Consider the following 69725-nt stretch of genomic DNA (forward strand, 5'->3'; position numbering starts at 1 on the left):
AAAAAGTTAATCTCTTCTCGAGTCTCGACATCGATTCAACCTACTCTTTCGGCTCAAACACGTTTTAGACAAATAAAAGTTAGGAAATCAATCACTCATTCTTTCCGTTTGTCTAATTTTATAATTGTCATAATCAGTAGGTTTACTTTTCATAATTCAATTAAACATAAATAAAATATCCACCGAATCGGTCTTCCAAATGACTATATACTATAGCAAGTCTTGACGTATATAACTAATAGTCCACGAATAAACAAAAAGTGGCCATGTGTATCTTACCAGTTGATCTAAATTGACCAATGTTAAAATAAAATAAAAAACATTAGATATTTTTAGTTAAGTGCAAAGAGCCAAATTCAAAAAAAAATATTTATATTTTGCTTGAGAGTTGAGACCACAAGTTGACGTAGAGATAGAAAGTGATTGGATCGTGTATGGGTAGGGTCAAATGATATACCCATACACCACCGAGAAACCCGTTTCTTCTTCTTTTCCTGACTCTACGTTTGGCGACTTATTAGCAGCCGTTCACATCACATTTGTTCCCATCTCACATTTGAAAAATGGGCGAAATGTCTTATATTGATATTAAAAAAAACCATCAAGTTTAGGGAGAATATAACTAAAAAAGGAGAGACAAAGACAAAAATGATTATGGGGGGCTTCCCTTTCATATCAAGTAACCAAATAATAACAACAACAAACCATTTTGGCCAAACTTAATCAAAGAAACAACAAATCCTTCCTTGCATTACACAAACTTCCCCATCTTCTTCTTTCCTTATTTCAATTTCCCCCTCCCCAACAAAAGATCTACATAAATTCATCTATATTTTTATACATTCTCACAATTTTACCTCATCATCATCTGTCACTTTCTTCCCTCAACAAGCCCCAAAATGTCGCGACCTGATTCGATCCTCACAATATTTGTTTGTCCATCAGCTCGTTGTCGGCTGCGATCCTTCCCGAGCCACGGCCGGTTATTCTTCCGAACGATCCAATGCTTGATAGTCCCATGAAACTGCTGCTTTCTTCCCCAAGGTTTATTGATCTTCTGTGCTTTCTGAATTTGGACGAGCTTACATCACCTGCCTCGAGTTCAACAACAACAACATCATCTAGGCTTTTGCTCTTTTCGTTGTTGTTGTTGTTCTGGGCGACGACTAACCGCGCGATGGTGCTTCTACAGAACGGGCAGACAGGTGGAGTCACGGTTGAGGTTGTTGGGTTTGGTTTGTTGTGACAGCACAGCGCAAGTGTGCATTGTGCACACATTTGGTGACCACAGTCTTTGACTTCAATCGTGCATACTTGCTCAAAGCAAATGCAGCACAGTTCCGTATCACTCACCTATAGACACGTTTCTATACCAAGTTAAAATGTGTTCTATAAACGCAAACAAACAAACAATTGAGCCACGGGTCATGTAAAAGGGTGTTATATTATTTTACCTCCGACATGTTATCATCTGAGGCAGTGTCGGAGAAAGAGGGTGATGGTAAGGAGTAAGCTGTTCCCTTGAGAATGGTTTTCTCTCTCTCCCTGTTAGCATCCATTAGAGCCTGCTCTAATAGAAGTTTCGCCTCGTCATCAAGCTCGCTGATGAACTTTAATGGTGATGGCCAAACGAGAGGCTCTGCAGAGGACGGGTTTAGCAATGCTCCACATGCTCCATGCTTATGCTTCATTGCAACCACATAGGGTATCCTCCTGAAAAAGAGATATCAAGATTCAAGTTAATTATGTTCTGAAACTAGAACAAGATCTTTCCACAAAGTTTAGGCAGCAGCTAGCAAAAGAGAATGTTTATAATATATACCCAGAAGCGTCTCTCTGAAGACGATCAGCACCCCAAGCAAGCAATTTTCTGACACAATCAATAGATCCACTTCTAGCTGCCAAATGGAGAGGTGTGCTCCCTGGAGAACTGTTTCAACAAAAAGTTTAAAGGATCAGTTCCAACTCCTAACAAATGTTGATTTCCAATGTAAAAGTTTGCAAGACGAGAGAAACCCTTACCCATATACACTAGTAGATGCACAAACAAGAGAACCACTGTCCAACAACACATTCACACATTCAGGCCGTCTCTGCCTAGAAGCTAGATGCAACGGAGTCGCTCCTTTATCATCTCTTATGTTCACAAATCTCGCATATCCCCTGCAATTGTAAACATTCTCATTCAAGAGTTTGATTGAAAAACTGATAAAGAATTCAAGATAAAGATCACAGACTCACCAATGAACAGCAACGGGACTTGATTGAGCAGCAGAGAGAATAGCTTGAACACAATTAGCATGTCCGTAATATGCAGCGTAATGCAAACATGTTCTTCGATTGACAGAATCAAACATCAATATCTACAGAGAGAGACACCACAAAATTCTCAAAATCCAAATCCTAATAGCTTAAAAAGGTAAAAGAAGAGCATTATAGAGAGAAAACGTACATTAGCTCCAACTTCAGTAAGCTTCTTCACACAAGAGATCCTCCCATACATCGCAGCCAACATTAACGGAGTCTACAAGAATCAAATCAAGAACAAACAAAAACAAAAAATCAGCACAAAAAAAAAAAAAAAAAAAAAAAAAATTCATAAAACTACAAACAACTAGATCAAATGCGAAATCAGAACCTGTTTGTGACGATTCAACAAATCTGGATTCGTAAATTGTTCCAAAAGCAAAGACAAAATCTGCATATCAGAGAAATGCAATCAGTAACAACATACGAATCTCCGGGGCTCCGGCGAATCTGAGACAAAAAAAAACCACCAGATTCCGGCGAGATCTCGTAAGAAACAACTAAAACTAACCTCGATCTGACCATTAGCAGCAGCGACATGAAGAACAGAGTGACGATCATAAGCAGTAGTCTGATTCAACAAACTAGGCTCCGCCGTCATCACACGACGAACAGTAACGATATCGCCGCACTGTACAGAGGCGAAAATCCCGTGCTCCGGTCTCGTTCCACAGCTCAAACTCTGCCCCATCTCTCGAAAGCTTTTTTTTCTAATAGAGATACGCACGAACGAAAACGCACCGTATTGAGTTGTGATGGGAGAGGTTTTGTTTTAGGAGAGGAGGAACAACGACACCGTCTGCCACCGGTGAGGCGCTCCGATGAGAGAAAAAAGCGCCACCGTGACGGAGAACGGTGGTTGTGGTGGTGGGAGGATTTAATAAGAATGGGAGAAGAAGGAAGAAGAGGGAAGTTTCACATTTATGTACACACACACATTGATAAGAGAAGATATTAATTTTAAATTGTTTTTTTTTTTTTGGTAAAGTGAAGTGTAAAAAAAAAAAGAGAGAGAGAGAGAGACGACGACGGGCAGTTTTATTTATTTTATTTGAAGTTGCCCGTGTCAGTTTTGTTTACAGTTACTTGTGATTTCGGGCAGCTTGTCAGATATTTTCTCTTTTTTTTTGCTTTTTTTTTGCTTTTTTGTATTAATCTAAATTACATGGATTAAGCTGAAATTTTTGTGGGATAATAAGGAAAAAAATTGTTAGATTTTTTTTTAATTAGTCCAAAATCGTTTTAAAGTTTATATCAAAAACTCAAACGTCAAACAGTCAAACAGTAATACAGTGACATTATTTATTGTATGCACTATCTTAGGCTGATGAGTCTAAATTTGAAAATATTTATTGATGTTTACATAAATTGTTACTGTAACAAATTAGCTCATGTTTGTATGTGTATAGTAACAAATACACTAAATTTAAAAATATTTGTTTATTTATATAAATTAGTGTAACAAAGTCAATATGGATGCATATAAGTATAACTGCCTCGTTATTATTCTGGTTGTTTTAGTCCCCCAATATTCAGTGTTCTAAAATGCGGTCTACGCGGGTGCCTAGGCGGCGGTTATACGCTATGCGGTGATCGAGCGTCTCGAATTTTAGCTATGCGGTAATTTATGCGGTTTTAAATAATTCGGACGCTTAATAGCATTTAGGCGGATATTATGCGGTCTATGCGGACGCCTGTACGGATTCTAGGCGGTATGTTGACTAAAATGATAAAAAGTACTGTAATTAAATATTTTTTAAAATATTGTTTTTATTTCAAATAAATATTATAATTAGCCTCTAAAGTCTAAACTTATGAAATTTAATTTGCTTCCAAAGTAATTATAAACTTACATTTTGTCAATTTTACAAATTTTTGAATGGATTATGTTTTTTTTTATTATTATAGATTCTAAACTATTTTGATAGATAAGAGTTTTGTTTTATGTTTTTCTGAAATTAAAGTGTATAAGTTTTCATCCTATATATATATGTAAATATTATTTTTATGTAAATATATATTTATATATCTAAAATATATAATCCGCCTAGATTCCGCTTAGGCACCCGTATATACGGTTAGGCGCTAGGCGTTTGTCCACCGCGTAGCAAGCGCATAGCGCGTTTTAGAACACTGCCCATATTGGATCAGAAACAATTTGTATAATGAATTTTCTAATTAATAAACTTTATTTAATTAGACATGAGCTAATTTTCCCTAATTCTTTTTTTGATGGCTAAAAAATAACGATCAGATGAGTTGTGCAATCATTTGAACTATCTCATTCTCACATATTGGTTTTTAGGAGCATTATACCCGTGTTGTGTGAGAGGAGAGTGAGGCCAATTGTAAAAGTGATACTTTGCTATTAATAGGATCATAACATGTGACTAAGATTCATAAATAATATACTAGAGATCAACAAACTACCTAACCATACCAAAAAAAAAAATGCATGGTGAGCATGTGTGGCTCAACCCATAAAATGGTACCTCGAGGAACCATGTCTCCGACCCAATTCTTAGACTTGTCGGCAATGGAACAACCAGCTGATAAAGCCTTAATATATACACATATACATGGTGCATCAACATCACAAACATCATGTAAAGCATGTTTTTCACCCATAAACATATTAATTAGTTTCCCTTCATTGAATCCGCTTTTCTAAGAGTTCCAATCCAATTCTAGAAGTTTGCCTCCTTAAATCCACAAATAATATATTGAACTTTGAATCTTTGTTGACCCGGTCCATAACTATACCACCATTCGTTATCTTGTAAAAGTTGGCTCCTGCATTAGTTTTGTTGTTCAATTATGACTTGAGTGTCAAACAGAATTTCCTACTTTCATCAAACAAATTTTTTTTTTAACATGGTTCGCTCTTTACAAATTGAATCGTCTATCCTATGTTCATCGAGAATATAGCATAGTGTTGCCCATAACCAACAAGTTCAATTATTGGTGGATTCCCAAAATTGGTCGTAAACAAGTATGTTTAATAAAATTTGTACCACAATATTATGTTTTTCTTATGCATAATGCATACTAATAAAAACTCGTCCTTCTATCAGACTAATGTTAACGCAATATGTACATTACCTCCCGCTGGGACCAACAATTGAACACCATTTTAAAATAAATTGTCACTCGTTCGAAGCAGTTTCGAACTCAAGGGGTATTTTATGTGCGCGAGATTATTGTCACTGATGCATTGGATTTTAAACTCTTAAAAAGTATTATTTTGAGTTTGGATAAATTTTTCTATATTTTTCTTTTAGTAATTTCCAATAATTTCTATTTTTCTTTCAATAGATGTTTTATTTTTATCTTTAAACAATCATGACGTCATAACAAAAAAAAATTATTGTGGAATTGGTCTTCTTTTTGTTCATGATTTATACAATTAGAGTTAGTATCATATTATGTTATTTGTTAAAAGTAAACCCAACCAAAACACCATGCTATTTTGACAATGAATGCATAATAAATAACCCAGCTTAATTACTATATCTTTCATCCATCTTTTTTTTTTACTAACATAAGGTTTATTTACTATATGGTATATTCTAAAGTTAATTTTAAAAAAATAAATGGTTCCAAAATGCTTAGGCACTCTTCCTTGGATATTTAACAAAAAGAAACACACTAATGTATACATATATTTAAATTATGGAATAATTTTATTCAGTATATATTTATATAGAAATATAGAACAAAAAGCATATAAATCTGTGGTCAATATTATACTAAAGCCAACAAGGCATCCCACTTGAATATTTCTCATCGGGGTCCAAGTGGCCATTTGATGACCTTCGCTTCCCTATGTTAGACTTCAACATGCTTGTTTAACTAAAATGTAATTAAATATTAAGATCGATTTTTAGATTCTGTATTTCAGAATAATGTACATATATATATATATATATATATGTTTTTACTGCAAATTTGGTAAGAAAATAAAAATAAAAATCATTGCAAATATCATACAAATCTGTCAGAAAATTTATGTACGTACGACTAAGATCTGTCATAAATCTCGTGATGATGGTGTTTCATATAATAATTTTCTTGTAGTGGATGTATCGTCCTCGTACATAGTTCACTTTAACTCTAGACTATTTAGGATCTTATTGTGTCCAACTTGTAAATTGGGTTAAAATCTTCCTTTTAAAGAAGAGCCTTAACTTACGACGGTGAAATCGGGATGCTGGATGATCTTAAACATAGAATTCAGAGATTGTAAAGCAAACTATATGGGTATATAAATAATACTATATTCTAAGATGGACGAATCACCAATCATTACTTGGCATAGAGTTACAAACACATGCATGATGCATCAAACAAACGGTACGTGTCTCTCTAATGTTCTACTTCTCTACACTCTATTAATGACAATACGACGTTTCAAAAAACAAAAAAAAAATAGATACAACTATTTGGAATACTGCCATATTGGCCCAAAATTTGTTGACCTTAGACTGGCTTTATAGTTAAATAAACATTATGATTTGATACAAAATTTGTAGACACAAACCTTTTTTGCGGCTAAAATTGTTTGCATCTTCGGACTTGGTACACCTAGATGTTCCATAATTTGTTTTTTATTTAACAACATATGTGCGATGAGTTTTTATTAATAAGATTGGTCGCCCCACTGAGTTAATTTTACTGCCGTATCAAATTATTCATCAAAAAGTATTCCAACAAAACAGTAAATTTGTTCACTAGGTACTTGTCCAGTACTACTCTCTCATTTATACTCGAGGAAAAGAAAAAGAGTTAGTATTACACTCCAATCTACCCATCCAAAAAGTATTTAATTTGCTATGAAATCTATTTACTAGTGATATTGAATATACATGATTTTTAGTATGTTTTTATAAGGCTTCTCATTGATGGTTTTTTTTTTTTTTTTTTTGTCTTTCCATTGATTGGTGCGTTCACTTTGACAAACCACCACGCATAATATCTACATATTCATACTATACTACTATTTTCATATCAAATGAAGGGAAATATTCTAATATAGTTGACCAAATAATTTAGTAATTGAATAGTCGTAGTAGCTTACTATGCATGACTCAATTATCATCAATCGAAGATGATTCAAAGCGTGTTGTTGGTATGGGTAGGGGGTCCTTAAGCATGACTCATTTTTGTATTCAACTAATCATCACGTTTTTACATTTTTATGAGACTCTAACAGAAAGCCTATAAATTAATTTTATACTAAATCATGAAATCTAAAGCAGGATTAGTTCTTAATCTGAAAAATATTTCTTAATCTAATGAAAACATTTTTTCTTAATTATCCTCTTTTCTTTTATTGTGTGTTTTACTTTTTGTCATGCATAGTAGTAACCTATACCTATGGCGACATAACTGTTTTATGTCAGATTGGCATTTGTCATGAGGATCTTATTTCGTTTTAGGGTCCACCAATTTTTTTTTTTTTTTTTTTTTTTTACGAATTACAAACGTAATTTAATTGAAAGTATGGGCAAGATAAAAAAATGAAAGATTCCATGTTAGGTACGTACAAAATCTTACCTTATGAAATAATATAAATAATCGAAAATTTCTAATTTCTGTAACTCAGTAGTATATCTTAAGAAATAAGACATTCATGTTTTCTACTTTCTTTTTTCCTTTAGATACACATAACAATTATTATCAACTACCATCAGATTTGTTGTCTAATGAAACTGTGGATTATTGGGTATTGACATTAAATTGTATTAATGAAGTGATTTGATAGTCATGGAACCCTTGTCTACTCTTCTGAGCATTACAACAAGCACATTATTATTTTGTCTTTTCGTTTTGGTATTTACCATTTGTTTTTTTTTGGTGATAATGCTTACATATTTTTGTAATCATTGTTAAATATGAATACGAGTGATCGAAGGTGAAAAAAGCTTTTTTTTCACAGTCGCTTGCCATTTGATATAACTTTTTAATAATAATTTTCTGAGCATCTATCACTCGCTCAGAAAATGCTTTTCATGATTTGATTTCACTATTCGTAAACATTTTTTCGACCAAAATAAATAAAAGATACCCACAGAAGAAACGTCATATCAATAGCTAAGTATCTCAAATTCTTGTTGAATCTAATGAAGAAGTGACTCGTATATCTCTCAATCTTTTGTATGATTTGATTATATTCTCAGCTGTTATTTATTAGGTAAACGAATAATCGTTATAAAGTTAATATAAAAAAGGAGATGTAGGGTTTGTAACAAACATTAAAATAACCCTGAATAAATATAATAAAAGCGTACGGTAGATGGCGTTTGTTGATAATATATCAAAGGTGGTAGTGCAGAAGTGATTTTTTTGGACTTTTACATTATGATATTGTAAAACGAGAGACAAACTCCTGAATATACTAAACTGAATAATTGATCGGCACGCGAGCTTTGTCAGACTCTCTCGACATTTTTCTCGTCTTTTTATTTTCACCGACATTTCTTACTTCCATGTCTCTCCATTTTTCTTTATAAAAAATTATCTTCGACTTGTCTTTTTTATTTTCACACTTTCATGATTTCAAGTTTCACCATTTTGCTACATATATGTATTCACATTTATATAGTTGCATCTGCTAAACAAGTGGAGTATATTAACTTTCTCTGCAGAAGTACCTAATTAAACAATCTCATGTTACCATTTACCAATACCAAGTATTTATGAACTAGTATGAACTCGAGAACGGATTCAAAAAGTCAACGAAGGAATCGTTCTTCTTAATAAAAAGCTTATATAAATGTTATATTCTGAAATTGGAGAAATCGACGTTTCTTGTTTTGTATTGATGTAGTAGTAAAATATTTTAGATAGACTTATTTTAACTATGGTTATTGTTATAATAAAGTTCTTATTTATTAAAGCGTAGAACCAAAAGTATGAAATTTAGGCAGGTGGATTCATAACGTCGGTGCAAAGTAATTAGTAACAAAGAGTACGTACTACTTTCTGGTGCTTCTAATAATTAAACTATTCCAAATTCTAATTCAGATACGTTCGATTTATTAGGCAATCAAGTTAATGATATTCGTTACATTAAATAAATAGTGAAGTTAAAATGTAAAACAGAAGTTAATATATTACATACGAATTTTACATATACTGGGATCTGAAGTTAAGTATCCCAAACTAAAAAAAAAAAGTTAAATATATAAATACAAACATGAAAAGAATCGCTTATATTATCTCATTGCATTATTGTTTTGTTTGGTGGATCGAAATGTCGAAGGTGGCAATTCCAATGTTAAAAAAATAACAAAAACAACAACTGGCATATAATAATTAATTTGTGTGTTTAGTCATTATACAAAAATTGCGGGCAAAAAAAAAGAGTCATTATACAAAAATTAGTAGAGACCATGGATGCAAATGGATGTCTAATACACTAATTTGCTGGTCAATATAAATGGCATCTACATTTCGATAACTGGTTTGACAGTGACGGAAACAAAAATACCAACTCATATTAATTTGATGACCTAAAACTTTTGACAAAAAGGCTAAATTTAAGGAAAATGATTTTCATATAATGATTTTGTTCTCTAGAGAACTATAAATTGGTTGAAGTTAACTATTTATACTGATAACAACGATTAACATACAACATATGTTGAATATGTTTATCGGTGGAAAAGTTCGAATGAAGAAAACAACTATAAAATTTTAGGATATGATCCATCTTGAAAGCGGTATCCAAACTTTTTTGCAACTGCAACAGTAATATAGTTAAAAAAAACTCGGAAAACCAAAATAGATGAGTGCGTCTTCAGGAAAAATTTCGATGTTCAAGTCAATAAGAAGTAAGAAGGGTCTATATGGCTAACTGGACATAGAACATGTTTCAAGAAACTAGTGATAGCTATAAAATGATTACTCAATCTCCTCTCTTTTGGTTATCTGAAGTCTGGTTTTTGATCAAGTCCTATGATTGCTCTATTTCCTCTCTTTTGGTGGAGATGATAATTTTATAGATTTTAATAGGCCACATTTGATAAATATTTTTGTAAATTGATTCAGTTAATTTTAATATTTAAGTGTTTTAAAGTAAAAATTTGATCTTTTATCATCATTATCATTTATCTTTTTTGTTATCATCTTTTATACTTTTTAATATTTGATTTACAAACTCTATTAAATTTTATTTTAACCCAAATTTTAGATAATATATTGTTAATTATTTTTTATAAATAATTTAAAATAGTTTAGCCCTAAGCCTCTAGAGTCGTTGGCACGGCACTGTACGTGTGTCAAGGAAAAGTGATATATTCTTTTGATATCGGTGGTTGATTGATATAATTATTTATGGGGTGTTGCAGCTAAGTTAAACACTTGCAATGTTTTCAGGTGAAAATCTTTCTCCGATAGTTGATATTATATAGTTATATAGTATATACTAAGAAAAATATCTTACTATGACGCTAAATAAAATACACTACAACGAAGACATATATCTTAATGATTTTGTCTAAATAATTAATACACATCACACCGTACAAAAAAACAATAACGTTGATAAGAACTGATAGTGTGTCTTTAGACACCGCATACATTTTTAAAACGTATATAGAACTCATCCAATCCGTTTAAGTAGCTGAAAAAGGTTTTATGTTTCTTGTAAAATACAAACAAGAAAGTATCAGAAAATTTGTTCAAAGAAAAAAAAAAGTATCAGAAAATCAAATAACTCAGATTCTATAACTTGCACGACTTAATTACATATGACATTTCCTAAGGAGGTTAAATCAAGTGAGTAAGTGACATAAGATTCCATAAGATTCTTCCACTTATCTTATACTAATATTTAAGAATCCACTTGAACCAAAATAAAAAAAGAAAAAAAAATCCACTTGATAAATTTAGTATGGATGAATGTTGTTGGCCAGGGATCTAAATGAAAAGAAATCAAAATTGGATTTGAATGATAGAGTTGAAATATCTGCCAGATATACCTTTTCAAACATTTAACATAATTTATACTATAACGAGAGATCCGAATTGAAGATGTATGATGGATTTTCAAATAAGACATCTCGAAAATGCTAATATAAAATACAAAATTAGTGTCCACCTAATATGAATGAATTGGTGGTCAGAAAGAAGTAAGAGCTATGTTTGTCCAATGGGAAGCATGATTAAGATGTCATTAAGATAGTTAATTATATGTATAATTGGTAAGTAGCTTTCATGGGTTCGTTTATACTACGCAATTAGGTGGCTCACAATGGTCCTTAAATGGAGATGAGAAAAATCCCAAATTAGCTGACCTTTCGATATTATGATTTAGTCGTTTAATCTAACTACTAATGCCGTAAGATCTACTTGTATTGTGTGGGGACGGTTGGCGAATGGCGAACAGATCCAAAGGGTCTTAACTCTTAAGCCCAAATTGTTTGATTCGTCAAACCAGCACTGTGTTAAAGCCCACAATATACCGAACATTTTAGCTTTTATCAAGGACAGCATTAGCATTAGAATAATTATAGTATATGATAATGAATAAATGATAATAACAGAAACTAATATCAAGACTAAAAATAAGTTGACATAATTTGTTAGATGATTTCTCTCATTTGTAGGATGGAATATCATTTCAGTGGCATAATATTGTCTATGTAATCATAAGAATTAATGAATTATCATGCTTCGGGTACTTAATTATTACAGAATGCATGATCTCATGTTATTTATCTATAGAGTCATCTAAATATTCAAATAATTTATATTTTTCGTATAAACATTTTTTTTTTTTGAGCAAATACGAACTTATATATTAAAATCTTAAGTTCAATACAGGGGAGATAAAAGGGCATTCTTTGCTAAACTATCAGCTAGCTGATTTAGGTTTCGAGGAATAAAACTAAACGAGAAAGACGAGAAAGAACTGGATAGAACTAAGATATCATGGAGAATCCCGTGAAGATCCTTGTGATGGAGCTTCGTATTAACAGCCTTGACTAAACTCTGTGAGTCGGAGGCGAAAGATAGGTGAGAAAGATCCGATTCGATTGCAACTTCAATCGCAGTTAAAGTTGCCAACGCTTCGGCCACCAATGGAGAGCGGACCTCAGTCACACTCCTTGATCCTTGAAGAATCGTCTGCCCTTGTGGGTTTTGAAAAACCCAACCAAGTCCCGCAGAACCATCCGTTCTCCAAGATGCATCTGTAAGGCAGGTAATGACATCCTTATGTCGATTGTGGTCTGGATTTGCAGATCGGGGCAGATGGGGGTTCTGGGGTTGGGATTTTTTCAATTGATTTATCTGCCATTCTTTAGCCCTAACAATTGCCAGAGTAAGGGCTTCATCCACCGTGGTTTGAATTTTGTTGAACAGGAGGCGATTGCGAGTTGTCCATAAAATAAAATCCAGAAGATCCAAGGATATAGTGGTCCTTCCCCAACACCCGACGGGGGAAGACAGGTCAACAGGCTTACTCGGGTGATACCATCCTGGGTTGAGGAGATACAATCTGGATTAAAGGTTTCTTTGAAGGGTGCTTGACGCCACAGTTTCGCTGCAAAGGGGCAGGTAAAGAAAAGATGGCTTACCGTCTCAAGACAGTCACAGTGTGGACATTTCACATTGGCATTAATCTGACGCCTTGCTAAATTTTTGCCTACAGGTAAAGCATTTTGAGCTGCTTTCCAGAGGAGAAGTTTTGTCTTTGGAGAAGATTTGGCAGTCCAGATATTAGATTTCCACTTGAAGGGTGTCTGGGAGGTGGTGGTGGGGGCTGAGGTTTGATCCTCTGCTCTTTTTAGAGCTTCGAAGTAACCCGACTTTGTAGAGTATACCCCATCAGGCGTGGGAAGCCAAGTCCATTTATCAGGTGCTCCGGTCTTACTGGGTTTTAGGAACAGAATATCTTTCTCAAATTCTGGAAGAACACTTCTGATGAGGTCCGTATTCCAGGTCGAGGAGTTTGGTAAGAGAAGGTCAGCAACAACCAAATTGTGTGACTCTAGGTTAGGGGGTCCTGTTGGAGACAGCGGAGAAGCTAGCGAGACCCAAGGATTGCGCCAGATAGGGGTGGAGGTTCCGGATCCAATGGTGATCCCCACATTAGGTTTGAGCAGGTCACACCCCACGCAGATGCCTCTCCATCCGTGGGAAGCTGAACTGGGAACCTGACAATCCAAGAAGTTCCCTTTTGGGCAGTATTAGTTCAATAGTACTCTAGCGAGTAGACAATTCGGGGAAGTAAGGAGACGCCAACTGATTTTAGCTAGAAGAGCATCGTTAAAGGTTTGTAAATCTCTAAAGCCCAAACCTCCATCCTTATAGGACTTAGTCATGCTTTTCCAAGAGATCCAGCTCATCTTCCTTTGTTCCGTTTTTGTATCCCACCAGAACCTCGTTAAAGCTGATTGAATTCGTTTACACAGGTTGTTCGGGATCTTGAAACAAGACATGGTGTAAGAAGGCATAGCCGCCAGGACCGACTTCAACATTGTGAGCTTGCCAGCTGTAGATAGGAAGCGCGAGGACCAGCTTAGAGCACGTTGCTTTATCCTGTCTACTATCATACTAAACAGGTCTTTCTTTTTCCGGCCAAACAGCTCTGGTAGCCCAAGGTACTTACTGTTTCCTCCTTCCTTCTGAATGTCCAGAATAGATTTAGCTTGTTCCTTTATATTTGGAGGGGTTTTTGCAGAGAAAGTGATAGAAGACTTGAGTTGGTTTATCTGTTGGCCTGAGGCTTTTTCGTATACTTGTAGGATGCGTCAGAGGGTGGAGCAGGAGGAGGGGTCTGAACGGCAGAAGAACATGGTATCATCTGCAAACAGCAGACGGTTAACTCGAGGGCTTCGTTTTGAGACTCTGATACCCAAAAGTGAGCCCTGTGATTGTGCTTTTGAACATAGGCCCGACAAGACTTCACTGCAAATTATGAAAATATACGGAGAAAGGGGGTCTCCTTGCCTGATGCCTCTCTCGGGAACCACAGACCCCATGGTTTGTCCGTTTAGCAGGTAAGAAAAAGTAACTGTTCTGATACATTGCATAATCCATGTGATCCACTGATGATGAAACCCCATACGCTCCAATGCCTTTTGAATAAAGTCCCATTCCAGCCTATCATAGGCTTTACTCATGTCGGTTTTAACAGCCATGTAACATCTTTTTTGTGCTCCTGATGTTTTCAGGTAGTGAAGTGCCTCGTGAGTTATCAAGACATTATCAGTGATTGCTCTTTGAGGGACAAAAGCTGACTGATTCTCATATATACAGGTATGGAGGATAGGCTGCAATCGCTTGGTTAGTATCTTGGAGATGATTTTGTAATAAACAGAGCATAGTGCAATAGGCCTATAGTCAGACACCTTTTGAGGGTTTTGAATCTTAGGGATCAGTCTCACATGAGTATGGTTAATGCGCAGGGGGAGGGAACCAGAGGTAAAGAAAGCTTGGATTTATGAGCAAACTCTAGCCTCTACCACCTCCCAGTTGGACTGGAAAAAGCACGCGGAGAATCCGTCTGGGCCAGGCGCCTTATCCGCATGAACTGAGAAGCAGGCATTTTTTATCTCTGTGACTGACGGTAAGGCTATAAGCTTTGAGTTCATTTCCTGAGTGATACATGGCTTAAGTCCTTACTCAATAGCTTGATCTATCTCCCCTGGTTGGGAAGTGAAGATACTTTGGAAGTAGTCCGAGATAGAACCCACTATTTCTTTCTCTTCATAAACCGGAACACTAGTTGGATCCTCAATAACAGAGATGGTATTAATGGCTCTTCTACCTTTTGTTGCAGCGTGGAAAAAGCTGGTGTTTTTGTCACCCAAAGCTAACCAGAGGTTTCGGCTTCGTTGTTTCCAGTAGGCTTCTTCTTTTTGATAGGCTATCAGGAGGCTTTTGTTCAGATTGTCTATGGTTTCTTGAATAGCAGTATCATCCGTCATGGCTTCCTCTAGTTGATCTTTCAAAGATAAGATTTCTGCCTGGCTGTTAAGTTGTTGTTCCTTGCTCCATGCAATAATTGCATCACGGCATGCTTTTATGCTCTGATCCACTGATGTTGTTGAAGATAAGTTCCAAGCTGTTCTGATTAGCCTCTTAACTTCTGGAGAGTCTTTAAGACGTCTATCGTATCTGAATAAACCTTTTCTTCTTTTCTTTTTGGGATCAAAATAGGTGACAAGGGGGCGGTGATCAGAACCCTCGAAACGTAAGTACTCATTATGTCCTGAAGGGTAATTGATTATCCACTCACTATTTGTCATAGTTCTGTCGAGTCTGCAGCGAACCAAGTGTGAATGTCTGATCCCGCGCCAAGATAAGAAGTTACCGGAGTGTTTGAGATCGTAGAGATCACAGGTGGACATAAACGATCGTAAGTCCGAGAAAGAGCTTTCAGGTCTCTGGGGTCCACCCACCTTCTCAGAGCTATGGATTATATCATTAAAATCACCTGTTATGATCCAGGGGTCAGAACAAGCTGAATATTGGTCTTGGAGAGAATTCCACACTGCAAGTCTTTTGGATCGATCAGGTTCCCCATATAGAAAGGTGGCAAAGAACCATTTACCCTTAGCTTTGATTCTTGTATCAATATAGTGATCGCATGAGCTGATAATCTCTATTTCCACACTCTGTTTCCAGAACAGGGCTAATCCTCCTGCACCAGGTGAGGAGGGGGGAACTAAGTGGTTCAGCGGGTAATCCAGGAAGTCTAGAGACTTGAGGACAGATTCTGAATTGTTCTTTGTCTCCATGAGGAAGAGGATATCAGGTGAGATCTTACTCCTGATTTCCCTGATTCGTTGGACCGTTATGGGGTTCTCCAACCCACAACAGTTCCAACTTACCATTCTTAAAGAAGAGGGGTTGGCGGGTTCTGAAAATCCGCCGTGGTTTTCCTTCTTGCAGGGATCAAGTTTATACGAGGAGGATCAGAAGTGTCCGGAAGAGACGAGTTGGAGGATCGGGGTTGAGAAGTATTGATCATAACATTAGGATTTAGGGTCTGAGCAGGAGTACTTGTTCTAATTTGGTGAGACTTTGATCCTCTATTCCCTTCAACCGAGATTGTACCCCTTTCAACTGGTGTAGGTCCTTGTCTTTGTGCGGAAGAGCTCGATTGGCTCGGTCCCTTGAACAGATCCTGAACTTGGGGGGGAGGAGGAGGACTCCGATCTGCAAAGGCAGGGTCTGAGAGAGTCTTTGACTTCTTCTTGTGAGTAGGTCTGGAGGGGCCCAAATAGAAGCATTTGAGGTACTTGTTTTCCTCGGGGATATTTTTCGTATAAACATATGATATAAGAATGATACCAATTATACATCTAATTAACTATAAGAATAAATTAAAGAAAATACCAAGTTGATTTTTAGAGGGACATGAAATAAATTCGCGATTCAAACTTCATCTAGAGAATTGTAATTTATAACCCTATTCTAGAGCAATATCTCTCACCATTTACTCAATATAGTATAGTTTCGTGTATATATATAACAAGAACACTATATTATTTACAGTGCTCGGGGCGGAGCCGGAGACGGCAAAGACTTATTGTCGTTCTGTGTCACTTGGAGAACGGAAGCCACTGTTCCAATAAATGTCAATACGACGACAACAACAGAGGCAACGGTGGCAGTTCCGGTCCAAAATTCACTGAGTGGCGACAATTGATATGATGAAACGATTGTCGTAGTGTTTGTCGAGGGATTCGGCTAAAAAGTAGTAGTGAGATCCAAAATCCACGATCCCTAAACACAGTTTGTTCACCATTTCTGCCACCATTTTTTATGTCCTAACCAGTTCTTTACAACTTCTTTTTACGTAAAATGTAAAAATGTGTTAATTGAAAGAAAGAAAAGAAAAGAAATGTAACTGCATATACTTACTAAAATTTGATCCTTGTAAACTTTTGTTCTAACCTTTCTTGACTAGCAAGTCAACATAGTCCTCACTGTCGATGAGGAGATCCAAGAAGGCAATGTAGTTACAAACATAAGCAGTGAGAGGGTAATGACATTGATCAAGTGCAATTAAATTCCTCATAACCCTCTCGGTGTAGTCATCTGCTATGAAACAAGGCAAAAACAAGATTCCACGTTCGAATTTAATCACCAATGGTACATCACTTCCCTCATACATATTCACAAAATCCACCCCTGCACTGTCTAGTTTGTCTGCGCTGGGCAGCCTCTTTATGCTTTTTGGAGCCTCTCCAAAAAAATTACTACTATCTTTTTCTTCATCGAAATGATCAAGTGTTTCCACGCGGACACGCCGAAACAAATCTGTAAAATGTCGGAACGTAACATCCCTTCTGATTTTCTCTATAAAGTTAAATACTAGAAGGGTAAGATCACAAAACGTTACCTCAGTTTTAGTAGTTAAGATAAAGGGTTCAAAGAGACTCTCTAAAAGGGATAATTAAGGAAGTTGGTTCTCAAGCAAGATTAGGTCTTCAAAAATAGTGGGTAAGAGAGAAGGCTTCGCGAAAAGAATATATTTTTCGTGTTTTGACTGTTTCTCATCCCAATGAAGAGCTTTAGTATGAAAATTGAGTCGAGGAGCATTATTTCCACAAACTCCGATGATTTGATCCACTCCGTTGATTCGGAGTAGCTTTCTCTTATCTATTTCTCATCTCTTACTATGATTTTCCTGAACCTTTCAATAGTTTCATCCCCAAATGTATTTGCAGTACTATTAAGGTACTTCTTGATATAAGGAGTCTTTTAGTGTCTTTTCATTTGTTTCTAGATTGTTTTTGAGTCTTTATAGGTTTTTGGCATGAAAGGAGCGAAATGGAGCAAATAGAGATATTTTGGAGCAATTCATCAAGGAAGAGAAGTTGGAATCGGATCAAAGCATGGGCATCGATCGACACCAAGATTTGGAGCATCGATCGACACCAAGATTTGGAGCATCGATCGACACCCTCTTCAGGCGATGAAGAATCACAAAATTGGAAGTTTTACAATTCTGCCCCAAAGTCTTCCATAATTGCAACATAAGTCCCTGACGTGTTTTAGGACATATATATATATATATATATATATATATATATATATATAGTTTTTAGGTTTTCCAAACCCTTAAGTTTTATTCTATTAAGTTTTATTTTTCCTGCAACCCTGAGAGATTTTTGAGAGCTTTTGGAGAGAGAGAGATCAGATCTGCTTTGTAGAGAAGAATTCTTGAACTTCCTTTTACTCTTTTAATCTCTATTTGCATGTTATTCAGAAAGATGTTTTGTTCTTCATTAAACATGTCTGAGTAGTTTGCTTGTTAGGTTCAGGGTTTTTCACAGGGATTTTATGATTTATTAGATCTGTTTATTTAGGATTCTATATCTTTCTAGATCTTCATCATAGGTTGTTCTTCATATTAATTCTTGATTGATCACCTAGAATTAATACTTTAGGAAAATAAATTGATATGAGAATATAATTGATTTTCCTGATAAAACCTTTTGATGAGCAAAATTATTTCTTGCAAAGAGATTTGATTTAATAATTTTGTGAACAATCTAAACTTGTTTTTAAAGCTGATTTATTACCTAGAATTTTGCAAAGAGATTTGGATTTTCTGGTTTTAAATTTAGATATTATCTGCAGTGAGAACTGATTTAATTTACAAAAGTGTTTAGAGTTCTAGATATGTTCTTAATTGCTTGAATCCTAATTAATTGATTGATTTAATATTTCATAATTTCCTGAGAAATTCCCTAGACCTAGCTTTTTGATTTTCTGAAATTACAACAATTTTTATTTAATATTTTGCATTGCTTTAATTTTAATTCAATTTAATCTATTTAGCATAATTATAAAACTCTATAATCCATTGTGTAGACTTGAGTCCTTGTGGAATTCGACCCCTAAGTATTACAGTGATCTCTTAATTTGAGAGAGTAGCTCAGGGTTAAATTTGAGCATATCACTTCTTCTTGTGAAGCTCCATGTTTATATAGTCTAAATATCTTGGAGAAAAAAAAAAAAAACAAATTAGCCTTACTATATGGAAACAAATATGTATATATCTGATGTTTGCTTTGTGCGTGAAACTTCAAAATAAACTTTAGCTGTGGTGTATATGTTGTTAGTGTATTTGGGCAAGCTCAAGTTGAAGATGAAGTTCAGGAAGCTGTACAAAATATGTCTGCACAAGCTTCTGTCTCGGCACATGCATCTTATGTATGCGCAAGCCTCTGTCCTACAAAAAAGCATTAGAGGCCTGTTGATTTTATCTGTATGTCTCGGTTTTGAAGATATGAAGATATACTTAAGGCACGTTTTGGGATATTACTTGGAGGTAAAGCACAAAGAAAAAGGAAGCTTGAAGATAATTTGAAGATTTAATGGGATTAGAAAATATTCGTTTAACAAAGAATAAAGTTAAATGGAATATTTCCTCTTGATTTTATGAAAGTTGTTAGCTCTGTGAGAGGCACGAAGTCTAGGACTTAGAAACTTATCCCTCTAGAACGTGAAAAAGAGAGGAAAAAATATTGTAAGCCTTTTGGCATCTTTGGGGAGAAAAGGGTGAGGGTTTTATTTCTAAGTGAGAGTCCTAGGTGTAGATCATTGTTGTTGATCTTAGGAATCTCTTAGTGGGTTAGAAATAGATTGAGAACAAGCTAAGACAAGATCTTAGGTTTGTGTAAGTCCAATATTGAGCACTAACTGTAATTGTGCTCAAAAAGTATTTGCAACAAAGTTTGAGGACGTAGGCATTTGCTGAACTTCGTTAAAAATTGTGTGTCTCTTGTCTCTTCTACACTAACATATGTACCTCGGATCGGTTTTGTAGAGCTTGAGGGCATCAGTTTTCTTAAAATTAATGGTGAAGGGGACCGATCAGCAGCATTTGAAGAGTGTAAGCCTCGGGGTTCACTCTCCGTAACCGGTTTGGCACTCTATAGATGCAACAATACTTGTCGCTAAACGAAGAAGGCCAAAGACCTGGAATATCAGTCTCATACAGTTTAGTTGTGGACCAAACATTAGCTTTGTCATCTGCTCCGTGTGTGAATCCGGCTTCACTCTCATTGAAGTGATCTTGCAACTTGAGTACGTTGTATTTTGCTTTCAGCTAATTTTCCAAGTAGGTAATGTATATTATTTCTATAATTTTATTGGTCTTTTCTAGGTTCATCAGTCACTACTCCTTGTGTTTTGTTTTAAAATACACATAAACTAAGTTGCTAAATGCATTGTCAAAATAGTAGATACGTACTACATACCTAACTGCATTTTGGATATCTCTCCTAATTTAGGTTTCAAACATATTTGTAATTAAGACTTAAGTAAAATATAGTTCATAAAACATAAGTTAAATAAAATTTTAGTTTTCGTCATACCTGGGCCATGAATGTTGTTGATAAGTGATAACGAGATTTGTATTGAAGGGATAATCTGAATTGTTTTTGGTAAAATATAATAGTGTTGGATTATTATAGGTACTACTAGCTTAGGGATTTATATAAAGATTACAAAAAGGACGTACGATAGAGAAATATAATGACGTGAGTGGGAACCTATCTTTACTCAAGCATGTTTATATTGCTTCCGACGTCGGGAAAACATCATCCCAACTTTTTATCCTCTTTATATGCTGTTGTTTTGATCATCCTTCGACCAAAGAATTATGCTTGTCTTGTCAGGATTGAGACCAAAGAAAAAAAAAAAGTCCAACACGAAACACATTGGATCATCTGATGTTTTCTCACACAAGTTCATTGGATCTTCTTAGATCTGGACTTGTCTTTAAAATTACACATTTGTACTGATGATCGTTCGATCATTCGAGACACTATTTCTTAATTTATCTTCAATTTTTAATAATATTTTTACATTTACATACTATTGTATTTTTTCAAAAGTCAATAACACCCAAAATTGAATTCTTATATTATTTTTCTAACTTAATTGTATTCCTTAATTACATTTTTATAAAATCACAAAAATGAAAATTTAAAATCTTTTGGTTCATATGGTGTTACAAATAAATTTAATATTATAATAATTCATACCGGTTGAATCTTAACTACTATACAAAAAATTTACATATTCAAATAAAACTAAAACATATATACTACACGTTCAGATTTTAAATTCCAAATAATATTTTTATCGATAAGTATAATAGATAAGAAAAACAATATACACTGAAAATAGTAGAACAATTTGTTTCAGGTAAATTGCAAATGATAAGAAAAAAAACAAATAAATACACTGAAAATATGACCCCAAATTCTTTTACCATTTGCCGTAAAATGGAATGGTCATTTTAAAATAACATATGATCTCATTAATTGTTTAAATAAATTAATGTAAATACATTGATGAAAATATGTAATTATATTACATTTTATTTATTTTGATGTATCAAATGAAATAAAGCTATATGTCAAAAAGTTTAATACAACTGTTTACCTAGCAAAACTGAAATACCATCAACAATTTTTTATAAATTTTTTAACATTTTAGTTAATTATATATATTCATTCATACTTATAAAAAACGATATATATTTTGGTTTATTAAATGATATATAGTATAAAATTAGTAAGAAGAGTTAACTTTAACCAAAATAATTACTTTTGCTTTATTTTATATATAAATATTTGTAAGAAAAAAAACTTACAATCCAACACCAATTTCTTGTCTAGAGCAATGACAAACAAAACGTTGACATTCACCAATAACCCGTTTTCTTCTCAAACAATGATATACACATTCTTGACAGAAACCAGTTAAACTTTTAGAAGCCGAAACTCCAAGATGTTCATCAGGTGGAAATTCATCTATTTTAAAGTTAATTTGGGGGCTTTTTGCTGAATAGAAAGAATGAGCGTTCTCTTCCAAATAAGATTTTGCCTTGATAATTGACGCACCTATATTATTCCCAATATATATATTATTTTATAAAATTAGAATTTCAAGAAAATTAAAACAAAATATACATAGTATCGTCACTAACAAAGATTAAACTTACATGATAAAACAAGAACTAGAAGAGTTAAGAAACTGACAATTGTCTTCATTCTATTTTAGCGAATTTGATAATATTTCAAGAAAAAAGAATTAAATTTCTTTTGCCAATGGTTTGAATTTTTGTTATGTGGTTCTTAAAAGTAGATAATGGTATATTTATATATGATTTTACTTATGTTACATATGAGTTAATCAATGTTTTGTTATAAATTAAATGAAGGTAAAACTGACTATTCAATTTAAAATGTTAGTTTCGTTTGAACTTACACATAGAAGTGATTTATTACAAATATTAATTATCTCCTCTTTTTGATATAAATAGCTTATGGCTTACAACTTTACTCATTTTGTATCAAATCTCCTATATATATATATATATTATATATATATATATTAATAAAGAAGCATTCTCTTAATAAAGTTGACTTGTTAGAGCTTGAAACACTATTTCTTAATTTGCCTTCAATTTTTAATAATATTTACATCTACATACCATTGTATTTTTTCTAAAAGTCAATAACACCCAAAATTCAATTCTTATATTATATTTATAAATTAATTGTCTCCCTTAATCACATTTTCATAAAATCTTTAAAATGAAATTTTAAGAACTTTTGGTTCATATGGTACTATAATATAAAATTAATATTATAATAATTCATACGAGTTGAATCTTAGTAATTATACAAAAATTTTGCATATTCAAATAAAACTAAAAATATATACTACACAAACAAATTTTAAATTCCAAATAATAATTGTATCGATAAGTATAATAGATTTTTAAATATAAATTACAGTAAAATTATTTAATAATTATTATTCTGCATAGAGTGTGGGTTATTACCTAGTTACACTTAATTAAAAGTAAAGAAACTTATCAAAAAGAAACCATGCACATTAGCGATATTTTACTTTTAAATGTTCCAATTTTATATATCGTTAAATGAATATAATATACAATTATTTTATAAAAGATTAGTTAGCACATTACAGATATATTTTTTGTTTGTCGTATTTGCAAATTAATGGTTATTATGTTAAATTTGATTATTTTAAAATAGCTAGTAGCAAAGTGAAATTGTCTTAATATATTGAAATGTACGTTTCAATTCATTAATAAAATATATTTTATTACTTAAAGTCTTTAATAATGAATCAAAATATAATCCACATGTTCTTATTTTGTAATGTCTTTTAGGTCGACAAAATTTGATTTATAGTTTAATGGAAAATACTACTGAATGATCAATTTTCTTTGCAAATTGACTCTTTCTAAGATGGGGTAAGGATAAGATATATACCAAACTATCTTTTTAAGTTATGGTAATTACAAAAGAATGATTATGTTAGGGAAAACGAGATGTAAGGTAATAGTTGATAACACAATTCTGTGTAAAATTTGGCGAGAAAAAGAAATGAAATATAACAGTTGAGGTGCTTATCGCAACAACGAAGATGATGGATATAGGGGAGGATGTGGTTGTTACGGAGGTGACAGTGATGGATTTGCTACGATGGTTAATGAATTAGTTGATGTAGTGCTTGCTGAGATTGATGCTATGGTGGTGGTCATCGTGAGGGAGATGGTTACAGTAAAGGTGATGGTGAAGAAGATTGTCTCACTAAGTATTTCTGATAATACTTACGCCTTTCTATTGTGTTGTGGAGTAGGTAAAGGCAAAGTGTGATTGTAGAATCAGAGCGATGAAGAGGAGGATGTTCTAGTGGCTCGATTGTTTGTAGTCTGGCTTATGTTAGGTTGGTCATAGAACATTGTTAGGATGTTGGTTGTTTGCTTCTTGACATTGTTGGATTTGGAATTGTTAGACTTTTGTTGTTTAGTTATTTATTAGATTGGTGTTTTGGTTATGTTATATGTTGTTGTTGAATGTTACTAGGTTGTCAGTGAATATGGGCTCACTAGTTAAATGTTATGTTAAGAAAAAAAACGGAGTGGGTTGTTTCAAGAGACAAAAATTTTATGCGGTTGAGAAGAAAATAGCAAAAAAAAAATCATGGTAATTTTAAAAATTACATGTATCAAATAAAAATAACGCCACATCTCGAAGAAAAAATATAAAATATAGTATTTTCAGATAATTTAATTTGTCGAATGAAATAAAGCATGATATTTCAGAAAATGTAGGGTGTTAAAAAAATATAGTGTTACATATGAAAGAATAACTTGTTACATGAAATAATAGTGCTACATATGCACATGTCAATGAGAGAGTAGATTGTCACTGATTAGTCACTATATAAGGTTTTTATTTATGTTTGTTTAGAATTTGAGTCACTACGAAAACATAAGATCTAGCGACGATGGTAGATATAGAGGAAGCAATGATCCTTACAAAAGTGGCGCTGATGGATCCGGTGAAATAGATGTGTATTGGTAGTGGTGAATTTGGTGATGAAGCTTTTGATTAAGAAAAAGGAAAAAAAATGTGAGAGAGGTTTTTATTTTTATGAGATGTGTTTAGTTACAAGTTCAAACATGGTCGAGATAAAAAGAAAAATAAAATAAACTATGTATACTTTGTAAATCTAACTTATATCACCTACCCGACAAATTACTTAGGTTAGTTTTTTTTTTTTTTTAATATTTTTTTTTTCCATTTTATTGTGAATAATACTCTAGTTTACATATGAAGATGATTTGTTTAAAACAAATTTCAATAGTGTTAAACAATATTTCGGTTCATTCACTCCTAGGGTGAACTTCTTCATTCACCCCTTATAAAATAAATAAATAAAATCTGTATATATTATTATAAAATTAAAAACTTAAATCGCTTTTTTATAAACTCAAACCGATATATAATTTCATTCTAATTGTAAAATCTAAACTCTAACCATTTCATTTGTAAACCCAACCGACATATAATTTCATTCTAATTGTAAAATATAAATCCTAACCATCTCATTTGTAAACCCAAACCGACATATAATTTTATTCTAATTGTAAAATCTAAACCCTAACCATCTTATTTGTAAAACCAAACTGACATAGAATTTTGTTCAAATTATAAAATCTAAACACTAACCACCTTATTTGTAAACCCAAAACTGACATATAATTTCGTTTTAATTGTAAAATCTAAACTTTAACCATTTCATTTGTAAAGCCAAACCGATATATAATCGTTTTAATTGTAAAATCTAAACTCTAATCACCTCATTTGTAAACTTAAACCAATAAATAATTTTAATCTAATTTTAAAAATCTAAACCAAGCCAATATTTAACTTTTCTTAATTAAAAATATACAAAATTATTTACTTATTTATTTTTCTTTTTAATTTAATTTGATTTATTTTTTTAATAAAATAATATTGAAATTTCTGATTGGTTGGAAAAGAGGAGGTAAACATAAAGGAACCTAATTATTTTTCAAAAGGTACCAAAAAAAACGGTTGACTTTTGACTTAATTTTGTTTTGTTTTTTTTTTTTTTTTTTTTTTTTGTGGGATATTTATTTCTGTTTATGTTATGTCTCCAATTTTGCATATATTTGTTCTTTAGGTATTTATTTTGTTGACCATTTGACTTTTTTTTTTTTTTTTGGGGTTAAGAAAATAAAACCCAAGTCCGACCCGAAATTACCTCTCCGTTTTTAAGAGTCACGAGTCCACCATGGAGGTGACTTCGTCGTCTTCGTCTTCTCAGTTACAGCTTTCATGCTTGAGTTGAGTCAAACCTCGTGACCATTCCTAGATTAAGCTTTTTTTTTTTCCTCTGCGTGTTTCCTCGTTTACACCATCCCCCCCTCTCAAATGGCGAAATCAGAGAAACACAAGTTAGCCCAAACCTTAATCGATTCAGTAAACGAAATCGCTTCGATTTCAGATCACCGTGCACCGATGAAGAAACACTGTAGCAATCTCTCCCGTCGATTGAAGCTTCTTCTTCCTATGCTAGAAGAGATCAGAGACAACTGTAAAGAATCAACGATCCCTGACCAAGTGGTTACGGCTTTGTTTTCTCTTAAGGACTCGCTTGTTCCTGCTAAGGATTTGGTTGCTTTCGTTGGCCAAGTTAGCAAAATTTACCTGGTGTGTGAGTATATTTTCAATTTCAATTTCAATTTCAATACCGATTTTCAATTTTTGAGAATTAGATCTGATAGTGATGCAATAGAGAGAGACGAACACTTGTGTGTGTGTTGTTGGATTTGAAATTGAAATTGATTTTGGAATCTGTGTGTTGTGTTTGAATCTGATTCGTTTAGGTGTTGGAGAGAGACCAAGTGATGGTTAAGTTTCAGAAAGTGACGGCTCTATTGGAACAAGCTTTAAGTGGAATCCCATATGAGAATCTCGAAATTTCAGATGAGCTTAAAGAACAGGTATCGAGATATATAGTAGTCTCTGCTCTGATTTGGGTCTTTTTTACATTTTCTTGAAACTTTAGCTTTCGAATTCATTTCTTGTTGTGTGTAGGTTGAGCTTGTTTTAATTCAGTTAAGAAGAGAAATAGGAAGAGGCGGGGATGCGTATGATGATGAGTTATATAGGGATGTTATGTCTCTTTATAATGATACAGGCAGTGTAACAGATTTTGATATGCTCAGGAGAGTGGCGTTGAAGCTTCAGTTGATGACTATAACTGACCTTACGCAAGAGTCATTGGCTTTACTTGATATGGTCAGTTCGAGTGGTGGAGATCCAGGTGATAGCTTTGAGAAGATGTCGATGGTTCTCAAGAGAATTAAGGACTTTGTGCAAACCGATAATCCTAACTTGGATGATGCTCCCATGAGACTGAAATCACCGCTTCCGAAGGCACAAGATGGTGATCTAAATTTGCCGATACCGCCTGAAGATTTCCGTTGTCCGATTTCTCTAGAATTGATGAATGATCCAGTTATTGTTTCTTCAGGGCAGGTATTATATTGTACAAGCATTATTCCATTTATGTGTGACTCTTTAATTTGTTTCCGGTTTTATTGACTGGTGTCTTCTGAATCCTCTGTAGACGTATGAACGTGAGTGCATTAAGAAGTGGCTTGAAGGAGGGCATTTGACGTGTCCAAAGACGCAAGAAACGCTGACAAGTGATACCGTCACACCAAACTATGCTTTAAGAAGCCTTATAGCTCAATGGTGTGAATCCAATGGCATCGAACCTCCAAAGCGTCCCAACAATTCTCAACCGAGTAGTAAAGCCTCATCTTCCTCCTCAACCTCTGATGATGAACATAACAAGATTGAAGAACTCCTAACTAAGCTCACATCGCAACACCCTGAAGACCAAAGATCCGCTGCTGGAGAAATCCGTCTTCTAGCGAAACAGAACAACCATAATCGAGTCGCCATTGCTGCATCAGGCGCGATCCCTCTTCTGGTGAATCTCCTCACGGTATCCAGTGACTCCCGGATTCAAGAACACGCTGTGACATCGATTCTTAACCTCTCGATATGCCAAGAGAACAAAGAGAGAATTGTTTATTCATGTGGAGCGATTCCAGGTATTGTTCATGTGCTCCAGAAAGGAAGCATGGAAGCTAGAGAAAACGCAGCAGCCACACTTTTCAGCCTTTCGGTTATAGACGAGAACAAAGTGGCAATAGGCACCGCAGGAGCGATCCCACCTCTTGTGACCTTGCTGAGCGAAGGATCACGAAGAGGCAAAAAAGATGCGGCGACTGCTCTGTTCAATCTCTGCATATTTCAAGGGAACAAAGGAAAAGCTGTGAGAGCCGGTTTAGTTCCCGTGATAATGCGTTTGCTAACAGAGACCACAAGCGGAATGGTTGATGAAGCACTTGCTATATTAGCCATAATATCGAGTCACCCGGATGGGAAAATGGTAGCTGGAGCCGCTGATGCGGTTCATGTTATGGTAGATTTTATAAGGAGCGGGTCACCACGGAACAAAGAGAACGCAGCTGCGGTATTAGTGCACTTGTGTTCATGGGATCAGCAGCATTTGATTGAAGCTCAGAAATTAGGGATTATGAGTCTTTTAATAGAAATGGCTGAGAATGGTACTGACAGAGAAAAACGCAAAGCGGCACAGTTACTTAACCGCTTTAGCCGTTTTAACGACCAGCAGAAACAGTCTGGTTTAGGTGTCGAAGATCAAATCTCTCTAATCTGAGTTTAGCGTTTTAAGGTTTGTTTTTACATACACAGGTAGCGCACATTTTTGTTTTGTTTTCTTAACCAAACTCACACAAAAAGAACCAAGATTTTGAAACCTGTAAATCACCTTTTTTTTTTTTTTTTTTAAATCTCAAGTTAGCATTTGCTGGGATCTTACAATAAAAGTTAAAATTGGTGTTTGTAAATCGTAATCTTGTTTCATAATCTCTTTTTCGTCAATGCTTTTTTCTTCATCTGAGGAAGATGAGATTTGTTCAATAACCTTGCGCCATCTCTTCTTTAATGGGTTCCACGGTTAAGCATTGTTGGCTTCTCTGTTTCCCCAGTATTTGTTACACACTGTGTTGATGTGTTCCCACTTCCTTAAGCATTCCAACTGTTTCAAAATCACTACAAATATTTTTTTTTCCTTATAAGGACATGAAGCAATTTGGTGCAGCCTAGTTATATCATTTTCTTGATAATTATCCCTTACTTGTTGGGCCTTCTGTCCAAGTTCAGGCCTGGATATGTCAATTTAATTTTGGTTATCTTTATTTTGCCGTGGTAAGCAAACAAATAATAAATGCAAAAAAAACCTGTGCAGTCACTGGCTTTAGAAGGACGCCTTCATCTCTTCGGCTTGAGCAGCACGTCCTAGTCTTACACAGATCTGATCGCCTCAAAGATGCAGAGATTCTTGTTCGGCCGCGTCCTGGAACAAACTCGTCATCAGATAATTAGCCGACGCTTTCTCACTCTTGTTCCATCTCTCTCTCACCCTGTTTCTGTTCCTCTTTCTTTTGCCACTTCCTCTCTTCCCGTCACTTTTGACAACATCAATCCCAAGAAGGTGGGTTGGTTGTTCGATTCATTTGTCGGATTAAATTTACTGTTTGAAATGTGGCTTTTTTTTGTCTGATTCCATTACCTATTTAGTTCTCTGATTTGTCTGATTCATTAATTAGCTATTTGATTAGTCGGATTACTGTTTAACAAACTCGCAATCAAAGATAGCTAAATGTGCAATGGTTAGTTTAAAGGTTACAGTACTCTCGGAAGACATTTTTAAATGTTCATAAGCGTGACAATGAATGTGCAGAGTACTCTTGAAGATGCTTTTAACAACTTAGAAGCGTAACAAGTAACAAAGCACTTTATAACGTTTTCAAGAAATAGAAGTTGAAGCTTTGTGTGCCTGTGTTTTAACATTCACGTTTTGGTTAGGTAATTCTTGGAACATGGCACTCCAAGTTCACAATTCCGGCAACAGTGAATCGTGTCAGAGAGATCCACAAGAGTTCGGTCAGCGATAATAACCCGAAAAGTACAAAGAGTCCGGTCAGCGATACCCCGAAAAAACCGAAGAGTTCGGTCAGCAATACCCCGAAAAAAACAAAGACTTCGGTCAGCAATACCCCGAAAAGATCAAAGTTTCAGAAACACCATCGAGGAAGATTTAGTAGAGGAATAGCTCCCTGTGAGAATCTTTCTGGCAGCTATGCTCTTCAAACACTTGAACCCGGTTGGATCACATCTAGACAAATAGAATCTGGGCGACGAGCAATGATACAACACATACAACGCGGTCAAAAAGTCCTAGTACGTATATTTGCAGACAAATCAGTTACGGCAAGACCAACTGAAATGCGTATGGGTCGTGGGAAAGGAGCCCCAGCGTTTTGGGTAGCTGTGGTTAAACCAGGTAAAGTCATTTACGAAATGGGTGGTGTATCCGAGTTAATAGCCAGAAAAGCTATTAAAATAGCAGCGACGAAGTTGCCTCTTAAAACCCACTTCATTACTTCTAAATAAGTCTATAGGAGGAGCTATAGTCCTATAGTAATTTGCAGCTATGCTCATATTGGTGTGATGTTATTGTTACTGTAATCCAGGTTCACTTTTACATTCACAATCTCAAAACACTCATCTACAAATGATGTTTGTAATCTTTTTGTTTTTCACTATTTCGTCTCCGTAGATGGTTATTTCTTCAGTAAGTTGTACCATTTCTTTATTGTGTTCCGGTTAAGCATCGTAGACTTCTCTGTTTCATCGGTACTTGTTGTTACACACTGTGTTTCTAGTTCCTCAAGCAGCATCTTAAAACCTTCCAACTGTTTCAAAATCATTACAAAAGTTACAAGTTCTTAGAGATACTATGATGCAAATTGGAGCGTACGTACACAAAAAAAACTTTACCGTGATGTATCCAAATTCATCTGGATCAAACTCTTCCATAATCTGTGTTGCATATTCATCAGCTTTGTTCTCAATGGTGGACATGTTGTTAGCAGACGCAATAAGACTAATAAACTGTGAAGACAAAAAAATTAAGATTGATCAAAAGTCAAAACCATTCATAAGATGATTACTCTGTAAAACCATCTTCTTACTTGTCTAACTTCGTCTTGTGTTAATCTACCATCTCCATCTTTATCAGCACTGCAAATCATTAGCTATTTTGTTTCAACTTTACATTCATTGCAAGAAGATACAAAATCGAAATAACCGAAAAGCTTACATGTCAAGAATCATCATAACTCTGGAATCGAAGTTTTGATCGTTTATTTGACCCCAACACTCATATAGTTCACATTTATCAATCACATCCTCTCGTACGCATCTTCGCCTAGCCAATGCGTCAAAACAATTCCAAGGCGAGTTCCTTAGAGTTTATTCCTGAATTGTTAGATTTGAAAATGTTTCATTTTGATACAAAACATTTAAAAAATCACTAAATACAAAACAACCAAGTGACCAACAATAAATGAAATAAATCACGATTTTCCAACTCAAAACTAATTGACAATGAACAAAACAACATGCGTATATTTTACCTATGCATTTTATGGTAGAATCTACAATAAACTTACCTATGCATTCACCAAATTTTGAACGGGTCAGTAGGCCACTGGTATCCGTCGTCATTGTATGGAACCGCCTCTCCACGGTGGTCCAATCACCTTCAGTCGCCCCGATGAACATTTTTAGACCTTTCAAGGACTCAGCAGCCGTTGACTTTGACCGGTATCCTGTTGGATTCCTCATTGTGGTTAACGATTTTAAACGCTTTAACTCATCACAAACAGAGGCGATCCGCGTCCGTTGTTCCTCCAACATGTCTTCATGAAGGTTTACGCCGGCCGTGATCATGTGCTCCTTTGCGTCTTCAGAGTTATTTATGGATGGAGTTTTGTAGTTCGGTGAGGACGGTCCGCTCATCTGACCGCTATAGGGTATTGTATCGCTGATGCTCCCCCACTCGTTCTCGTCGGGGTCATAGTCCGTCACGTCAAAGCTCACTGGTCTGTCCATTGAAAGAACACAACCTGCAAAAATTTAGTTCTCTTTTGACGAAAAATTATAACATCTATCAACTTATTTCTTACATTACAAGTCAACGATTAAGTTTTTGAGACAAGAGAATAGAGATCGAAGTCTAACATTGAAAATACACAAATATGAAACGTCATAATAGCAAAAAGAAAAAATTGCCAACAAAATTATTTAACAAAAAATATATAGTCTATATCTATTTATCTTGTTTGGTAATTAGGTATTTCATTTGACTTGTTTCTCTTTCGTTGAATAATTTAATTTCTTTCACTTTATACAAAATCAGTCAAAGTTATTTTCATAATGTATGCATTGTTGTAGAGTCCAAGTAAAAGTTTGAATACTTTTTTTTTGCTAAATATAAAAGATTGAATACTTCACAAAGAGAAGGCTTTCCATAAATAAGGGTCATCATCAGAGTAATTAATCAAATGAAATTTAACAGATTCTAGACCAAGATTTAGTCATTTCATCTTTATATATAGAGAATAAAGCTTTCATGAAATGAAATATATACATATAACTTTTGAAGCAAAATAAATTGATTAAAAAGAGAGATATGGAGAACAAGTGGAGTGTTTTGATGGTTTTGATTTTGGTGGTGATTGCTGCCTTTGGAGGAGAAGCAAGAAGAGATCCATGTGAAAGGCAATGTTACTTAGTCTGTTACAGCAGTGTTAGCGATCCGCATTGCTACAGAAACTGTGTGGATCATATATGCAGACATATTCCACCTATAACCTCTAGTTCATATTCGAGGTAACTCTCTCTCTACCTCTCTCTCTCTCTCTCTCTCTCTCTATATATATATATATATATAATTTTATCATTTTATGCAATGTATCTAATTAAGGCTTATGTATTATGGTTTGCACCAAAAAAAAAAAGGCTCTATGTATTATGAATGTGTGTGTGGTGAAATTTAACATGGTTTATGTGGTGGTAATGCATGATGAAGAGTGAAGACTAGCGAGATGGAAGAAATGCAAGTATAGAGAGTTTCTAGAGTTTTCTTTTCAGGATACAATTTCTTTTCTATCTATATGTAAAAGATAATTTATAATTAGATCAATAAAAATAATTTCTCATATCATCGGTGCAAAAAAAAAAAAAAGGTTTGGATGCAAAGTTGTCCTAATTTTTTGTGTTATTTGTGATCCGTTTTGCTTCGTTTGTATTCATTCAAAAAATGACTGGATATCCGCTAAAATTTAGATAGTCACCAAATATCTGATTTATTATATATGATTTTTAAAATAATGTCAAAATACTTTAAAATATAGAAAAGTCAAGGTTAAACAAAGTAATTGCAATGTACATAGATAATTTTTTTTACTTTTCCGAATTTTGAAACACATGTAGTTAGTTTGATACATAGAGTTTATAATATAAATAATTAAAATATATATACAGTTATCTCTATTATATTATTTAAGCAATTCTTTAAACAATTAACCCTACTCTATGTGGTATATTACACAAAATGCTACTGTATTTAATTACAAAATATAATAACAGAATCTTATTATTAATTTGTTATAACCAAAAAATAGTTATCCAAATAAATAGCAGAAAATAATACTTATAAACTAATTAAAAAAAACAAACAACACAAAAGTAAATATTTATCAGAAAATTGTTGTAACCAAAAAATTATTTTATAACGTTTGTTAGTTAAAAAATAGATAAATATCCATTATTAATTTAGTTATTAATTGCCTTAGTTATTAATTTTAACAGATATTTATCTATTTTATATTATACACAAAAATTAATTAGATCTTCATATGTAAATAACAAAATGTACAAATAACAATCATTTTCCATTAAAAATAAAGCTAAGTTGAACTTAGCCTTTAACTTTTATTCTAGAATATATATATATATATATATATATATATATAAATTATTAATAAATGATAATACCACAAAATATTAATGGGTATTTACGGTTCGGGTAACAAAACGGGTAATAAGATGGGTAACAGCACGGGTATCAAAAATTAAATTAATACCTAATACTCCATCCTTACTCTCAAATAATATAATTATAATACCCTTCACTCGATCCTAAAGTTACGGGGACCCTTTTTCGGGACGGATACGAGCCGAATAACAGGTCGAATATGGGTTACGGTATTAGTTTACAGGCCTACCTATTAGTAGTTTTAATATGACTCAAAACTCACCATATAATATTATATTATATAACATGTAAATAAATGATACAACATAATCATAATTTTAACAAATAAAAACAAATATCAAAATAAAAAATTCTCCGCGCTACTAGCGCGGGTGATTATCTAGTTTGTATATATATATCTAACACATATGCTATATGGCGTTAATTAGGCTTTAATGTTGAAAGGCATTGTGAGTCTTTTGCTTAGGGAAATGCACAATGGTGATAACACACATAATGCTCAAATAGGAATTGTCTAGATTGATCACTTAATTTTATTCGGTCTTGTTAGGGATTATATATATGTTCAGAAAAGTTTAAAAATGTAGAATCCTTTTGAGTTGCATGTACATTTGAAACATATAATTGATGAACCCGAATTTACACATATATAGGCATTTAAATTTTGAAGGCAACCAACTGATCATTATATATCATCATGTTTAAGCGTTTTTAGGAGTGGATTTGGGTATATGGTGGTTTCTTTCAGCATATCACATGTTACTAATTATGAAGTAAATAATAACAAATTAATTGTAAATTAAGCAATAATTGAGTTTTGAAGAGACATGTCAAGAAGATTTAGAGCTGGAAAAGGTCAAAATCCAAGCAAGTATCACAAGGATGTTGCGAGTAGGCAATAATAAAGACGTAACTCATTTGAACTCATTAAGGCAAAACACAATATAACCTTGATATAGAGGTGGTTTGGAAATTAGAGTACTAATTCGACAGTAGCAACTATTGCTGCCATGCATGTGACTGGTAAGACCTTCTCCACCGGCGAGAAACGTTGATGTTTGTTTTAAAAATAGATTTTTATTAAAAAATATTTAATTTTTTTCTAATAAATTCATCAATAAATTAGTGACACCTATAACTTTTTATTTCAGGATCGTTTCTCCCATTGCTCAACAGAGAAACATATCCTTTTTTTTCCTCTTATCTCTTCATATTTTATTGGTTTTTTTAATAAAAACATCTCATATAGGAACTTCCGTTGAAAATTTTCTGATCATATACAATACTTATTTTTGACAAAAACTTTCGACATAATATACAATACTTATTTGCAAAACTGAAGTAGTGACATTTTTGCAAATATTGAGTATATAGTGAGGTAATTTATATAATTAAACCTAAAAAGAATCCATGAATTTCCAGAATATATTTATGTGAAACTAATCCTAAATTTACGTTATTCACAGTTAAAAAAGAAATAAGTAAGGGTTATTTTTTTATTCTTTTATAAAAAGGTATCTACGTACGGAATCTTAATACTGGAAAGTAAACATTATAACGTGGTACGTATAACATGCATATCTTCATATGCACAGATCTTTATTAAGGACTGAAAAAGAAAAAGGAAAAGCTCCTAAAAATGAGAGATATATAAAGCTTTTTGGTAATTTTTAAAACTTTACTATCTCTAGAGAGACACGGAATTGTATGATTAAATTCGTCAGTCTGTAACACTCTTTTACTTTATGCACTATCCTATAAGATTGGTCCCGTAAAATTATTCATTATATACACTTTAAAAAAGAAAGCAGTGAATGATAAAATCGTTTATAATTATGCTGGTTGGCTCTTCTCACGTACTCCTAGCTAGAACTTAGAAACCAAACCCATATATAGCCAGAAAGAAGAAGAAAACACATATTCAGCAGAAAAATAAATATATAAGAACATACAAAAAGTTAGTATTATTTTATGAATATCCAAGTGAATAATACGAATTGATCAACAAACACAAACTCGACAGACACTCACACAACTAACAAGTTCTCATAATCACACAATACGAATAATATATCTTTGTGCACCTGATTCTATATGCACCCAATGATCACTATAACAAACCCATTCTAATATACCTTATAGTTTTTCCATATGCATTGGACCGTTAACGAGATCCATGGATAATCCGACAGCAAAGTAACACTCACATAAGGTGCTGGTGATGATCGTTTGAAGAAGAACCAGGGAGACCCTGTCCAGTCCAATATTGATTGGATTGATTCTCCGGAGATGTCAAACCCGAAGCCGGCCGGCTTATATTACCCAAATGGTTGTCTTCCATTTTCACCGGAGCAGTTTGAGAAACCCTAGTAGCTCCATTAGAAGATAATCCCATATTGCCCTCGTTAGGGAAATTATATAATCCCATGGTTCGATCAAACAAAGCAAAGTGGTTTGCTGATCCAAGAGAAGTCATTATGTTATTCCCGTTGTTGCTGTTGTTGTTGTTGTTGTTACCCATGACCGGACCTGAAGTGTTGCCACCATGATAAAAATTACCTAAATCATTCAAGTAACCTGAGCTAGTGTTACCATTATTTCCATTAATGGGGGATAAGTTTAAACCGATACCACCGAGTTGAGTGAGGTTTTGTAGAGTGGGCAAAAATGGGAATTGGCTATTTGTTTGGTGCTGGACATTACTAGTAGTTGTAGGGCTTGTAACGTTGACCATAGATGTTGATGGTTTGTTCTGGGAGGAGGAGGATGAAGACTTTGAATTTCCGGATTTACCCTTCTTGTTCCTCCGGCAGCCACCACCGACAGGTACGTTCCTCAAGGCACCACCACGTGTCCAGTAGCGGCGGCAAGCCTTGCAGAAGTGACGTGGCTGCGTGAGGTTGTAGTTGTTGAAGTAACAGAACTTAGTATTGGCTGAGTCGCATCTTGGGCACTTTAAGGCTCCCTCCGGCGGCTGAGAGTTCTTAGCTAGCCTTGCTCTCTCAGCCGCCTGGCCATTGAGACCTCCCGGATCAACGCTGGTGGCGGCTGTGGTATCAACATGGTGGTGGTTAGGGTTAGGGTTTTGTGGGAAGTGGTGAGAGAGTACTTGGTGGTGGCCACTAACTAAACTTCCATTTTCTTGTAGCTGAAGGTGATGAGGATGATTATTCGAATTCGTAGACTGTAAACATTTAAAAAAAAAAAAAAAATTAGTCACTCAAATACAAGAAAGAAGAACCCATAAACTTCAAAATCGATATTTGGTTTTCTATTAATTTTTTTTTTGTATATAAAACTGTCTATTAATTTTGATCTTTTATCTTACAAGAAAGTATAGTATGTATTTGGTCTATATATAGGTGAGATTATAAAGCAAGAAATACCATGATATGTTTTGGAACTTTGAAAAAAGAAGAGAGTAAAGATGAATGAACATGAGAATAGGAATATATCTTTTAGAAAAATGAATCAAAATCATTAATATAAGAATCAAAACAATCAATGGAGAATTTAAGAGAGGTAAAAATCACACAAAAAGAAAGTAAAGAAAGAGAGGATTAGGTAATGGAAGATCAAAAGAACCTGTGGCCAATTAATTGGTGGATCTAAAAAGCTTGAGACGGATGAGAAAACCATTGTTCTTCTTCCCTTTTATCTCTTTGTTCTTCTTTCTTTAATAAAGTTTGATGGATCTTTAAAACTCAAAAGAACAAAAATGGTGGGAGAATCAAAATAAAAACGAAAGAAGGGAACCAAAGGCTAAAGAAGATGTGAGGGAGAGCACAGAACCAAAAGGAAAAGAGAGAAGAGTAGAGGTTTAGAGAGAAGATGATGATAGAGAATGAGCACAAAGATAAAGTGAGAACATAATGCTTTTCTAAACATGGGTCATGTTCTCATGCTTTATTTCTTTTTATATATATTTCCCACTCTCATGCATTGTTTATTTGTATATGCGTCTATATATATATATATGTGTGTGTATATATGTATATATATTATTGATTTTGTTATGATTCTCTTTTTAGGGTTTGAGTGGAGTGACATTTCTTCGCCTATAAGGTTCTCTCTGTCGAATTATATCTATACTATAAATATTATATATTTGTGTATATATATATTTTACGTATATTTTCCATATGATTTTACAAGGTCTAATATAAATAATTAAAGACGTTCTAGAGAGTAGAGACAATCAAAAGACCTTGATTTGCTTCAAGCGATTTATTTATAATAAAAGACTACAATCATATCAGTTTTATCTTTACCACGAAGTAAAATAAGTTAGAGAAATGTTCAGATAAACTGGTTTAGTGATATGAGGGACTTGCGAAAAGTGGTACAATCAAACAATTTTTAATTACATTTTTTTCACAATATGCAAATCATCTTTTTGGTCTATCCAGTCATTAGATCTATAGTCTAGTCCTTTATGTATTTCAGAATTTTAAAATGTTGGGAGTCTGGTTATTCTGAATTTGTCAATGCTGCATAACTAGTATTGCTTTTATATCAATATTATTCGTACTTAAAATATTATTCGTACTTATCTTTTTGGTTGCACTTAATATATATATTTGTATCAGTCAGAATTTAAATTTACAAAATTATACAAAACTAATAATTATTCAGTTAGCAGAAAAAAAACAATTTTATAAGCCTTTATAACAAAATAAAATTAAAGAAAAGTCTTATTATTGTTACTAGATTTTCAGGTTATTATTTACTATGACTGTATACTTTAGTTTGATGTTGTAGCAAATTACATATTCGTGCCCCCAATAAATACCTCTTTTCTAGACCAACCCACGGCAGGGATAGACCATTGTTAACTTAAACTATTAACGTTTGGTTAATGTTTCATAATTATCATTTTAAGTTGTTTTGCTATCGCAAATAGTGCACTTAATCAACTATGCTGTCTATGCATATAATTAAATGTGTGTGTAAATATAAGTGTACGGTGATGGTAAGTATATATTAACTTTTCTAATTAATAGGGTTCATTATCATATAGATTCGTAATCATGAAAGCTTAATTAGGGTATCTTTGTGGGTCAAGACTCAAGACTAGCCTTGTCCCTGATCTGTCGTTTTCGTCTTCCTTCACTAATTAGATATCAATCTATTACATGCTTGTATTTTCCATGGCCATGGTGTAATATTGAATCAATTTTTTTAATATATTAATTATTTATGTCATTCGAAAGTATTCAGGCTTGTAATCTTGCAATATAACAAATGAATTAAGTTGACAAGCCACAGTAAAACCACCATTGAATGGTTAGCATCAAATCTATCCTTTTAATCTTTTTTTTTTAATCATTTGAACAAAAAAATTAGACTCGAATGTGATTACTTTGGTTGATCAACTTAATTAATCGACAAAATCTCTATTTGTTCAACCTTTACAAATATATATATATATATATCGATAAAAGAAAAATGTATGAAGAGAAAGTTCATTGGCAAAATAATTATGAAAATTCAAATTTACAAATACCCATAAATTTTATTTATTTATTATTATTGTTATTATTTTGATAAAAAGGTGTATGCAACTGCTAAACGGAAGTAAAATAGAAACTGTTCTACGTCACCATTCAAAATCTACGATAGTAATCTTGTTCCTTATGAATATTAATATTTCAATAATATATAATAACATTTATTTTAACAAGAGAATGACTGAATCTTAATATGAAGATATTAACTTTACTCGGTATCAAACGAACAGAAATAAAGGAAAAAAGCATGAAAAAGATGAAACCTGTCATTTACAACTTCTAATTTATGTCCCAACTTTTTTTTTATCTATAAAGAAAAAGAAAAACAAAAGAGATCTTTCAATTTTTATCAAAAAAAAAAAAAAGAGATCTTTCAATTTGTCTCTACATTTTTATCTTCTCTTTTTCTTTTTCCCTAGCGAGTTTCTTCTCGTATCTTTAATAATCAGTCGTTTCGTATATAAATGCTAAACATCTTTTTCAGAAAGAGATTGCCTAAAATGGCGTATATGTTGCATTATTACCCTAAAAACAAATCATCTTTAACGTTACGTTGATGCATGAGATCATCACCAAACTTTTCAATCATAATCCCACTCATCTCTCTTCTATATATGCTCTTATCCTTCTCCGTTTTGTTGTTTTCATCTCTATCTTTTCCCCCTTCATTTTCAAATCGGATTAATCCATATATATTATTCTTAAAATTTCTTTCGACTAAAAGATTTATTTTTATATAATAAACTAGAATTGTTACATTTCAAAAAAAATTATGATACAATTTCTTTTGATCTAGCTAGCTAGGGAAGCAAATGAGGAAATCAATGCTTCAATCATGAACGTAAACTAATTTATTGCTTTAGGAGCTTATTTTTCGTCCAAACATTCTCTAGAGCAATAGTGTAAGTCTCGATAACGAATCCAATATGACTACGTTTCAATTTCATACATCGCTTTCCGTTGGAATGTTAAAGATTTGGCATAATTAATCATTTGCTTCATCTGCCGAACAAATTTACATAACTTCCTTTTGAAGAACTCATTATGTGGTTATAATTTGTACCACTCATAACTTTGTATGAATTTACGTAATTACTTGTGCATCCACTCAATGAAAGCCTGAGGTAAAGCAACCAAGTTAAAAGATTATGATATATATTATTAGGATTGGTAAACGAAAGTAAATGATCATGAAAACGTCCGTGCATACAATTAGACTACTATTTAGATAATTAACTTTTACTTAGCAACGAATTATTACCCATGTTATGCTTACGTGTTGATCGAAAAGTGGGTTTAGCATTGAAAGTTCTATGTGTCGGCGTCGTTATGTTATATGACAAATTAGGAAATAAAATATTTATTCAAACATAGAAAGATTAATAACAACATAGATTTTGTTCAACATATTATTCACAAAATAACTAGAAATTTAAAATACTCAGTTGATTAAAAATTGAAAGAAAACAACTTTAAAGGTTTTTTCTTACAGTTATTTGGTGCACGCGCAGTCGATGATTGTGAAATATAGTTACAGTTATACTTTATTCAAGTATGCTACTTTTTTTTTTTTTTGATAACTATGTGAATTTTCATTAACTTGAAGTTGCAGAAAGATTACAAAAGCCTTGATACATATCCCATCCCTTGCCCAAAAAAAAATAAAAACAAGAGAGGAAAAGCTGGAGAAAATGAGTAGGAGAACCTAGTCATACTTTAACCAGACCAAAAGAAGATCCTTAAAATTCTTTCTCCTCTTTTTTGCTAGAATGGCATCTCTGATTTGTCTGTCCAGACCTTTGAACAAGATCTGAGTCTCAGTTGCAGAGTTGTTGTGAAATCGGTTGTTTCGCTCCCTCCATATAGCGTACAGAGTTGCTTGGGCCGCTAGACGACGCAAACTTTGAGGCACAATGCGATCGTTTATATCCAGCCAGACGGTGAATGCTTCCCAAGTGTGAAAAAAAAACGGCCTGTAACCAAGTCTCCTAGTCACTGCAGACCAAATTTCCTCGCTGACTTCACACCGAAGAAACAGATGCTCTCTTGTTTCTCGGTACAACCCACATAAGCAGCAGTTAGGCTCAATTTGCATTCCCCATCTAACCAATCTGTCTCTAGTTGGTAGCCTATCCTGGTGCGTTAGCCACATCATGAAAGCATGTCGAGGAATACCTCCTTTAAACCAAACCTGTTCAGTCCAATGAGGTGGAACCTGTCTTGGTCTCAATATTTCCCATGACTATCTGGTAGAGAAAACTGAGAGTTCCTCTGTTCCGCATACCCATAAATACCTGTCTGGCTCATCAGTGTTAGGCGGAACATTTATTGTTGTAAGAAAAATATGTAGTTCTTCAGCCCTTGGTGATCTTGCTGGTCTGAGATTCCACCCGATCAGAGACCAAGCCTGCGCAACTTTTGCATGGATTGGAATTCCCGTTTGTGCAGGACCCGTGGGACCTAGATATTCAAGTAGCGAGCCATACGGTGTCCAGGAATCATACAAGAAGCTAAGAGTCAAGCCATTACCCAGTCTCGCCTTTAGGAAATTTCTTGCAATGTGCCTGAGGTTCAGAAGAGTCTTCCATGTCCAGGATGTAGTCTTTCTTGCATCAATGGACCAGAAGCTGACATCTTTTATTTTTGTGTTTCTCATCCAGATAGCCCACAAAGAGTCTGTTGCTGTAAGTAGTCTCTAGATCAATTTTAGACACAGAGTCTTATTCCACTGAGCTAAGCTTCGAAGCCCTAGTCCACCTTCTTGCTTAGGGAGAGTAAGTTTGCACCAGGCGACTCTTGCTATACCTTTGTTGTTCGCGTCCCCACCCCACAAGAAATTTATACAAAGGCTTTCTATCTTCTTTATACAACCCTTAGGCAAGATGAATGCAGACATCCAGAAGTTCAGGGTTCCATATATCACTGAGGAGAGGAGTTGGAGTCTACCCGCATAAGACAGAGCTCTGGCAGACCATGAGGTGATGCGTTGTGTGATCTTCTCAATCAGAGGTCTATATTCCGCAATTCTGAGCCTTCTGTGCATAAGTGGAAGCCCGAGATATCTGATGGGGACTGAGCCAATGTTGAAACCAAGAGAACTCAACTGAGTGGTTTCAGCGTGGCTCACACCCGCTAGGTAGAGGTCGGTCTTGGACTTGTTCATTGTTAGACCTGAGACATCTGAAAACTTCTGCAAGACTGAAGAAATATTTTCAAGGGAGTCTGGTTTACCATCGAAAAATACCATGATGTCATCCGCAAAAGCAAGGTGAGAGATCAGGGGTGTTGAGGCATTAGGATGAGGTCCAATCTGATTGTTGATGTAGCCTTGCGATAACAACCGAGAGAAACCTTCCATGGCCAGTACAAAGAGGTACGGGGAGATAGAATCCCCCTGTCTCAGCCCCTTTTCCCCTCTGAAGTAACCACATAATTCCCCATTGATGCATAGAGAGAAGCTTGCAGTGGATATGCACTGTTCAATCAAACCAATGAATTGAGCCGGAAACGCCATTGCTGTGAGGACATTTAGGAGATAATCCCACTGTACCGAGTCAAAGGCTTTTCTGAGGTCTACCTTGAGCATTCCCCTTGCGGATATGTTCTTCTGGTTATAGCCTTGGACCAGCTCTGTAGCTAGTAAGACATTTTCCACAAGAAGTCTTCCTTGAATGAACGCAGACTGATTATTTGATATTAGCTCAGGGATCACCTTTTTAAGCTTGTTAGCTAAAATCTTGGACACAATCTTATACAGGGTGTTGCAGCAAGCTATTGGCCTGAACTCACCAATTTTCTGAGCATTCGGAGTCTTGGGGATCAAGGAAAGTATAGTTGCATTCCATTGCTTCAGCAACTTTCCAGATTGGAAGAATTCGAGCACTGCTTCTGTGATTTCCTCACCTACTGTTTCCCAATGAGATATGAAAAACTCTACACAGTAACCATATGGACCCGGTGCTTTGTTTCTGGGCAGGTTGAACACAACATTTTTAATTTCTACTGGTGTGATAGGTGCGTTAAGGATCTGGAGGGCAGAGGTGGAGCACCGCTGTGGGATGAGTTCTGCGAGTTCAGCAACAGACGTTGAATAGGCTACTTTGAGAGTCTTATGCGTGTGCACTTAGAGCCAAAGATCATTAATCAAGTTGAAGCTAATCGAGAGATTGAGGAACTTAACGAATGCCTTATGAACATGATTTAAACCTTGTTCGTTTTACTCCTTAGGAATTCCTAATACCAACTTTGAGCTAGTGGTTCAGAGTTTAGCTATGATTAATTATGTTAGCCTAGCTAAATCACGACATTGAATAGGCTAGAATACATAGATGTCAAAGTTTCTCACTATATATCCTTAGCACAGCACACAATTCTATCTATACAACACTAGCTATATAGAGCATTTTCGTTAAGATTTTATTTAGGGGGTGTTATTGGATTGTGGTTTTTAAAAGAGTTTGATGTATTTAAGAATCAGGTGTTATTCAATTGGGTATTTTAAAAAATCCTTTAAAATCTAGTGTTATTCAATATTTATGAGATTTTGTGTGATTTTGGATTTTAACGTACTTTGCTTCTAATATATGAACAAACACAATACCACACTTTTCTCAATCATTTCATTTTCTTCTTCTCTCTATAGATGGATCTCTAGCCTTTGACATATTATTGTTTGATTTTTTTTTTTCAATCCTTTTATATAATCACACTTATTCATCAGATCTGTATTATTTTTGAGAATTTTTTTTTGTGTTCTTTAACTTTTTTTTTTTTCTGGGTTCATAATCTATAACTTTTTTTTTTGGTTTATGATATAATCACACCTTTTTTTTTTCTGGGTTCAATCTCTGTTTCTTCCTCCTCAAACCCTTTTGTATATAATCACACTTATTCATCAAATCTGTGTTATTTTTGAGATTTTTTTTGTGTTCTTTATTTTTTTTTCTTCTGGGTTCATGACATCTGGGTTCTTTAATTACACCAAAAATCTGGATTGAAAACAAAGACAGTTTAATTCAAGTTTTCCATAACATGTGTAAAAGTTTGGGTGTTGTTAATTTAATATAATTTTAGTGTATAACACAGTTTATGAAAAAAATATATATATATAATAACTTTTAAAAAAATCCATAACAATCACCAAAAATACATTATCAATGACTTTCAAATCCACCTTATATGCATTATAAAGTCCACACAAATGCATTAGACTTTTAAATCCACTAATGTCCTGGGTTAATTAAAATCTCTTAAAATCCTTAATTCAATAACACTCCCTTAGTCCCATTTGCGGTCACATTCAATTCCCTCAAAACACGGAAGCATCAAGCATCTATATTATTTGTTCTTTCTACATACCCTTAGGACTTAGCATGCTAAGGCTTAGCTCATTGTAGTCTTGTAGACATCGATCAAGTTCTAGTGTTCGATACAATTTTCTTGAGGGATTAACTATGGCTTCTCTCATGAGGAGGTTCAAGGTCCGGGCACATCAGGATAATCTTTATAGGGTAATAGGAGGATCTCAAGAAATGTTTCAGATTAGTTCCATTGCTTATTTTATTTATGAAACTGAATAAAATAACACACGTGGCAAGAAATTGATAATGACAAGAAATAAAAGTAAGAAAGGTGGTGGTGTGGGAATCAGATTCGATGTCAACTAATTGAAAGAGAGTACTACACAGCTTTTTCTTCAATGTTTATAATTTTAGTGGTAAAGCTTGCCATACATACATTCAAAAAGCATTCGAGTTAAAACTTATTCAAATCTTTTAATTTGAATAGGCACAATGTTGAAAACTGAATGAACATTCCTACTATTAATAGGTTTAAATATATATATTTTTTTCTTTTTTTTTTGGTCAAAAAATAAATTTTTTATTTAAACAAATAAACTTTTTTTTTTGAATAAAATATAAAATTTATTCGAAAAAAACACTTGATCAAAAGGTTCATCTAAATATTAGTATTACATGATAGAGAGATATCTTGTTGTAAGCTACGTTGCCATTGCTGCTTCATATTTTCCTTTGTTGTGAGTATAGACGGAAAGTAATTTGTCTCTAATGTGCCAGTCAAGTTGTTTGATCAGTCAATCATGTAAATAAGGTTGTTGCTTTGCCAAAAGATCAGTTATTACACATAAGTTTTAGGTTGTTGAAAAAATATATATACAAAAATTAAATCATAATAGAAAGTAGTATATTGATCTCCCCCTCACAACTTTGTAGAAACAAAACACGTTTCTACAACTTCTGTGAGTCGGCTCTTATTTAATTTCTCATTTCTCTTTTTTCTAATCTTAGACTCTCGGAATTGAGTATATGATCATCGTCTTATAGAAATATCGAATAAAACCTTAATAACAATTTAATATAAATGGAGTAAGCCAATTAAACTTTTTCTTTTAGAGTTTCAATTTAAAATTTTAAATAAGTCGTTGCATTTTTTTTTTTAACCATTGGGCCACAACAGGCCGGCCCATTAGCCTAATCCCTACATTCATAAGGCGGGGTACTTGATCCCGGGTGTGATGGTACCTTATGCATTAAGGATTTACCTTTGGTCATTGCACTAAGGTCACTTCACAAAGTCGTTGCATTATGAGATAGTTTAATTATAAACACCAGTTTTCTCCCCACATGGCAGCTACGTGTACTCCCATTTTTGGAAAAATCTCCACCATATGAAAAAACGCTCTCGTGCGGATCACACAATTGTATTTCTTTTTAATTATTATTCCTAATATATATTAATAGGGAAGCACTCTATAAAAAAAATACTGATGTGATAGCGTTGGAGAACTCGAGACACCAAAAAATTTATTGCCCTCATTTTTATAGATATTTACATATAATTTTCATTGAATGATTAACGAATATTCTTTTTCAATTAATTAAAAAAAAATATTTAACCAAACATTTCAATTTTAAAATATATTTTAACAATTTTATAAGATATTTAAATAAAATGATTAAAATATTTTTCAAAACCCGAAGCTATTTACTTATTAAAAAAATCTGATTACTATTCACAGTTTCACATATTTAAAAAATCAAAATTAAATTATCACAAAAATCATTATTAAAGGAGATTGACTTTTAAATACCATTAGTATAATAGTTCACAGGTGAAACATAATCTTATATAAAATAAATTAATAAAATAAACAAATTTTAGTTATAAATTTTGTTTTTACACAAATAAATTTTAGATTTCAGAAAATAATTGTACTCATAATCCTAATTTTATTTGCGGGTTGTTACCTAGTGTTTTCTTATAGATCAATATACCCGACAAATATATATTTTTTTTTTGTTGAAAAAATAATGATACTGTCATATTGGAGAATCGAACTCAGGTTTGAGGGTGTTAACACCTTGAGAATTGCCAACTGTGCTGTTGGAACCTACAGACGCGACATTACAAATAACAGTGGTGCATAAGCGGGTTTGTTTGTTTCTAAGATTTGAAACCCAAAGGTGTGTTCAATCCAAGATCATTATATAACCTATACATCTATCTTTGTATTTTCTTGTTGTTGAGGCATTCTACTACTACTACACTGACTCGTATTCATACAAAAAGATGAATGTATAGTTTAGCATCAAGATACAGTATGTATAGTTTATATAATAATCTATATAACATACATCATACATAGCTGTTTCTTGACATTATAGAGGCTCCAGACGAAAAAAAATTTCTTTTGTTATGGAATCGAACCATTTATCATGCAATAGGTCTAAGTTTAGACCACTATTTATAAATCAAAAATTCAAAAAAAAAAAAAAAACAAATCGAACTAAATGGGTATTAGATAATGGACCTTTTTGTTAAACTGATAATGGGCCTGATAAGCCCAAATTATAGGAAGCACCGATACATTCCACGTTGGGAACATTGCCACGTGTACTCCTATTATTGGAGAAAATCTCCACCATATGAAAAAGACACTCACGCGCTTCTTCGTCGTTCCAATTTTATTTTTAAAAAGATAATTCGTAAAATTAAAATTAAAATAAATAAAAATTAAAAAAATCTCTCTATCTTCTTCTCCTCTCATCCTCGTCTCTCAAGCCACCTCCTCCAATGGCGAGAGTTCTAGTCTCGTCTCCGTCTTCGTTCTTCGGTTCTCCGTTGATTAAACCGTCATCATCTTTTCGCTACGGTGGAAGTAAAGCCGGAGGAGGAAGCGTTCAATTTCTACCATACCGGAGTAGTAGTAATAAGCTTTTCACTACTTCAACTACCGTACGATTCAGCTTAAACGAGATTCCTCCTCTCCATGGATTGGATTCATCTGTAGACATCGGAGCGATTCTCACCAGAGCGGAGTCTTTTCTCTATACAATTGCCGACGCCGCCGTGGTTGGTGCTGATTCCGTCGTATCTACTGATCCCACCGCCGTGCAGAAGAGTGGTGGTTGGTTTGGTTTTATCTCTGATGGTATGGAATTGGTGCTTAAGGTGAGTGCTCAATTCCGATCTCTGTGTGTTTAGAATTAAGCAAATGTTTCTGGAATTGTCTTTTTGGTAGCTTTAAGTGTTTTGTGTTTTGGAATTGTTAGATATTGAAGGATGGACTCACAGCAGTTCATGTGCCTTACGCTTATGGATTTGCGATTATCTTGCTTACGCTTATCGTCAAAGCAGCCACGTATCCTTTGACAAAGCAACAGGTGAGTGAGTGAGTTAGTGAGAGTATAGTAGAGCTTTGCAGCTCTTTTGATTCAGTTTTGACATATGGAATGAGAATTTGAGAGCAGTGTTTGATGGATTTTGGAATCTTTGGCTTAAGGTTGAATCAACACTAGCGATGCAAAATCTTCAACCCAAGATTAAAGCGATTCAACAACGTTACGCAGGCAATCAGGTAATTTAACTCAAAAAGCTAGAATCTGAGCTACTTGTTGATGATTGAGTCTGACTCTGACTGTTTGTTCTGTTTTTTTGGATATGTAGGAGAGAATACAACTAGAGACATCACGCTTGTATAAACAAGCTGGTGTGAATCCATTGGCAGGTACTTCTCTAGAAGTTATGAGTTTTGTATTCCAGTTTTTGCTTACTAAATTTTGCTGATATTGTGCACATTCTTATTGTTTTGATGTTAGGTTGCTTACCAACTTTAGCAACCATACCAGTTTGGATTGGTTTATACCAAGCTCTCTCCAACGTGGCTAATGAGGTACATGTCTCTTTCTGAACAACTAGAGAGACCAGATAAGTTGGTTGGTAAAGATTGTTATTTATTCTCAATTTGTGCTTGAATTTTGTTTTTCTTGCAGGGGCTTTTTACAGACGGTTTCTTTTGGATTCCGTCTCTGGGTGGACCGACAAGTATAGCTGCTCGGCAGAGTGGATCCGGCGTATCGTGGCTTTTTCCGTTTGTGGTAATGGAAGAAAAAAAAACTGTTTACTTAAGTGAAGATATTTTCTTTCTCATGTGATACTTATCTTATTACTAAGCTCGTGTTCCGTGGTGCAGGACGGGCATCCACCATTGGGATGGTACGACACTGCAGCTTATCTTGTTCTACCAGTTCTCCTTATCGTCTCCCAGTATGTGTCAATGGAGATTATGAAGCCTCCTCAAGTGAGAAATAACACGAGCTTCTTTCCTTTTCCTATAACTAAAGCACTTTGGTATGATTGTTCTGAAACCGAATTTCATTTCTTTTTCTCAGACAGATGATCCTGCCCAGAAGAATACGCTTCTTGTTTTCAAGTTTCTTCCTCTCATGATCGGTTACTTCGCATTGTCTGTTCCATCAGGATTATCTATCTACTGGTTTGTTTCTCTCACCTTGAAACTCTCATATATCCATTTGATTCATGCCCTTGATCTACATCAAATGTTTTGTCTAGCTTAGTCTAGATTGATCATCCTCAAAATGTATATTAGATGGGTTAAAATTTCCATGAATACGAAGTTTGTTGTTGGATTAAGGAACTATCTAGTGTGACTATATTATGCGGCAACAATATGATTTTTTATGTGTATATTGGGAGGATCAAGTTCTTAGTTAATACTTGTTATAATGCTGCTGCTTATGTTAAACTATCCTATGGTTTTAGGTTCACAAATAATGTACTTAGCACCGCCCAACAAGTATATCTGCGTAAACTAGGTGGTGCAAAGCCCAATATGGATGAAAACGCAAGCAAGATAATAAGTGCCGGACGGGCAAAGAGATCTATTGCTCAGCCTGACGATGCTGGCGAAAGGTAAGTAAATCCTGTTTCTACTGGAGAATTTTTATCTCCCATATCAAATGTTTTGCTTACAAGTTTGTCAATTTACCGACAAATGTATTGTGGACTACAACAGATTTAGACAACTAAAGGAGCAGGAGAAGCGCAGCAAGAAGAACAAGGCTGTTGCAAAAGATACAGTCGAATTGGTAGAATCGCAGTCTGAGTCAGAAGAAGGATCGGATGATGAGGAAGAAGAGGCTCGTGAAGGAGCGTTAGCTTCAAGCACAACAAGCAAGCCGCTTCCTGACGTTGGCCAACGAAGAAGCAAAAGATCGAAAAGGAAACGCACTGTATAGAACCAAAAACAAACAAAATTGGTAGCAAGGGGAAAAGAAAGAGAGAGAGATTTAAATGTTGTACTTTAGTCTGATCTTTTGCACACACACAAAGTCCGGCAATATCTAAAATTAGGGCATAAAAAAGATCATTTTAAAGTTACGTGCAGTAGTAGTTGATCAAAAGTAAATTGATTGTATTTCTGTGATTCTCTTTTTTACAAAATGTATTAACGTAAATGTGTGTATTAATATGACATTCAACATGTCCACGTCAAATTTTGTTGTCCCTTTGTTGTAAACTCGTACCATATCGTTTGTGAATTTTCATAGATGTTACAGTTTATTCAATTTTTATAGAAGAACTCCTAAATCATCGTCAAAACACGGTAAACTTTTTAATGTGTGTAACGAATAAACGATTAGTTACTTTAGTAATCTAAGCTTCGTTTAAACTACTTGGGAAATGGAATCCAAGTTGTTGTTACTAGTTAGTGCTACTTTGTTTAATAAACAGAGCATACAATTCCCAATGTATAAATAAAACAACAATTACATCCTGACAAAGATACATTTGCCTCTTTGGATTGGGCATGGATTAGATAAAATAGAGAGAAGTAACATTAGGGATTGGGCTAATGAGGCCCGAGAAAGGGTAGCACGGTTTCCAAATTCTCGAAGTTGCCTAAGTTAGACAAAAACACTCTTATTTTGTTGTTCTTGTCATTTGTCGTCTTCATGTGGTTGTCAAAGAACCCTTATACTAATCTGAACGAATATAACATGTCAGTCTAGCCTTATTACACTAATATCTAGAGAAACTTGTCATGCTGTTACGGTCATGAGTCATAATAGAACAAGCTTAAAAAAATAACACATTTTATAGATGACTACACACAATTATGAATAATATAGAAAATGACATTAGTACACCTTACGCGTAATTATGTTTACTCATCATAAATAACTTGTAAACATGATATATGAGAAGTTGTGAACGTTTATATAAAAATTACCTTTGGTGTCTACATGGTTAATATCATAGTAAAAAGCAAACTTGTTGGAACCAGCTAAGCATATTTTTAAAAATGTCATTTTCCAACCATCCAATATAGTGATATTTACCAAAGAAAGACATTAGGAGTAATCTTCCAATGAAGGAAAACAAATTAAAGGCTTCATTACAGTCACAAACCGATTACGAATATGCCATCATTATATACCCTAAAGAGCTTTGAAACTTTTTGACTCATAGAATCCAATATTCATAACTTTATAAACTGACAATAAAGCCCTTCATCTCCTTAAACCCACATGCTAAAATCATTGCCTAACTACCTCAAACATCAAAAGGTTACTTTCGTCATTCCAATACGGCAAAACTTCATGCATATCAAAGAACTTAAGCTTATTTATACACACACGTCGCATTGTCACATCTTTCACACAAAAAGAGTACCAAAAGCAAAAACACAATGGCTAAAACCTCTCTCCCTCTGGCCGCCTCTTTCCTCCTCCTCATCTCCTTCTCCTCCGCCGCAGACACCGGCCGTCTCTTCCTCACCGTCGTCAACAACTGTCCCTTCACCGTCTGGCCAGCCATTCAGCCTAACGCCGGCCACCCCGTCCTAGAGAAAGGTGGCTTCGCTCTCCCAACCTTCACTCACCGTTCCTTCTCCGCCCCAACCACACACTGGTCCGGTCGCATCTGGGCTAGAACCGGTTGCGCCCACTACAACGGCAAGTTCTCCTGCATGACCGGAGACTGCGGAAACCGCCTCGAATGCAACGGTCTCGGCGGTGCAACACCAGCTTCTCTCGCTCAGTTCGACCTCCACCATGGTGGACACAAAGACTTCTCCTCTTACGGTGTGTCTCTCGTCGACGGCTACAACGTTCCTATGACTGTGACTCCTCACGAAGGACATGGTGTCTGTCCCGTCGTTGGCTGTCGTGAAGATCTTCTGAAAACGTGTCCGGGTCATCTTCAGGTCCGGTCGCACGCTGGACACGTGGTGGCTTGTAAGAGTGGGTGTGAAGCTTTCCATTCAGACGAGCTGTGTTGCCAAGGCCATTACAATAGTCCTAACACGTGTAAAGCTTCGAGCCATTCGTTGTTCTTCAAGCATGCGTGTCCTTCGACTTTCACATTTGCTCATGATAGTCCTTCGCTAATGCATGACTGTTCTTCTCCTAGAGAGCTCAAAGTTATCTTCTGCCACTAATTATGTGTCTCTACTTAGTGATGTTGTACCGATCTATCTTACCTTCGTTTGGTTTACTTTGGTTCTGATTGGTTTAGTTTGCGATTTCCCGGTTCAGATATGTAGTCCCAACTATGAAATTATGTATTATTATCTTGAAATTGCTTTCTCTTTATTTCTCTTTTTAGTTTGGTTCACTGTTAAACACTTAAAACTTTCACATAAACCATTTTGGTCTAAAACTTTCACATAATAGAATGGTAATATTTTAAAAAATTTGGTTGAAGAATAAACCATTTTGAAAAGGATGATATTTGGAATCGATATTTAGAGAAAGAGTACATTGTTTTATTCGAGGCATGCAGGCTAACGCAGTGTCTTGTTCTATCACTTTTTTATCTTTTTGTGTTTGTCGGTAGATATTTTATTTCACGAGTTTCCACATTTCAAAAGTATATGAAATGTAAATAAAATTTCTCACCGTTGTATAATTTGCTAAACAATGAATGCAAGTACTATTTCGGTTGTAAAAAACAGAAATCTGAACTGTACGGTGGCTATTTTGTATTTGCAGAAGAAAAGTCCGATAAAGAACGAATTATTTGATGTACATGATATAATCACAAGAATACGTTAGGCATGAAAATGAAACAAACGAAAAAGCTGCATTCTCACGTGAAAGATTCTCGTTTCCTTTTTGTGTGTGAGAGAGATTTTACACTTCTTTTGTAAAAGTTGGATATCCTGAGATAAAAGATCCTTTTCAAAAAGAAAAAGAAATTAAAGAAGAATTATTAGTGTTAGGACGTCAATAAGTGTAAGCTCAATCAATTTATAAAAAGATGATACTACTAGATTTAACATAAATTGGTTCAAAATTTATATACTCTCACCTCTCTCTAATTAACCAAAAAAAAAAATTATGTAAAAATATTACTTAATAAACAGTTATTGTATTGATACATTCACTAATTCATTAAGACTTTCATTCTTACCATAAATTGTAGGATCCGATGAAGCAGTAATTAACTTGTTGTTAACAGAAACAACTACTAACATTTTTTTTTTAAGTAGTGATTTTAGGTTTATTGTACCAGAAACAGAAGAAAAACGCCAGCTTTTCCAAAATATTTCTAATGCTTATTTTTAAAAAATTGAACATTGTAATTTTAGAAATATAATAGCCCTTTTGTTTTCTTGTCATTGCATCAGAAAGTGTTTATTTCTTGTTTTTGCATTGACCAATTATAGTATGTAAAAAAGAAATTAAAAAAAAAATTGACACTATTCTTTATGTTGCTAGATCCATAATTAAACTTATCTCTAGCAAATTACCCTCATATTCTTTACATTGGTAAAATAGTTAAATGTATTCAGTAATCAGTTAAACTTGATTTTAGTTTTGAACTTTAAGTATCAATTGGGCTCCCGACTTCGTGTTGGTCAAAGAAGTCTGTGGGCTTAGGCCTATGGCATCTATGGATAAGGCCGATGAAAGAGCAATGCGTGAGCAGGACATTCTCGTTTAATATGATGAGTGTCGTCCGTTGCAACAACAAAAATAGACAGCTAACACATCAGAAAGTGTTAGGTATTGTCATATCTGTCCTTTTCAAATATTTTTGTAGAGGCACACTACTGGAGTAACTTATCTACATAAATATTTCTACTTACCAGACATATCATGAAACATTTCTGTAACCCGTTACCACAAGAAGACTAATGAAAATTTCCATTTATTTTAAAGATGATAAAATATATTCATTCTGAGACACACAAACAATATAGTGTCTAATTCAAGCCTCTCCCGGCTGCCATGGTTTTTAGAGTTGATTTCCATTAGCTTTACAGTGTTGTTTAGTTTTGTTTAAATATTTGTGTTTTAATTTGTAAGATTTCCTTGTTTAGAATTAAGCCTCTGGGGGTTTCTTTGTACCTGCCGGCTCAATCTCCGAAAGGATTCTTATCCTCTTCGGCTATGTATAACTCAAATGCATTCCATCAATGAAAATCCTTCTAGTGAAAAAAAAAAGACACACAAACACATGTTTCACCAGCTTGTGCTTACGGCCGGCTGGCTCTGTGCTGTGGTAAATATAGAATCTAAGAGATTGATAAACACAAGATAAATAAAGAATTCTCTTTATTAGCTTTAGAAAATAACTCAAAAACTAAAGCTTTCTAACAATCTCTTCTCTCTCAATCTCTCAAACTTTCAAACACATAAAACTCTCTTTTCTCTCTTATTGAATGCCACATCTCGACATCTCAATTTATATGCCTAGATCTCAAACAGTTTTCTTTTTCTCATTATAGGATAGTTTCCCTTTTACTCAAAGAGGATAACTTCCTATTCTCTCTGTTTTTCCTAATCGCTTATTCAAGCTTAACTCAACATTGTCCCCCTTAAGCTTGAAACCTTCTTTCCCAATGTCTTGTAACCCGATGAGCTCTCTCATTTCCTTAAACCTGAATCTCTCTAATGCCTTTGTGAGTATTTCCGCCTTTTGTTCTCTTCCTGGTATGTGCTCCACTTCTATTTGATTACTCTCGACACATTCTCTCACGAAATGGTATCTTCGATGAATGTGCTTACCTCTGCCATGGAACACTGGGTTCTTTGTTAGTGCAATTGCAGACTTATTGTCAATGTAAATGACAACACTTGCAGTCGCTGCTCCAGTGACTTCACTAAGAAATTCTTGAAGCCAGATTGCTTGTTTCGCAGCTTCTGTCCCTGCCATAAACTCTGCTTCGCAAGATGATATTGCAACAGTATCTTGTTTCTGAGAACACTAGGTGATTGGACTTTTACCAAGATAGAAAATGTGTTCCACAGTACTTCTCCCATCATCTGGAACAACATTGTGACTACTTAACACTTGTTTCATTGCCGCTCCATGTGAAACTCTAGGACTCTGCATATATCAACTTAGCATGCCAACAGAAAAAGATAAATTCGGCCTTGTATGAAGCAGATAACGGAGACAGCCAACATTTTTCCTGAACTTCGTAGCATCAATCTCTGCTTCATGTTCGGACTTGCCCAAACTCAGACCTGTATCCATAGGTATGTGAGCCAAGTTACAATCTTTCATTCCTGCTTCTTCGAGAATCTTAAGTGCATATCTCCATTGGTTTAGAGTAATCCCTTTGTCATGTTGATGCACTTCAATCCCAAGGTAATAGGTTAGTTTACCAAGATCGCTCATCTCAAACTTAGAAGACATCTCACCCTTGAACTTGTTAATGATCTCTAGAGTCATTCCTGTTACAAATAAGTCGTCTACATACACAGCAATAACAAGGATTCCTTCTCTTACCCCCTTTCGATAGATTGAAGGTTCTTTAGAGCATTTTTCAAACTTAAGTTCCATTAGGATGTTATTTAACTTGTTGTTCCATGTCCTTGGAGCTTGTCTTAGTCAATATAATGCTTTATTCAGATTGTAAACCTTGTTCTCACTTCCTTTCTTCTCAAAGCCTTCCGGTTGCAGAACATAGACTGTCTCTTTCAACTCACCATGTAAAAATGCTGTTTTGACATCAAGATGGTGAATTTCCCATCCATTTGAGGCTGCGATGTTGATGAGTAATCTTATCGTCTCAATTCGAACTACTGGTGCAAAGACTTCCTCGAAGTCGACTCCATACTTTTGAACATAGCCTTTTGCAACTAAATGAGCTTTGTACTTATTTATGCTTATGTATGAGTTTCTCTTAAGCTTAAAAACCCACTTCAACCCAATCGTCTTTGCTCCTATTGGTAGGTCAACGAGATCCCAAGTGTGGAGTTTCTCAATGGAGGTAATCTCTTCTTTACACGCATTTGTCCACTCTGTAGTTTCTTTAGCTTCCCAGAAATTTCTTGGTTCGTTGTTTAGGCAGAGTAAGAGTTCTTCTCCTTCTTCTTCTGCAAGTAGAGCGTAGTCTTGAAGATATTTTGGTGGATTACTCTGTCTCTGTGATCTTCGAAGAACAGGTGGTGGTGTTTCATGATTTTGTTCACTGCCATGCTCAAGTTCTTCTTCCTCGTGAACATCTTGATCTTCATTAGAATCGGATTCATGATCTTTACTATCACCTATTTCAACTTCACTTGTATGTCTCATATCACCCTCATGGTTCCCTTCTCCCTCTTGAAGACCATGGTTTCCAAAACTATGGAGTTCGATTCTAAAGCCTCCATCACCATCTTGTTCAGAGTTATTATGATTCCAGTTCCATCCCTTTGTTTCATCAAAGATAACATCGCGGCTCACTACTATTCTTCTAGTTTGTGGATCAAGTAAGCGATAAGCTTTGGAACCTGGTTCTGTTCCTAAGTGAACAAGTGCTCTCGATCTGTCATCTCGAAAGCTTTCGTACGGTGTCTCATTCTTAAGAGATCGTGTCACCACTCTGTTCAAGATGTATGTGGTGTGCCTTATCGCTTCTCCCCACAGATGATTAGGCATACGCATATGCTTCAGGATACTTCTTGCCATCTCCATCATGGTCTTTGATATGTCTATATTTTGTCTCTTCTTAGCCTATTTTTATCATGCATTTAGCTAGGATAACTCATTGGTTTGCATCATTTTCTAGTTCTTTCTGTAACTTTGCACGTCTAGGTAGCTCTTGCATCATTCTTGCATACATTGTGCATTTTGGAGTATTTCAGGTATTTAGGAGACGTTGGAAGCCATTCTCGTCCGAGCTATTGTCACCATCTCCGTCTCGTCCGAGCCATGGTCACCATCTCCGTTTCGTCCGAGCCATTGTCACCATCTCTGTCTCGTCCGAGCCATGGTCACCATCTCCGTTTCATCCGAGCCATTGTCACCATCTCCGTCTCGTCCGAGCCTTGGTCATCATCTCCGTTTCGTCCGAGCCATGGTCACCATCTCTGTTTCGTCTGAGCCATTGTCACCATCTCCGTTCCGTCCAAGCCATGCTCCTCAGCCTTCCATCCGAGCTATGATGACATTGCATTCCATTCGACGCACACGGACTCGATCGCACATGTCGGGAAGAAGGACGTTTGGTTTCACACGCTTCAGGAGATTACCGAACCGAAGCTTTACCTTGTCGTTTTAAGTTTTAGGGCTTTCCATGTTGGACTACTATATATACATTTTGTTAAGTCTTTGCAGAGACATCTTATCTTTTATCTCGTTTTTGTTCCCAGGAGGTTTCTGAACCGAGCCTCCAAAAAATGTTCTCAGACTTGTATTCCGATATCTTTGAGATTATTGAGATTTTGCATTTGATTCTTTCTACAAAGTTGTTCACCTTATTTTTATCTACCTAATAATGCTTGTTTCAATGATTTCTGTTTTTGCATCCTTGACTATGATTTTCGGATCTGAGTAGTGTGTTAGTTCTTGAGGATGGGATAGATTAGGTGGAGGATCTTAGGATGTAGAGTGTTTAAGCTTTGATTGTATGATTCTCTTCTGGACTAGAGTTAGAATTACTAGTTTCTCTCTGATCAATTGGAACTAGGTTCGAGACATTTCCGCACCCAAAAGGTGTTTGATGAAATGTCTGACCAACTAGTGCCAGAGACTTACGTTCCTAGCCTAAGAGATTAGTTGTCTAGGATGTTTGTTGACGTGAATGAACTTGTTTCTCATGCCTGCTCGACCACGTTTCTCTAGCGAGAGCTAGGTATGGAAGTGGTTCAGTCTGAGTAGCTTTTGCCAAGAGATTGGATTAGCTAAGTTGTGATGTTCATTGTTTAGGGATACCTTGCTTGTGGTATGTTAAACACTCCTTAGACTAGGATACTCCACCGACATCAATTACCCCATCCTCAGGACTTCTTTCTTTCTGATTTTTATTACATTCCTGGAACTGTTTCGTTTGTTCATGTTAGAACCGTTTGCGTTTTCATTCACTTTCGCTTCTTGTCATGCATTCTTGTTTCTAGTTCTGTGACACATTTCCGTTTTGCATTTTGATCATTCTAGGACTGTTAGATAAAAACACTCTTTCAAGTTTTGCAAGATTAAGTTCCGTTACACTTATCATTCCGAGTACTGACTTGCTTTGGTTTTCTGCTTGTTTGTTTTGAATCTCAGGTACCTGTTGATTGCAACCTTGCATGCACACCAGATCAAGAGGGCATCAGAATCTCGTTCCTGTTATCGACGAAATAAATCGGTTGCAACGCCCACGACAAGCTCGTCAACCCACTGATCATCCCGCACAAGTCACTATGGAACAACAGCATGAACCACATCAAGGACCGCGAAACATTGGTGCGGGGGATGCGCCGAACACTCATACTCAGCATGCTGGAATCGTCCCTCCCGCCGTGCAGAACAACAACTTCGAGATCAAAAGTGGTCTGATCACCATGATCCAAGGAAACAAGTTTCACGGTTTACCTATGGAGGATCCACTCGACCACTTGGACGAGTTCGACCGTCTTTGCAGTCTTACCAAGATCAACGGCGTGAGTGAGGACGGTTACAAGTTGCGCCTCTTCCCATTCTCCCTGGGAGACAAGGCTCATCAATGGGAGAAAAACCTTCCCAAGGGATCAATCACCACCTGGGATGGCTGCAAGAAGGCATTCTTGGCCAAGTTTTTCTCCAACTCCAGAACAGCACGTCTCAGAAATGAGATTTCCAGCTTCACTCAGAAGAGCTCAGAATCATTCTGTGAAGCCTGGGAGCGTTTCAAGGGTTACTGCAGCCAGTGTCCACACCATGGTTTCAGCAACGAGTCACTGCTGAGCACTCTATACCGTGGTGTACTTCCAAAAATCCACATGCTGCTTGACACTGCTTCTAACGGTAATTTCTTGAACAAAGACGTTGAGGAAGGATGTCAACTGGTTGAGAATCTCGCTCAGTCTGACGGCAACTACAATGAGGATTATGACCGCACAGTTCGCGGCGACGCTGGGTCTGAGGAGAAGTACAAGAGGGACCTTAAGAATGTCAATGACAAGCTTGACCGCCTCTTGCTAAGTCAGCAGCAGACTGTCCATTTCGTATCTGAGGATGACCCTTTTCAAGTTCAGGATGGGAAGGGTGAGTAGTCTGAAGCAATCAACTATGTCCAGAATCATGGTGGATACAACAAGGGTTATAACCCCTACAAGACGAACCCCAATTTGTCTTACCGGAGCACCAATGTTGCAAATCCACAAGATCAGGTGTACCCTCCTCAGCAGCAACAACAAGGTCCGCAAAAACCTTTTGTTCCTTACAATCAAAGAATCGTGCCTAAGCAACAGTTCCAGCAAGGTTATCACGCTCCTTCCGGACCACCACCAGGATTTTCACCTCAACAAGTTCAACCTACTCAAGCTCCAGATCAAGAAATGAAGCACATGCTGCAACAACTTCTTCAAGGTCAAGCTAGTGGTTCTCTGGATACTGCTAAGAAGTTTGCTGAACTCAGTCAGCGGATGAAATGTTCTTACAATGATCTGAATGTCAAGTTTGAAGCTCTTAACTCCAAGATGAAGTATATGGAAGGCAAGACTGTTTCTACTTCTACCCCAACAACTGGCCAACCACCTGGAAAAGCAGTTCAAAACCCCAAGGACTATGCTACTATGCATGCCATCACCACCCAAGTTGTAGATGTACGGCTCACTGAGGACACTGAGAGTTTAGATGGGGAGGAATTTCTTCAATATGAAGTTCAGATAAATGATCCTGTCGAGGTGCTCAAGGATCCAATTGAGTCAGCCAAACAATCTGATCCTGAAGCTACTAGAGAACCCACTGCTCCCAAGGATAAACCTGTGAGATTCATTCCTCCACCATACAAGCCACCTCTACCATTTTCAGTGAGGTTTAAGAAGCAGCTTACTGAGAAGTACAAAGCTCTGTTCGAAAACCAAGTTAAGGAGATTGAACTTAGGATGCCTTTGCTTGATGCATTTGCACTTGTGCCTCAATATCAAAAGTTTTTAACTGACTTGGTAACCGAAAAGACCAAAGAGAAGGAGGAGATAGCTAAAGGAGCTCAAGCTAAGGCTCTGGAAGATGAGAGGGTAGGGCATGACATAGGTGGGGTTATTCATGAATGCAAGGCTGTCATTCAGAAGATGATTATCCCAAAGAAGCTAGAGGACCCTGGTTCTTTCACCTTGCCTTGTTCTCTAGGTCCATTGGCCTTCAAAAAGTGCCTATGTGATCTTGGTGCTTCAGTAAGCCTCATGCCACTGTCTGTAGCTCAGAGGTTAGGATTCAACGAATACAAGTCATGCAACCTCCGCTTAATATTGGCTGATAGGACTACTAGATTGCCTCATGGTCTATTAGAGAACCTGCCCATCAAAATTGGACAAGCTGAGATTTCTACTGACTTTGTGGTGCTGGGAATGGATGAAGAGCTTAAAGATCCACTTATCCTGGGAAGACCTTTCTTAGCTACAGCTGGAGCAGTCATTGATGTCAAAAAAGGGATGATTGATCTCAATCTGGGTAAAAACTTCAAGATGAAGTTTGACATCAAGGATTCTAAGAAGAAACCAACTATTGATAGGCAGACCTTCGTGATTGAAGAGAACGATCATAAAGCTGGGTTTGACATCTTTGAGAGTGTGAATAAGGCAGAAACTGAGGTTTTGGTAACCAAAGAGAAAACTCAAAGTGTCACTCGACCATTCTCCAACTCGAGTGCAGTCGTTACCCTCCCTAAGCGTCAAGACCTGCTTCCTAAACCTCACCAACCGCAAGATTCACGTCCTCCCGCGCTTAACAGTTTGTATGAACTACAAAATACTCAGATTCTAAGGGATTCAGTGAAAGAGTTAACAGCTATGGTGAAGAAGATGAGTGGGAAAATCAAGAAGCTCCAAGGTACAATGAGAAGTTCTCCTCCAAGGAAATTAAGGAAGAGGTTTGGGATAATGAAAAAGAGGTGTCGCAGAGTTCAACCACCATTGTGCGTTCTCAACCATCATCGACTCGAACAAGGTTCAACCGACGGCGTGGAATCAGACTCGCCCATCCTGAGAGGTTCATCACTCTGCACTCGTTCGAGCCATGCCTCCGCTGTCACGCTCGAGCCAATCTCACTCCGCACACGCTCCAACTACCATACTCGAGCCACTCAAGCCAACACCCGATTGAGCCCCTCTCTCGAGCCACACACAAAGTCTCCAGCGAGCCAAATCGTCAGAGAACACTCTCTCCGGTTCCCTCCCTAGCACGTCAATCTTCATATGTGTCACGGGAGCGTCCGCCTTCACCCGCTCCTTCACGCCACTCGTCACATGAGTCCAGGGAGAGAAGGAGACGTGGTTCGCGAGGTTCCAGAGCCTCTTCTAGTCACCGATCAGCGCGTTGTTCTGCAGCTCGAGATGAGCATGATGTTGAGGTTGAGCGGCGAGTTGAAGCTCAAGGTGATCATCAGGGCACGCAAGCGGTTGAGCAGCAAGTCGACCAACCAGCTGATGTCACACCCGCGGATCCCGAACAAGGTGAAGGACAGAGTCAGTTTCACGCTCCTCCTTGGGCGAGCACAGACTCCTTTTTCTACTACTGAGGTACTCCGATCTTTCCTTTGTACATACCATTTCATTCCTGCATTTTTTCTATTGTGATTCTTAAATTCTCCTGCAAATTTTTCTTACACAGGAGACTGTGTAATTTAAGTTTGGGGGAGGGTTTGAGATGATGTATTTAATGTCGTGTTTTGTGATTCTTATTTCAAATTTTTGCATCATATCATGTTTGAGTCTGCATCCATCTATTTGCATAGAAAACCCATAAAAATTTGAAAAAAAAATTCGAAAATTTCCACAAAAACAGAGTGTTCATGTAGTTTGCAATTGCATATTAGGATTGAGTCTAGGTTTATTCATATAGGGTTGTTGCATTTAGCATAGGGGTTGATGATGATTGTAACCTTGTTAGCATGTTGGATTCAATAGGATAGGATCAAGGCCCTTGTTCTTAGTTCTTTGATGCTTGTTGATTGAACTTGAAAATTTAAGATTGAAGCATGTTTTGGATTGATATCATTCCCTATCTACCTGAACCTAATCCTGACTTGCAATTATCCTGTTATGCATTGAAGTTGAACTCATGGATACCATATACATACTTGGATTGTCTTTCACATTTTTACCATCCTTGTCAATCCAAGTAGCTGATTCCCATCTTTGGAACAGTTCCCCGCACCCTTAACCAACCGTTCTTTCAAGCCAATTGTATTCTTGAGTGTCATGCCTTTTTCCGAGTTGAGCTTGTTAGAAAGTGTTAGGTTCTAACCGACAAGAGTATGATCCTGTGTAGTTCTAGTTTGCGTTATCCGGACTAGTAGGACTAGGTGAGAACTCGATTTTGGGTATTAGGTATGGATTTGTGCAGAAAAATGAAGTGTAAAACGGAAGTAAAGGGTAGAAAGTCTTTAGGAGGGGGATGTGCTTTCAAATTTTACAAGTCTAGTAAAGGATTTGGGTTGACCGAAGTAAAAAGAGTAATTGGTTCTAGGCATGAAATAAAAAGATTAGACAAGGAAAAGAAAGTAAAAATGCTTATGATGTCTAGAGTCCTTAGAAGAAAAGAAAAAGAACCATAGTGATAATAAAGATTTCCCAATCTGCTAGAATGATAATAAGTGAACTTCTCCTAAGACCAAGTATAAAGAGTGAAAGAATGGGTTTGAGATGATGTTTCTGATGAAGGGTAGAGATAGGACCAACTTCGGTTTGGAATGTTCTTTGGGTAGACAGGACGCTGCTCTTGTATGTATCAGTTGGTTTCAACCTTTAGCCTTTTCTTAAGCTCAACTCATTTTCGTGAGAGAACCTTGTCATGTATTGATGAAACCACTCGAGAAGGAGACCATCTAAGTCTCCAACCCTTCACCCTAGCCAAATGAGTTCAACGACATTGCTTAGCTTGATTCACGGTTCTCTGTTAATGAATGTTAAAGGGAATGATTGATAGGATTGCATATGTAGAAAAAAATATAGAGTTCCTTCACCATGCATCATAGAACTAAAAACAAGGACCTTGATTCTAACTATTTTATTTAGCATGTTTTAGGTTCTGAAACTCCATCTTCACACCTCTTCTCCATACTCAATTCTTGATTGATTGCTTGAGGGCAAGCAAAGATTAAGTTTGGGGGAGTTGATATGTCTATATTTTGTCTCTTCTTAGCCTATTTTTATCATGCATTTATCTAGGATAACTCATTGGTTTGCATCATTTTCTAGTTCTTTCTGTACACTTTGCACGTCTAGGTAGCTCTTGCATCATCCTTGCATACATTGTGCATTTTGGAGTATTTCAGGTATTTAGGAGACGTTGGAAGCCATTCTCGTCCGAGCCATTGTCACCATCTCCGTCTCGTTCGAGCCATGGTCACCATCTCTGTTTCGTCCGAGCCATTGTCACCATCTCCGTCTCGTCCGAGCCATGGTCACCATCTCCGTTTCATCCGAGCCATTGTCACCATCTCCGTCTCGTCTGAGCCATGGTCATCATCTCTGTTTCGTCCGAGCCATGGTCACCATCTCTGTTTCGTCCGAGCCATTGTCACCATCTCCGTTCCGTCCAAGCCATGCTCCTCAGCCTTCCATCCGAGCTATGATGACATTGCATTCCATTCGACGCACACGGACTCGATCGCACATGTCGGGAAGAAGGACGTTTGGTTTCACACGCTTTAGGAGATTACCGAACCGACGCTTTACCTTGTCGTTTTAATTTTTAGGGCTTTCCATGTTGGACTACTATATATACATTTTGTTAAGTCTTTGCAGAGACATCTTATCTTTTATCTCGTTTTTGTTCCCAGAAGGTTTCTGAACCGAGCCTCCAAAAAACGTTCTCAGACTTGTATTCCGATATCTTTGAGATTATTGAGATTTTGCATTTGATTCTTTCTACAAAGTTGTTCACCTTATTTTTATCTACCTAATAATGCTTGTTTCAATGATTTCTGTTTTTGCATCCTTGACTATGATTTTCGGATCTGAGTAGTGTGTTAGTTCTTGAGGATGGGATAGATTAGGTGGAGGATCTTAGGATGTAGAGTGTTTAAGCTTTGATTGTATGATTCTCTTCTGGACTAGAGTTAGAATTACTAGTTTCTCTCTGATCAATTGGAACTAGGTTCGAGACATTTCCGCACCCAAAAGATGTTTGATGAAATGTCTGACCAACTAGTGCCAGAGACTTACGTTCCTAGCCTAAGAGATTAGTTGTCTAGGATGTTTGTTGACGTGAATGAACTTGTTTCTCATGCCTGCTCGACCACGTTTCTCTAGCGAGAGCTAGGTATGGAAGTGGTTCAGTCTGAGTAGCTTTTGCCAAGAGATTGGATTAGCTAAGTTGTGATGTTCATTGTTTAGGGATACCTTGCTTGTGGTATGTTAAACACTCCTTAGACTAGGATACTCCACCGACATCAATTACCCCATCCTCAGGACTTCTTTCTTTCTGATTTTTATTACATTCCTGGAACTGTTTCGTTTGTTCATGTTAGAATCGTTTGCGTTTTCATTCACTTTCGCTTCTTGTCATGCATTGTTGTTTCTAGTTCTGTGACTCATTTCCGTTTTGCATTTTGATCATTCTAGGACTGTTAGATAAAAACACTCTTTGAATTGGCTTAACTTGTGACTTCTTGATTGCATCTTGAGTGATAGTAAAATTTCCCAACTAGATTGACACCTTAAGTATTACAACGCATAAGGTTAATTGAACCTACTAGGAGATACAAAAATCTTAGTATCAGTCCTATTGCGTCGTTCAACCACACCATTTTGCTGAGGCGTGTATGGTGCAGTGAGATGACGCTTGATACCAGTACTTTCACAGAAGTCATTAATCTCTAAAGACATAAATTCCCCTCCTCTATATGTTCTGAAGGTCTGTATTCTTGCAGATGACTCTTGTTCAACCATTGTTTTAAAGTTCTTGAACTTTTAAAATGCATCCCCCTTTTCTTTAAGCAGTATTGTCCACATATACCGAGAGTATTCGTCGATGAGAACAAAAATATATCTATTTCCTGCACCCGTACTTGGTGTTATCGGTCCGCAAAGATCTCCATGTACGAGTTTGAGCTTCTTTGATGCGCGGTAAGCGGTAGCTTGTGGGAATGCTTGCCTTGTTTGTTTTCCAAGCAAGCATGAGCTACAAACCTCTTTTTCAACATTAATTTTCGGGATTCTTTGCATAAGTTCGTTTTCTATCATCAACTTCATCGTTCCATAGTTCACATGTCCCAATCTCACATGCCACTTGCTTGATTCGCTAAGCATTGTAGTGAACAACAGTCGTGAGTTATCTTTTAAACCCATTCGAACTTTGTATAGTCGATTCTTGGACCTTGGTGCCTTAGCAAGTAGTTTTCCATTCTGATCACGCATGATCAAGAAATCTCCTCGTAGTCTTATGTCACAACCTGCTTCTGTAGCTTGTCCAAGACTTATAATGTTGTTCTTCAAGTCAGAGATGTAGTAGACATCCTTTATCACTCGAGCTTCTCCGTTTAAGTCCATGAAAGCAATGGTGCCTTTCCCTCTAATATTGACTTGTGGATCATCCCCAAATCTCACCTTTCGAGAAACAGAGTTATCAATTTTATCAAAATATCTTCGATCACTAGTCATATGGTTGCTAGCCCCATTATCAAGATACCAGATATTGTCTCCATCGTTATTTGTTTCAAAATCGCTTGGAACACACCGTTTCTCATTGAGGTAAACCACTTCATGTATCATTAGGCTGTATGCTTCCTGAGTGTCAGTGTCTTTAGTTTCTTGAGCTTCCTGCAGTTTGAGCATTCTATCAGGGCAGTTGAACGCAAAGTGACCTAGTTTGTCACATCTGAAACATGTAATCCTAGAAGCATCTCTCACAACGTTAGAACGCCCACGTCCTCTTCCTCTGTAACTTGATCGTCCTCCTCACCCTCTGTTTCCACTAAAGAACTGATTTCGATTCTCAAACTGATTCTAATTCTCATAAGTTGTAAACATCAAGTTACTTTGATCATCTTGGACTTCTTCCTCTTCGTCAAGTCGTTCTTCATAGGTTTTAAGACGACCTATGATATCTTTGAACGTTGTGATGTTAAGATCTAGAACTTGTTCAAGAGAGGCGACAATTTGTATATATTTCTTCCGGGGAAGACACTGCAGGAACTTCTTTACCAGCTTTGACTCTTTGATATTAACTCCTAGAGCTGAAGATTTTGACGCAATTTCAGAAAGCTTACCCGCGAAGTCATCGATCTTTTCGGTGTCTTTCATCTTTAGTTTCTCAAACTCGGACATTAACATTTGTTGACGAGCATCTTTGACTCTTTCTGCTCCAACATGTCTCGATTGTATTGCTTCCCATATCTTCTTTGCCGATTCTAGTGTCCCAATTTGGAGAACAAGATTGTTTGGTATTGATTAGAGCAATAACGCAACAGCAACATCGTTTTTCTCTTCATCATGTGTGTCTGTTTCAACAACTTCCCACACCTTATTTGCTCTCAAAGCTCTCTTCATCTTTATTGTCCACACCGTGTAGTTTGTTGAGGTTAACATAGGGCAGATTATAGAAGAAGGTCCTCCTCCTTCTTGTTTTCACCGGAACAACAGCACCCTCCATCATCATGCTTTCTTAAGGATCGCTAGAAAGCTCTGATACCAAATATAGAATCTAAGAGATTGATTTTTTTTTTCCACAAATTGAAATTTTATTCATATTAGGAAGAGTCAATACAGACAGAATGTCTTAACCATACTGGTAGAGAAACAGAATCAGAATAGAAAGTATTATCTAAGCAGCCATATTTAGCCAAGTTATGAGCAGCACTGTTACATTCTCTTTTAGTAAACAGATAGGAAGATGAAACAAATTTTGATTCCCAAAGCTTAATGTCATGGAGAAGGTTTGCTAAAGATCGGTTGTGCTGAATGCCATTTACAATATTAATCAGGTTCACGCAATCACCTTCAAAGATGATGTCGGTGAAGCCTCTGATCCATGAGTTTTGTAGACTAAACAGCAGGGCTTTGGTCTCCGCTTCAAAAGGGGAGTCGGCATATCCAAGATTAGCTGATCCCCAAGTTAGCGGCGTCCCAAGATGGTTACGGATTATCCAGCCACCATTACAAAGGCGTGTTTGATTGTCAAAAGCTACATCAAAGTTACATTTCACTACAGATTGTGGTGGAGCCGTCCATTGTTGAGGTTGTGGAGGTGATCCTTGAAAATTTCTCCGTTGTATGTTGATATCAATCCATTCTTTAGCTTCAGCCTGAGCTTGTAGAACCGTTTTTGTTGCACTTTCTCTATAGTTATTAAAAACGGTATTATTTCTTGCTTTCCAAATTCTCCATAGCAACCAAAGAGGTTGCAAAGCATCCTGAAGTGGTATATCTTGACGGGTTGAAAAATTAATCAAAGAAGAAATGTTTTCCTCTGCAGTATTAGATAAAAGGTCTAGATTTATTGCAGAGGTATTAGACAATCTCCATGTTGACATTGCAAAAGGGCATGTGAATAGAGCGTGATTTATGGTTTCCTCCTCCCGTCTGCATCGGGAACAAAGTGAGTCAATGTTCATGCCTCTTGAACGTAGTCTTGTGGTGGTCGGCAGAGCTAGAGAGATCGTTCGCCAGATGAAATGTTTGATCTTTGGCATAATATTTAATTCCCATAGTTTGTTTTTTAATTCAACAGAGCCGTGCGGTATAGGAACGTGGGGATCAGATGGATCATGCGTGAGTAGCCAATAGCCATATTTCACAGAGTAGTCGCCAGACTGTGTATAGTTCCAGAGCAACTGGTCAGGTCTCGCACTTGTTGATAAATAAATGTTTTTAACATAATCTTGATCCTCCGGTGCTATTGTAGATTCAATTTTGTTGATATCCCATGATTGATTTGAGTCTTGAGCTATATTCAATTCTTGGAGCAAGTATGGTTCTTGTTGAGGCATGATGGATAGAGGGCGTGGAGGATGAGTGTTAACCAAGTTATCCAATCCAACTCGTATAGATTGACCATCACCAACAATGAATCGAGATCCTTTTTTTAAGAGAGCTATACCGTCAAGCAGAGAAGACCATCCATAGGATTGAGTTCGTTTTGGTGTTGCATCTAAAAGTGACTCATCGGGTAGTATCTAGCTTTCATGACATGAGCAAACAAAGAATCCGAGAATTGGATTAAGCGCCAAGCTTGCTTCGCTAATAGAGCGTCATTAAACTTTTCCAAATCACGAAAACCTAAACCTCCTTCTTTCTTTGGAATCTGTAACTTCTTCCATGATATCCATGGGATCTTACAGTGATGGGAGGTTCTTTCCCACCAAAAATTCATTAGCAAGGATTCAAGATCAGATGTGACTCCTTTTGGTAGCTTGAAACATGACATGGCGTAAACTGGCATGGATACAGCTACAGACTTCAGCATTACTTCCTTTCCAGCCGGGGAGAGTTTCTTCGAAGTCCAATGTGAAGTTCTTTTCTTAACACGGTCAATGATAAACTCGAACATCTCATTCTTTTTCCGGCCAAACTGTTCGGGTAAACCAAGGTATTTGCCCCCTCCTCCATGGTTTGGGATATTTAAAATAGACTTAAGTCGTTCCTGTGTTATTCCAAAGACTCTCGAGCCAAAAGTGATCATCGATTTGTCTGTGTTAATTTTTTGACCCGAATAGTGTTCGTATACATCAAATACATCTCTTAACGCTTGGCAGTTTTTCCTGTTTGCTTGGCAGAAGAACAGGGAATCGTCTGCAAATTGTAAATGGGTAATACGAGGTACACCATTCCCAATTTTCACACCTTTGATATCACCATCGTTTGCATATGTTTTGATAAGATGACTTAAGATATCAGAGCAAAGAATGAAAAGAGATAGGGAAAGAGGTCTCCCTGGCGAATGCCCCTTGTTGGTTGTATAAAGCCGTGAGGTGAGCCATTTATCAAAACTGAGTAAGTGGTGGAACGAACTGTAGCCATAATCCAGCCAATCCAGCGATCACAAAAGCCAAACAGTTTGAGAGTTGATTCCAGGAAGTTCCATTCAACTCTGTCATAAGCCTTGCTAACATCAGTTTTAACAGCCATATATGTTTGCGAGACGCGCTTTCGAGATTTCAGAGCATGCATGACTTCATGTGCGATCATCATATTATCCTATATAATTCGACCCGGTATAAACGCAGCTTGTGAATCAGATACTATACTATCCAAATGAGGTTTGAGACGTTTAGCCAGGCATTTAGAGATGATCTTGTATAGAACATTGCATAGAGCAATTGGTCTGTAGTCAGATAGTGATTCAGGATTTTCTATCTTCGGTATCATACAAATGTTTGTATGATTGACTCCTTGTGTTATGGTGGATGTATTGAAAAAGTTTTTAACTTCTTGTATTACATCCTGTCCCACGATGGACCAACACCGTTTGTAGAATCTTGCAGTCAGACCATCAGGTCCCGGGGCTCGGTCATCCCCAATTAAGCACACAGCTTCATAGATTTCTTTGTCGGAGAACTCTCTTGTTAGAGCATTATTGATATCCTCAGTGACCGTTGCTTCAAAGTCCAAAAAATCAGTTGGAGAAACAGAGTGCCCATTTGTAGTAAACATTTTGGTGAAAAAGTCTTGTGCATGATCGCCTATTGCTCGATCACCGTGAATAAGTGTTCTTTGCTCATTATAAATGGATTTGATTCTGTTCTTCGAAGATCTAGACTTGGCACAGGCATGGAAATAAGAAGTATTTTGGTCACCCTTTAGTATCATTTGATTCCTGCTTTTCTGTTTAAAGAGATTGATAAAATAAAACTAACATTACAAAGAACAAAGACAAACTTTACATGTACATGTAACCCATCCAAGC

At 35.8% G+C, this 69725-nt stretch overlaps 8 protein-coding genes, 2 long non-coding RNA genes and 1 other non-coding gene across 16 annotated transcripts in view; 5 read left to right on the top strand and 6 right to left on the bottom strand.

Annotated features, from left to right (window-relative positions):
* Positions 1–641: 641 nt before the first annotated feature.
* On the bottom strand, positions 642–3450 carry LOC104786815 (putative E3 ubiquitin-protein ligase XBAT31). The gene is made up of 8 exons (XM_010512269.3): positions 2819–3450; positions 2639–2698; positions 2453–2524; positions 2242–2363; positions 2023–2163; positions 1823–1930; positions 1455–1713; positions 642–1353 (listed from the first exon to the last, which is right to left on the bottom strand). The coding sequence occupies exons 1-8, from the start codon at positions 2996–2998 to the stop codon at positions 922–924; spliced, it is 1374 nt and encodes a 457-aa protein (XP_010510571.1). The 5' UTR covers positions 2999–3450; the 3' UTR covers positions 642–921.
* Positions 3451–21871: 18421 nt separating this feature from the next.
* LOC104786816 (defensin-like protein 222) lies at positions 21872–22419 on the bottom strand. The gene is made up of 2 exons (XM_010512271.3): positions 22292–22419; positions 21872–22190 (listed from the first exon to the last, which is right to left on the bottom strand). Exons 1-2 carry the CDS (start codon positions 22338–22340, stop codon positions 21937–21939), a joined length of 303 nt encoding a protein of 100 aa, XP_010510573.1. The 5' UTR covers positions 22341–22419; the 3' UTR covers positions 21872–21936.
* A 3317-nt stretch (positions 22420–25736) lies between these two features.
* Positions 25737–28585, top strand: LOC104786817 (U-box domain-containing protein 12). 2 transcript variants are annotated; one of them, XM_010512272.3, is made up of 4 exons: positions 25737–26348; positions 26525–26641; positions 26736–27179; positions 27271–28585. In XM_010512272.3, the coding sequence occupies exons 1-4, from the start codon at positions 26070–26072 to the stop codon at positions 28393–28395; spliced, it is 1965 nt and encodes a 654-aa protein (XP_010510574.1). In that variant the 5' UTR covers positions 25737–26069; the 3' UTR covers positions 28396–28585. The 2 variants fall into 2 exon arrangements, with proteins under 2 accessions (XP_010510574.1, XP_087306195.1); XM_087450069.1 differs by having other exon boundaries at positions 25898–26352.
* Positions 28586–28966: 381 nt separating this feature from the next.
* LOC109132850 (large ribosomal subunit protein uL16c-like) lies at positions 28967–30375 on the top strand. Its single transcript, XM_019245285.2, has 2 exons — positions 28967–29232; positions 29607–30375. The coding sequence occupies exons 1-2, from the start codon at positions 29068–29070 to the stop codon at positions 30192–30194; spliced, it is 753 nt and encodes a 250-aa protein (XP_019100830.2). The 5' UTR covers positions 28967–29067; the 3' UTR covers positions 30195–30375.
* LOC104786818 (respiratory burst oxidase homolog protein C-like) lies at positions 30159–31827 on the bottom strand. Of its 2 annotated transcripts, none has more exons than XR_015556938.1 (5): positions 31256–31827; positions 30904–31061; positions 30776–30824; positions 30582–30695; positions 30159–30496 (listed from the first exon to the last, which is right to left on the bottom strand). XR_015556938.1 is itself a non-coding variant. In XM_010512273.2 (5 exons), the coding sequence occupies exons 2-5, from the start codon at positions 30918–30920 to the stop codon at positions 30365–30367; spliced, it is 312 nt and encodes a 103-aa protein (XP_010510575.1). In that variant the 5' UTR covers positions 30921–31061; positions 31256–31711; the 3' UTR covers positions 30159–30364. The 2 variants fall into 2 exon arrangements, 1 of the variants encoding a protein (XP_010510575.1); XM_010512273.2 differs by having other exon boundaries at positions 31256–31711.
* Positions 31828–32147: 320 nt separating this feature from the next.
* Positions 32148–32806, top strand: LOC147943731 (uncharacterized). Its single transcript, XR_015558479.1, has 2 exons — positions 32148–32477; positions 32677–32806. It is a non-coding gene; the product is annotated as an uncharacterized LOC147943731 (long non-coding RNA).
* A 2788-nt stretch (positions 32807–35594) lies between these two features.
* On the bottom strand, positions 35595–37584 carry LOC104786819 (dof zinc finger protein DOF2.2). Of its 4 annotated transcripts, none has more exons than XM_010512276.3 (3): positions 37231–37536; positions 36277–36829; positions 35595–36174 (listed from the first exon to the last, which is right to left on the bottom strand). In XM_010512276.3, exons 1-3 carry the CDS (start codon positions 37282–37284, stop codon positions 35849–35851), a joined length of 933 nt encoding a protein of 310 aa, XP_010510578.1. In that variant the 5' UTR covers positions 37285–37536; the 3' UTR covers positions 35595–35848. The 4 variants fall into 4 exon arrangements, with proteins under 4 accessions (XP_010510578.1, XP_087306196.1, XP_010510576.1 ...); XM_087450070.1 differs by lacking the exon at positions 37231–37536 and adding an exon at positions 37032–37172; XM_010512274.3 differs by having other exon boundaries at positions 35595–36829; positions 37231–37584.
* A 9544-nt stretch (positions 37585–47128) lies between these two features.
* LOC104786821 (inner membrane protein ALBINO3, chloroplastic) lies at positions 47129–49972 on the top strand. Its single transcript, XM_010512277.3, has 10 exons — positions 47129–47627; positions 47729–47839; positions 47959–48033; positions 48123–48183; positions 48275–48348; positions 48449–48553; positions 48649–48756; positions 48848–48951; positions 49239–49388; positions 49492–49972. Exons 1-10 carry the CDS (start codon positions 47250–47252, stop codon positions 49712–49714), a joined length of 1389 nt encoding a protein of 462 aa, XP_010510579.1. The 5' UTR covers positions 47129–47249; the 3' UTR covers positions 49715–49972.
* A 1070-nt stretch (positions 49973–51042) lies between these two features.
* On the top strand, positions 51043–52058 carry LOC104786822 (osmotin-like protein). The gene has a single exon (XM_010512278.3). The coding sequence runs from the start codon at positions 51169–51171 to the stop codon at positions 51916–51918; it is 750 nt and encodes a 249-aa protein (XP_010510580.1). The 5' UTR covers positions 51043–51168; the 3' UTR covers positions 51919–52058.
* Positions 52059–58495: 6437 nt separating this feature from the next.
* On the bottom strand, positions 58496–58602 carry LOC147943732 (small nucleolar RNA R71). Its single transcript, XR_015558640.1, has one exon. It is a non-coding gene; the product is annotated as a small nucleolar RNA R71 (small nucleolar RNA).
* A 10988-nt stretch (positions 58603–69590) lies between these two features.
* The window catches only part of LOC109133095 (uncharacterized), a 1423-nt gene continuing 1288 nt past the window's right edge, over positions 69591–69725 (bottom strand). Inside the window, exon 5 of the long non-coding RNA XR_002038038.2 lies at positions 69591–69725. This exon is cut by the window's right edge and continues 103 nt beyond it. This is a non-coding gene — a long non-coding RNA (uncharacterized LOC109133095).

This window comes from Camelina sativa, chromosome 5, assembly GCF_030686135.1.
Source record: "Camelina sativa cultivar CO46 ecotype springtype chromosome 5, ASM3068613v1".
NCBI lineage: Eukaryota > Viridiplantae > Streptophyta > Magnoliopsida > Brassicales > Brassicaceae > Camelina > Camelina sativa.

Excerpts from the sequence above, each read along its gene's own strand:
- LOC104786815 (XM_010512269.3), bottom strand. The coding sequence starts at position 2,998 with ATGGGGCAGAGTTTGAGCTGTGGAACGAGACCGGAGCACGGGATTTTC. Across the intron at positions 1,931-2,022 it reads GCATCTACTAGTGTATATGG|TTCTCCAGGGAGCACACCTC; the intron begins GTAAGGGTTTCT and ends TTGTTGAAACAG. Across the intron at positions 1,714-1,822 it reads CTTCAGAGAGACGCTTCTGG|GAGGATACCCTATGTGGTTG; the intron begins GTATATATTATA and ends TCTCTTTTTCAG.
- LOC109132850 (XM_019245285.2), top strand. The coding sequence starts at position 29,068 with ATGCAGAGATTCTTGTTCGGCCGCGTCCTGGAACAAACTCGTCATCAG. Across the intron at positions 29,233-29,606 it reads ACAACATCAATCCCAAGAAG|GTAATTCTTGGAACATGGCA; the intron begins GTGGGTTGGTTG and ends CGTTTTGGTTAG.
- LOC104786818 (XM_010512273.2), bottom strand. Across the intron at positions 30,696-30,775 it reads CACAAGACGAAGTTAGACAA|TTTATTAGTCTTATTGCGTC; the intron begins GTAAGAAGATGG and ends TTGTCTTCACAG. Across the intron at positions 30,497-30,581 it reads ATGAATTTGGATACATCACG|TTGGAAGGTTTTAAGATGCT; the intron begins GTAAAGTTTTTT and ends ATTTTGAAACAG.
- LOC104786817 (XM_010512272.3), top strand. The coding sequence starts at position 26,070 with ATGGCGAAATCAGAGAAACACAAGTTAGCCCAAACCTTAATCGATTCA. Across the intron at positions 26,349-26,524 it reads AAGTTAGCAAAATTTACCTG|GTGTTGGAGAGAGACCAAGT; the intron begins GTGTGTGAGTAT and ends TGATTCGTTTAG. Across the intron at positions 27,180-27,270 it reads TTATTGTTTCTTCAGGGCAG|ACGTATGAACGTGAGTGCAT; the intron begins GTATTATATTGT and ends AATCCTCTGTAG.
- LOC104786819 (XM_010512274.3), bottom strand. The coding sequence starts at position 37,284 with ATGGTTTTCTCATCCGTCTCAAGCTTTTTAGATCCACCAATTAATTGG. Across the intron at positions 36,830-37,230 it reads CACCAATTAATTGGCCACAG|TCTACGAATTCGAATAATCA; the intron begins GTTCTTTTGATC and ends AAATGTTTACAG.
- LOC104786822 (XM_010512278.3), top strand. The coding sequence starts at position 51,169 with ATGGCTAAAACCTCTCTCCCTCTGGCCGCCTCTTTCCTCCTCCTCATC.
- LOC104786816 (XM_010512271.3), bottom strand. The coding sequence starts at position 22,340 with ATGAAGACAATTGTCAGTTTCTTAACTCTTCTAGTTCTTGTTTTATCA. Across the intron at positions 22,191-22,291 it reads TCTAGTTCTTGTTTTATCAT|GTGCGTCAATTATCAAGGCA; the intron begins GTAAGTTTAATC and ends GGAATAATATAG.
- LOC104786821 (XM_010512277.3), top strand. The coding sequence starts at position 47,250 with ATGGCGAGAGTTCTAGTCTCGTCTCCGTCTTCGTTCTTCGGTTCTCCG. Across the intron at positions 48,034-48,122 it reads AACGTTACGCAGGCAATCAG|GAGAGAATACAACTAGAGAC; the intron begins GTAATTTAACTC and ends TTGGATATGTAG. Across the intron at positions 48,952-49,238 it reads TCAGGATTATCTATCTACTG|GTTCACAAATAATGTACTTA; the intron begins GTTTGTTTCTCT and ends CTATGGTTTTAG.